General features: G+C 41.2%; 1 protein-coding gene across 2 annotated transcripts; it reads right to left on the bottom strand.

Moving 5' to 3' along the window:
• Positions 1–862: 862 nt before the first annotated feature.
• Positions 863–35,849, bottom strand: ELK3 (ETS transcription factor ELK3). Of its 2 annotated transcripts, XM_014889511.2 has the most exons (5): positions 35,435–35,849; positions 18,417–18,625; positions 9,366–10,157; positions 4,667–4,789; positions 863–2,488 (listed from the first exon to the last, which is right to left on the bottom strand). In XM_014889511.2, exons 2-5 carry the CDS (start codon positions 18,621–18,623, stop codon positions 2,390–2,392), a joined length of 1,221 nt encoding a protein of 406 aa, XP_014744997.1. In that variant the 5' UTR covers positions 18,624–18,625; positions 35,435–35,849; the 3' UTR covers positions 863–2,389. The 2 variants fall into 2 exon arrangements, with proteins under 2 accessions (XP_014744997.1, XP_088021208.1); XM_088165082.1 differs by lacking the exons at positions 18,417–18,625; positions 35,435–35,849 and adding an exon at positions 13,926–14,151.
• Between the last annotated feature and the right edge of the window lie 25,099 nt (positions 35,850–60,948).

Raw genomic sequence — 60,948 nt, 5'->3', positions numbered from 1 at the left:
AGTCCAGAATCATGTAAGGGCTGGAGGGTGGGAGGGAAGCTGTGGATGTGTTGAGCCTTTTGAGAAATAAAAAATCTGCCTTATTAATAGTAAAACCTTGGAAGAAATAAAATCATGGGAATCCGGGTACTTCTAAGAATCTCTTCTCTGTCACACACCCCCTCCTCTAATGGTCAGCTGGTTTTCTGCAGTGTAATATTCCATACTGGTATGTTTTCATCTTTTAAACTCATAGTGAGAAACACCATCTCGATGCCGGGTTCTCCCATTAGCTACAGTGGCACGTACAAGACAAGACTCTGCTTCTGTTCATGCCTTATAGCTGTAAGTAGGTATTCATGGGTTTTTAAAAATGAGATAGGAGTCAGCTCTCCAGTGTAAATAATTGCCTCTCTATAACTTGTGGAGAAATATTCCATGTACCTGAGAGGAATGCATTGGAAGAGAAATGTTCAGTCTGCAAGCCCTTGTGATTTATCTCCACTAACCTTGTCAGTCCCATCAGGTACACACTGTCCTGTCTTTCAACTTACTCTGATTTTACTTTGTATAAAATTTGCATTCACTCATAAATTTTGCATAGGTTCGTCTTCTCTTTTTGACTCCATGGGGTGGCACATCTTGAGCTCTTGAAACGTTGAGTCGAGCAAACGATGTCCCAAGTGCTTCATTTGTTCTCCTTATGTCTGGCATTCAATTGTTGTCTTTATCAGCTGGTACTTACATGGTTACAGCAGGTTTTTATCACTGCAAGTGGAACTGACAAGTAGTTTTTGGTTGTGCAACTCAGGAGCCCGAGGAAAATTCCTGCTGTCTTTTGTCAACCACCTCTGCCCCAAAAACGGCTTTTCAACATCAGAACTGCATTAATAAAATGTTTATTTAGCACCTTTCAGGTTGAAGAATCCAAAAGCACTTTACAAATAACTACACACATCGTCACTGAAATGCATCCAAGCAGAAAATCAGCAAACTCACTGCATACATTTCAAAAAGAATGGACCATGGCCAGCTGCTCAGCCAGAAAGCAAAGTTGAGGTTCAAATGACCTGTCACAAACAGGGATCGGATTTGGGGTTGGCTTTTAAGGTCTCCTCTGAAAAACCGACACAGTAAAGCTGCATTCAAGCCAATTTAGCCACCTCAGGAAACTGAAGATTGGCATCAGCCCTGCCAGGATTAGAGTCTGTGGTGCCAGGGAGTCTGGCCTAATCCTAACCTGACATTTAGATGACTAAACCATCCCCTCAAGGTAGAGGACATACCCAGTAAGTTCAAGTTGCAAGTATATAGTAACACAGTGCTGTTTTTTCATCCAGAATTCAGCTGTTTATACATAAACATCCCACATGTACAGTCTCTGCCTCCTTGCAAGCACCAGGCATCAGTTTACAGACCTGTAACTTTTCCAGCTTTGGGGGAAGGGGAAATACGACCTTCAGAGCTTGAGTAGCTGCAATACTCTTTCCAGGGAAGTAGTAGAAGGCACTTGGCACAGCTGAACAAAGCACCTGGAAATTATTGGGAATGTTCCTCATTCCCTGGGAGGACAGAGATTACCTGCACTCTTTCCAGCTATAATTTTGACAGTTCATAAGAATTGTAGGCCAAATAAATTCTGAACAATGTCTCCTTTTCTACAGAAGTGCTCTCAAAATGCTGGAAACATCTCATGAACATGCACAGCCCAGTTCCTCCCTGTTGCAACTTGACGGAAGAACTTGGGCATAAATGTGTAAATGTGGCTTTGTTACTCTGAACTACATCTCCTGGCTGTAACATGGATTATGTTTTCCACTTCAGCAAAGGAAAATTATAAGGCTATTTTTATACAATTTGAAAGCACTTAATACAAAGTTACATTAATACACTGCATCATATGGCCTATTTGTGGAGAAAATACTGAAATACTACCATAGGGCTGTTCAATACTAGTTTTTTTCTTTCAACTTTTTATCTTAATACTAAAAAATATATAAATCATTTACATGACTTTATGCAAAAGAAGGCACAGCCGGTTATAGTTTACACAAGCGCAATGCGTAATATGCAGGAAAAGGGATTAAAAAGAAGCTTCACATCCCTATTAGATACATTGTTGTGATCCATTAAGAAAAGTACTTCATCAACAACAGAAGTGTTCAACACTTGAGAGCTATGATATAAAAAAATTATAATTCATTTAATGCATAACAGATTTATATATACTTTTATGTATAAACACTGTTGAAAAATGCTAACATAATAAAAGTAGATTATCCATGTAATGAAAAGTGCAAACCAAAGTAATAAAGGGTTTCACAATGTCCTTCTCATGACACAGGAAAAACTAGACCATAGGAATGAAGTGTTAAATCCACCAATACATCCTTGGTGTGGTGAGGCATCATCAGGATTTCTGAGCATTTGGAGAAAGCAGTACTGGTGAAGAGGCTCTGTCCAGACTGGGGAGTGGCACTGGTATGTGACCATTTAGCAGAGTTGGAAACTGTAAGAGGCCAAAAGGTAAAAATTACTCTTTATGTCAAAACTTTCAGCCCAAGAAGCACGTGGATTTAGCACTCAGAAACTACAAACTAGCTACACTGTTCAGCATGCAAAGCAGAATGTGCTGTCATTTATTGTCGCCTGCTGCTTCAGAAGTACTGTGCAGAATTGTACTGTCTAATACACAAGTTGTATATTCCTAGTTTGTGATGGCATCGTGACTGCACCTCACCTGCAGTGGTGGGTATTGACTGGTTCTTAATATATGACTTGAGAAAAAGTGAAGCAAGTAGGTGGAATAAACTTGCTGCAGCATGAGGCAGGGATTATCCCAGTGGTAGATACTGATCTGGCCTCGAGGCCCAGCTCCATGAGCTGTGCTGGGTTTCTGTTGGCTTGAGGGAGATAGAGCTGAACAACTTCAAGCACCTGGTGTATTTTTACCCCTGATCAGATCAGTCCTTGGACAGCCAAGTGTGGTGCAACCACGCCCTCCACATGCATACAATAACGTGCTCCTGACAAGTTTCCTCTTCCCCTCAGGTGGCAGCTGGTGATACCTGTCTTCCACCACTTGTGCAAAGCCAGGCCGAGCAGCGCGGTGCTGCAGGGGGTGTGGCACCATGCTCCTGGTGTGGCCCAAACTGGCTGATAGCTCTGCTTTAACCACGCCAAACCTCAGGAAATGCTTCCATCACTTCTGCCAAGATGCATTAAAGCACAGAACGTGATTACAGGCTCTTCCCTGGGTATGCATGGAGTGTGGGCAGGCAGCCTGAGGAGAGCTCTACCCTGACGCCTACACTGGCTGACCCATCAGTTCTCGGTGGGCTTGGCCAGCATTCACCTGTGGTTTTCGTTTCCTATTTGCTGTTAAAATGTTAAAATGTTTGTGCTTTACAACTTGTCATTGTGGCCTTTGCTTGAATCCAAACATCATGTATAAGGCCCTCTGGGTCTCTCAGAAGGGAAAGCCAAGGCCACTCCTCACTTCCCCCCGGGAATGGCCAGCATGTATCCATACAGGCTCATTCCAGGTCTCAGCGCAGGCACTTCTCAGATGAAATACCTGGCTGTTTCTAACCATATGTACAAAACTAGGGTCCAGTAGGGATTAATGAGTTTATCTGAAACACAAATAAGGAGCCCTGAGCTCCATGTGCAGCTGGAGGAAGAAAGACTTGACTATCCCAGTGCAGGCAGTACCTGAGCAACTACTTGAGCTAAAGCCCAGCGCTGGATTTGGGCAGTCAGCCTTCTTTGAAGGTTCAGAGACTAACACAGGGTCCCTATCCAGCAGTAGCCTTCTCCTCTGTTAGTGCTGGCCCTCCACAGCAGGCAGGGTGTTCATTCCAGGGGTGTCCTAGCACCTTCAGCTGTGTTGGCTATTAGGTTCCTTGCTAATCAGCAGATCAACATAATTTCTTCTGTGATTTAATCAATCAGCTGTTTTGCAGTGGTTACTGCTGGAGCTGCAAATACCATCCCCACTATCTTCTTCCTGAGGCTTAGGCAAATTGTGCAGCTGAGTGCTGTGGCCATTGTGGGTTATTTAATAACTTGTATTTACCACATCTCTATAAAACATTGAGAATTTGACTCTGCCAAGGAGAGTGGGCACAGTGCTGCCTTTCTGCTGTTACACACGGCGAGGTCATGCTCAGAGGTATGTCCTTGGTTGAGGACACAAAGATAATTGGCAGAACTGGAAATGGAGCCTCTGGGTTCAGAGAGCCTTGTTGTTCTGAGTGAGAAGTAGCTCATTAGGACAAAAGGATAAACGTACACCCACCTCACTGGGTGAGACCCCAGCTGTCTTGGTTTTCCCAGAGTCCATGTTCCAGCCCTCTCCTGGCTGGTCACTGACTGGTCTGCACTCTCTTCCTGCAGCTCTGTGAGCTCTATTACCTGCTGTCTCTGGGGTCCAGCATTTCTATCACTTTCCTTCAAACAGTATGTGTGTCCTTTCCACAGCAGACACTGGCCTGTAGGTTCTGACTGTGCTGCCAAGGATTGGAAGAGGGTACAAGTAAGTAGGCCTCTCTTTAAAGTGCCTGTTGGTGCCTGTGTTTTCTTGATCTCTTTGAAAAGCTCCAGATTGATGTGAGGAGATGTTCCCACAATGTCTCTTCCATATGTGTGCATTTAGCAATGAAACCTGTGCCTTGGGAAGACCTACCTGGAACAGAGTGTTTGGTCCCTGCAGCCTGGCAGGACTCAGAGGAGCAACAGGACTGAGGCTGCTCCAGAAGTGAATGCTGGATAGCAGCGGGCTGGGGGTCAGCAATAATCCACTGGGGGTCTGCAAGACAAAAAACACACCATGATGCACAGCTCAGAGTTACAGCTCCATGAAGCACTCACCACCCCTAAAGCCTTACACAGCATCCACTGGCTCTATTTTCCAATGAATTCAGATACACAGCATGGTCAGCAGCAGTGGCCCATCCAGCCCTGCATCCTGTCTCTGGATAACTGCACATTTAATATTCCTTCATATGCAAATTTATTTAATTTCTGTTTGCTTAATGAGATGCACAGTTATTGTTTATTTGAACCACGCTCAAGCAACTGTGTAACATACAGAATAATACCATGTGTGCCCCAGTGCCTGCCACCACCACCCAGTCTCCTTCAGAATCAGTTTTTACCTTTTGAAGGGCAGCTTTGACCTGACTTCCTTGAATTCCTTGACCTGACTGCAGCTTTTGAAGCATTTTTTGTGTGTGGAGCTGAAAGAGTCACTGCTGGCCTTTGATGTTTACTCCCCTGATGGTGCCTCTTTGTAATGGAAGTTCAAGAAGCTGGCAATGCATGGGGCTGAGCAGGGAGAGACAGGTGTATGGGCTCAGTGCCCAGGGGAACAGCAGAGAGCACCGCTAATTGTTTGAAAAAAACCAAAATGACAAGAATTTAGAACCCAAGGCTTTTCCTAACTCAGAGGTGCCTTCTTCCAGTGCTATGGTGCACAAGAATTGCTGGGATTACCCTTAGCATTCTTAAAGCACAATTGGAGGGGAGATAGAGCACATGCAAATCTTAATTCAAATGAAGAATTAAGTGAATTATTCTGTATCCAGAATAACTTCTATCATGCCAAAAAAAGAACATGTGACAGTTTTGAAAAAAGTATTTGGCATAATGAGTTAATGTCACAGTAATCTTGATGCCAATTATCAAAATCAGTCCTATTTAGCAAAGCACTTAATGGAATTTGAGTACACACTTAGCAAGCAAGCATGTGCTTTGCTGTGTCAAACAACTGCCTGAGTGCTCTGCTGAACTGCAGAACTCTGCATCCTTTTGTCCAGAGTTTAAAATATGCAAAGAGAAGACAGAAGATAGAGTACCTGCATCTCCCTGTAGTAACCAGGAGGTCATGTATTCTGGTGCTCCCCACCAGGCCAGAAATTCAAACTCTCACATAGGCAATTGCAGCCAGGGGTCTCCCTTAGCAGCTGCTGACACCAGGGCCCATCACACCTGCTCTCTGCCAGAAGCAGGCTCACACAGGCACTGCCACGGCTCATGTGCATTTCGAGTGTCACAGACTCATCTGCCAGCAGTGCCCGAGGCATGGGCTGCGGTGTCTGGGGCTCTGTGCGGGCACACGGGAACACAGAGCTGCTGTGACATGCTTGCACTGCAGTTTACAACAGGGTCAAAGTTAGTTTGGCACCAGCAGAAGAGATGGGAAAGACAAGGAGCAGCAAACATTAAAGTTATCCTGGTGACCTCGAAAGGCTGTTTAATACAAAGACCTTGGCTGCTCTTGAATGGTTTTGCTAAGGAATCTCAGATGAAGTGGGGTTCGTGGAGAAATGTGCAGGGAAAGGATCCTGCCACCTTTCTTGTGCTGAAGAAGGTGGATCAGAAATACCAAACCCCATGGAAGAAACCATGTTTGTCCCAAGGAGTAATAAACCTGTGGTATCACTGGGAAAGCAAAAGGTGTTAATCCAGTAAATCAGCAGGTCACAGGAGTACCAGTCAGGGTTGGGATATATCTGCATGCCAACAAAAGGCGAAAAGAGTGGGTGGAGGCCTGGCAAGGAGAAGACCTCAGTCTTGATCTCATCAAGTGAAAGATCTTGTCAAAAAAAACCAACCAAACAAAAAAACCCAGTTAACAAGCAGGCACTTGTCAAGAGTCCTTTACAAACACTCTCTTCCCAGGACCATGGTGCTTTCATGGGGAAGTCAGCAGCACCAGCAAGAGCCTCTTTCCTGTGCCACATTTCAAACTGATGCTCCATTGGCAGGCGGCTACTGGTGGAGATTTATGACACTGACAACACTGAATTAGGTCAGGCTAAATACTCAGATCTACTTACAGAAGAGCCTACTAACCTTAAAACCAAAGATGTAAGTAGCTAGACACAGTAACATTCAACTAAGGACACAGTACTGTGGCAACTCCAGTGAGCAGCCTCCATTCTTTATTTTTCCTCTAAGAAGCTGCAGATATCCAGAACTCAAAATGCAGTTCTTGAGGGGTCTTCTGAAAACAATGAGGAAAACTTGGAGGTGTTTATTCCTACGTAGATGCAGCCAAAGCAAGTCTTCAGACACACCTGAAAAACTGAGTTGCCCTCCATTCATCTCTGGAAGCATGCTAACATGCCTAAAACAGTGCTAAGCAAAGCTCATATCCTTTGATGAGCAGAGCACTAATGTCTGCAAGTTCTGCCAGAACCAAGAGCCAGCCAAAGCAAGCCTCTCAATCTGTTTAATATTTAATGCAAAAAGAGCACAGGGCCTCCCAGGATTGTTCTCAGTATTGCCATCAGCCAAGCATCAAAACCACCAGAGGAAACCTAAGTGTAAACACCACCACAGGACAGGCTATCCCTAAATTACACGTGGAAATTGATGTGTCACTTCATTTTCTGCCCACATGCAGGCATACATCTGGTATTAGATATGAAACCATTGGGAAGTCCCTACTTTTAAAATGTCATTGTAATCTAAGCACAGGAGCAGTTCAAGTAGAAATAATTCACTGAACAGAGAGGATTATGTTAAGCAATGATGCTCATGGCTCCTAACTTCTGTGACAGTGTGTGTAAGTACAATCTTGTCACTTCTAGCTGTTAGAGAGCAAGTGCTGTCACACATACATTTCTGTTCTAAAATGGATGGTGTGTATCATGTGCCCTTTCACAGCGTTCCACCTGAGGGTATTACTCATGATTAGCAGGTACAGTGGAAAGCCTTTCAAATTTCAAAGATATCCTCTCAGGCACCAGGACCTTCTCAGAAGGTACATCACTCTTGGAGCAGGCATCCTGTTCTGCACCTGCCCCTGGCAGCAGGTGTTTCACACTGGGATCTGATAAATCAGAGAACGTTTGAGATACAATGCATGTTCTTCCTTGGATAATGGGATGAACAGATTTCCAGTCTAAATCATGGCCTTAGTTATTTTGCATTGTGATATTACGGTTATCTGAATACAGCTGCTAGGTAGTTTTCATTTTATATTCACTAGGACACATGTTTAGGATGCAGGGTGCTTCTTGTCCACACTAGAAAAAGAAGGCTAAAGGAGAGATAAAAGCTATATTGCTGTATAGCCAAAGTTTAACTAACTAGACCTGGGAACTACCCTACACGGATGCCATATGCCTTTTCTGTGATAGGACAACCTGTAAAAAAGATTTGTGATGGCTTTAAGTTGGATAACACTCATCACAGCCTTAGCTATCCCTCCTGCTGCAGCAGTGCCACAGTCCTCAACATAATTCCCTTCTACATCTTTCAGGGCAGTAAGTACACCAGTTTATAGGTGCATGGGAAGGTTAAATATTCAAAGAAATAATTACAAAATGAGGAAACAAATCTATGAAATACTATGCTTTGGAGCAACATCAGATTAAAGTGGGTTTGAAATAACTCACACTGTCATTGTGTCTAGCTCTCATCTGATGTTGTCAGATTTGCTCTCTAAAAAAAAATACTGTGGTTATACCACAGTTAGAGGTTATAAGTTTGTCAATGCATCTCAGTTTTGGTTTGCCACACTTCTGTTCTTCCTGCCAAACATAATTTCACTTAAAGGCTTTATGATGTCAAAAATCACAGGAGTCAGCCCACAAACTGCTCTTTATTGGTGACACAACTTTGTATTGGGATAATTTTATTCTTGGATGTTTTTTGTCTAATTTTGAGGTGGTATTGTAAGATAAAACTCACCAATGAGTATACTGAGTCATATCTATATGATTTTCCTCTTCTGCTCTGAACCTCTAGGCTTTTTTTCATAGACTAGCTTGAAAATGAGAACTCGCTATTGACATTACCAAAAATATGTTCTTAAAAAGAACAAAATAACCTTCTGGTTATTCAGTAGGTCTGTGCTGAAGGGAAGCTCTGGCAAGTACTCTGTGAATTTGTACAACTTTGGAAATTGAAACTGACTTCAGAACATGTCTTAGAAACCACTTAATTCGCTCTGTATTCAGAAATTAACAAAAAGGTCACACTGTTTGAATGATGCAACATCTAGCAGAGAAATCTAACCAAGCATCCCACATGCTCAAGTTGTGACCTACAAAACCCCTGTGGTTTTCTTTTTGGCTTTTTCCTGTTTGTTTTGAAGATCTGGAGGCTGGTTTGAACTGATAAAAAATTCACTAATGGCTGCCCATCTCCTTATTCTTTGAGGCAGTCTGTGAACTGTGATGGCTTTTCCCACATTCAATTAGGAACAAACCCCAGGAGAAACCTACTTTCCACCCCTTGTTCAGAGCACTGCTGTGTTTCCCTCCTTCCCATACATTGGGGTTTTTTTCCCATCAGGTGGTGACAGACCCACAGAACTAACACTAACACTCTTGGCCACATGGAGGGAATGCCTGGAGACAGGCAGGTCTTACCTGTGCAGTGAAGAAAGCTGGAGTCAGGGATCCTGAAGGAAGCGCGGGGCTGTTGAGGGCGATGGAACCGATGTCGGTGCTGGAGAGAATCATAGGTGGGGCAGAGATTTCCAAGCCTTTGGGTTTTTTAGCCTTTGGGGGAAGAGATGGGGATTTGGCCTTGGAGCCTGAGGACAGGTTCAGAGGCTCAAGGGAATCTGAGTCGTGGCAACTGGAGTCAAGGAAGAAGCTCCTGTGTTCTGTAGGGAGGGGTGAGGTGGGAGACAGAGATGGTGACCTGGAGGAGGATGATGATGGAGATGAAATGCTGGCACTGTTGGGTAGCATTAAGGAAGATATTTTAGCTGATACTGAAGAGTTGAGGAAAGCAGAGGCAGCTGCTGTTTCAGAAGTAGAAGGCAACGACACCATGGGCCTCGTAACTTGTTTGTCTGTTTTGTTTGTCACAAATCTGATAACAGTCCGGACTTCGTCAACTGGTGTGTTTCCTTCTGACTTCTCCAGTTTTTCTGTTTTGATTGTCTTGTAAGGGTCTGGCTGGTTCTGCAGAGAGTTGATAGTGAAAGAGGAGTACAGGCCAGAGTGGATATATTCATTACGGCTTGTGCTTTTCAGTGCTGACAAGCTGTGCTTGTGCTGATCCCTGCTCTCCGAAGGCATCTTACAGTCGCTGTCCTGCAGCAAAAGGCTCTCTCTGCTGATTTCCACAGCATGTGGATCCATTTTTAAAATCTCAGGAAAGGAGACAAACTTGTATACAAATTTTTGTCCGATCACTTTCTTGATGATGTTCTGCAAATACAAAGAAGGTGCTAAAAAGATCCGCATTTCAGAGGCACCCAGTACTGCAAACACAAAGGCAGGGGACACTGCTCCCTCATCAAGCTATGCATGTCATTTTGTGGGGCCCCAAATGCTGATCACTCTGGGCTTATTCCAATACCTCTCTCTGCTCAGCCAGGGAGTCCACTCCTGGCTCCTCATGCTTTCCAACAAAACCACCATCACTTGGTGACAAAGACTTACTGGTGACCTGTTTGACTTCTGCTTCCTCTGAAGCAGCTTGGGAATATTCTTTTTCCAGTAAAAGCAATTCTGCTGCCTTGTGGATTCGAGCCATGCTACCACTTGCATTCCACAATAAGGGCAAACTCTTTCATTCATGCCTCCTAAAACTGACACCAACTACCCTGAGGATGAAGTACTCTCAGAATGTCTGCAAGGAACAAAACCACCTCAGCCTCCTGGCCCCAGTTGTTTACCCTCTATTCCTTACCACATAAGGGAAGGATTGAGCTAAACTTACAGTGACTTTTGTCTTTCTGTCAATGATCATGAACTTATGTCTGTGAAAAATGCAACCCCTTGCAGGGGCTGGAAAAGTACTTGTGTCCTGCAATATCCCCTGTACCATCTCCAGGCCTGCATTAGGCTAAGGAAGCTCACTGGTGCAGACACAAGGTTCACATCAGTCTAAACTGACTATGGAAATTAATTACTGAAAAAGTCCCAAACCTCTCAAAGGTTTGTAGAACCATTTATTTTTTTCTCGAAGTGTCCCCTTTCTGTAAAGAACGGATTCCTTTTGAGACTTTTTATGAGCATCTTGTTTCTAGTCCTAGAGCTCCTCCTGCAAACCCAGGTTGGCTGCCTGCTCTAACACAATTCCCAAGGATATGTGAGCTCCTCCACAAAGGCACTTTATGGCACAGGCCTGGCCTAGGGACTGGAACCTTCACCACCCTAAGCCAAGTGCTGCAGAACAAAAGAAGAAGTATGTATTGAGATTTCCATGCTAATTTCTCTCTTCTTGAAACCCCTGGTGGAGAGTTCGTTAAGTTGCCTCTGAAAAACCCTTTCCAAGAGGCTTCCCTTTAGTCCAGCACATCTGCTGCACCTCCAGCTGGTATTGTGCAGACATCTGCTTTGCTGTACATATGGTGATGTAAATATTTACAAATTTCCTAAAAATCGAATTGTTTTTTCATTCTACCACGGCTTCTGACTCCAATAGTGGAAACATTTGTTAAACTGACTGAAAATGAAAAAGAAAATTAAGGAAAAGAATCATCTTTCTCTATATATAGACAACACGTAGTGCTGGGTGCTTGTAGTGCCTGCACTGCACCTTGTTCAGTCACACAAGCAAGGATCATTTTGTGAAAGAAGAATCTGCACTTGGCTATTAGAACCTCTTCTGTCTTTCAGCTGAGCTACTGCACTCTGAAATTCAGCTGTCTGAATGTCATTTAGGCACCTTCTTGAATATAAAACTAACCCTATAAAGAACCCTGGGATGCTGCTTTGCATCACAGGTCAGGAGCTGTGGCACAAATAGAGAATGTTGTTTCCCAAGCTGATAACCTGTAGCAAAGAGAAGAATTAAATTCAGCAAGTTGAGACTAAAGGCACAAGCTGCTCTCTTCCATGCTGAATTGTACACACATCTACCCACCTGGCAGATGCTGCAGTGTCTTTTTTTGCCCTCTGAAGGTTCAGGACAAACAGCCCACAGAATCTTTATCTGCATGAGGTTTAATTCCCATGGCTTTGGGCTTGGCCTAGATTTTTTTTTTTCACTGCTAATTAGGTGCAATATTGGATGATTGCACTTTTTCTGCACTCTCAATATTACATGCTTTTTCCAAAGAGCAAAACCTCCAAACTACTCACATATGAAGCAAAATGCATCCCAACTGGATTTTTGTTTTCTTTCTTTAATATATATTTTTAAATTCAAAATAATGCCTTCCCTCTGCTCCTGGCAACTTTGAATTATTGTTAAATCAAGCACTAGCAACTGAGATCCTCCTTGGAAAATGTGACTCCCAGCAGAAAAGCTTAAATGTTTTTAAGGATTGCACTTTTACACTGATGCAGGTTTGAAATGGGGGAACATTACTATAAAAAGCAACTGAATGGACTGGTGAGTTTATACTTCCTTTGTTATTATTAAATACAGTTATATTTTAAGAATGTTGCAGTGCTGCTCCTCCAACTCTGCCAGCCTGCAGCTAAGGCCCACTTAACGAGGGCTGGAGATGAAAAGATTCAAAGTGCAGATCCCTCAAGCACTTTGCAGGCTTCTCTTAAATGTGTAGCCTGAGGAAATCTCCACCAGTGTGCAAGAGAAAATAAGGACACAAATTAATGAAGTGCCTCGGAAAGGCAGCAACTTTTCCATATTTTTTGGACAAATAATTGAGGGTAAAAAGCAGCATATTTTTGCTGCTCAGTGATCTGTCAGAACCATTCTGAGTTATGATAGTTCAAACCACAGAAGACAGTGACAGGCACCACAACAAGCAGTTTGAAAGGGCAAAGAATTGTGCCTTCCTGCATCTGTGGGAAGACTAGACCACTTGCTTGGTAGCAGTACAGAAGGTGTACGTGAATATTTTGCCCAATTTTATTGTTGTTGTTTGAATTTTCTATGTAAATTCCCTCATGAACAGGCTTGCAATGTGTGCTAGTGGCTGCTGGCCAGGGCTGCAGGGAGTGAAGGTAGGACTGCTAGGTCCATGCAGCTGCTACAGAGAAGAAATGAGCAACTGGGACAGGAGCAGGGGCTCCAGTCCAACAGCTTAAAAACCAAAATCTGATCAATAGACAGCACTCTGTGACACTCAGAGAGCAGGCAGCAGGCAGTGCCCCTCTTCTGCTGGCTTCTTGAACACTTCACACTTCCCCTCCTCTGTCCCTGGTGTACAAAACAGTGACTAGAGCAAACGTGCCCACCCCACCCTGCTGAGAAGGAAAGCTGCTGATGCAGCCGGGCAGAGCAGTGCCTGCTCCAGCACACTGGCCGTGCTAGGGAACTCAGGCTCACACACCCCAGCACTTCAGGAACTCGCTTTATGAGCCCTTCCAAAACCAGCCTCACCTGAGAGCTCTGAATCACCAGCTGCAGGGATGGGTCTCCTCTGCTCCTGTCCTCCACAGAGCAGCTGGCTGAGCTGGATGCCAAAGGCTCGGTGGACTGGTTCTCCACACAGCTTAAACTAGACTATACTGGGGAGGGGTTGTGTCAGCTATACATATGCACTACTGAAATCTATCATTGTGTTTTATTTTTATCAGCTCTGACTCCTACTCTGTGTTAGAGCCATTTAGAGCAAATGTGTAACTATACTACCAGGGTGACTGAAGGATTTTAGTGGCTTGGCCCAAACCTGTTAGCTAGCAAGTTTGTTGGCTGCAGGAGCCACTTGGGAGACTGAGCTGGGAAATGGGATCCACTTCCTAGTCAAACTTCAGACTAATGAGGGATCTCAGGAGCAGGAAGACCATTTTTCTCTCTTTACAGGAAGTGACCTATAATCAAGATGCTTGAGATCTCGAAATTTATGACAGAGCAGAATGAACTTGAGTGTAGGTACTAAACATCCTTGGTCAGAAAAGAAGAAAGAAGAGAGCTGTAGCTGCTCCTAAGTCTCACTTGGATGTGTTGCAAGTTCCCTGGCTCAAAGAGTCCTGAGGGGTGCAACACGTGTAGGAACACAGGTTATGAATTCCTCCCAGAGCTCTATCCAGGCTGCTTCCAGCTATTGGGATCCTTACCCAGACAGAGGGCTGCTCACACTCCATGTCTGAAGTACATATGCTGGCAGGAGGTACCTGTGGCAGGATGGTTTGCTCTGAAAAATGGGAGTGTGTCCACATCAGCATGTGCAGGCAGGCAGATTCTGCTAGCATCACAGGTTATGCAGTTATGTTTATTATATTGTGTGTGTAGAAGGCAGATTTTGTAACATTTTTGATGCAGGCACAGGTGCTACTACACTGTTCACCTGTACTGATCTTTGGAAGATCAAGGCTCCCATTTAGCTGGATTTCAGTCTTCACTCACCTCCATCTGGAAGATAAAGGCTATTTCTCTGGCTGGCACTTATGACCAGGTTCTTCACTCTTTCTGCTGCAGTTCACTGGACATCCCTTTCCTCTCACATCAAACATGAACTATTTTATGTGTCTTTTTGAGGCAGGTGTTCTTGGGTTTTCTTCTCTACCTATTACCTCTTACTGAGTATCAAATCCTTTACTCACATCTTTCCATAGGAATACCACTACATTAGCAGTTATGCCATTTCAGCCAAGCACTTTCTTGACTTTCACAAATTGCTCTTGGATGAAGCTCCTTCCAGTTTACTATAAAGGTACTTTCCCCTTAAAGTATTTCTTTGTAACACCTCTTACCTGCACCACTACATAATGTATAGCTGGTACTGCAGCACAATCACACTGCTATTGTTTCATTGTAGGATTCTAGTTCCTCTGAGGTGTCTTAGGAGAATACCTTCTCAAAAGTAAAATAACAGTTTTCATTATCACTTTATACCCTGAAGTTCAGAAAGCACTCAAGCAAGGGACTCTCACCCAAAACAATTCTTCAATGCTTCCATCCACACTTGGACATTAAAAATACGAACTAGTAACCAGGTTACTGGGTCTGACCTGTTATGGGAGGGAGTGAATGCACTGGCACCTCTGAATCCTCAGAGCACCTGAGAAGCCCTGCCCCTGCACTGCAATAAGCAAAAAGCAGCCCATATTATTTTAACACTATAAATCATACTGCCAAGCCATCTAAACAAGTGGGCAGCCATTAATTGAAATTTAAACTGAAACAGGCTGAATAGCACTCACTAAGTAAAGCCTCGGGCCACACACTGTTCAGAGAGGATGCAAAAATATTGAATAGCTGCTTATCACAACAGTATGTGACTGTATAATTAAAGATGCAGCATAACTCACGCAAACATTAGGGTTACCCAGGGAACTGTGATTCTTTTATTTCCCAACTTCTGAGGACTTGCTTCCGCAACTGCTACATCCTATTAATGTCAGTATCGGCATGTAATTTCCTGGATTCACCCTCCTTCCCTCAATTAAAAAAAAAACTCATGGGAAAACTCACTAGCTTCTCTCTTGTGGTGTCATCTTGAAATATTCATAGGGACTTTCAGTAGTCTTGAAACCCCTGGTGACTTCCAAAAGATATGTGCCATTACAGCTACCATAAAAACAAAATAACTGGGTAACTTGAGGGAAAAAAAGAAACTTATTAACCCTACTTTGAAAGGTATTTTAATTCAAGCTAAAGTGCTCTGTGTGGGAATAGTGCTGAAGCATTTCCTTGCCTGAAAGCATTAAAGAGATTTCTGACCAGCAAAAGTGTGTGACATGATGGACACAGAGTGTAGGATGCCCTTCCTCTGTGCTGTCTTTCATCTGTGCTGCTGCTCTGTTGAGGCAATAGGGGAAATGCATTAAATAAAAATAAAGAGTGGGTGGGGGGGAAGAATTTGGGGAACAAATGAAATAGGAAATGGAGTCTTCAGATTATCTACAAACCTTTAGCAACTATAATCATGGCAGCAAATTACAATCAAGACATGCCATACTCTACATTTCCTGGGGTGCTTTTTATGTGAATTTAACATAAATCTAGCCATCAGCCTCAACAGCATGTCATGCTTGCTTTCAAAGCCAGGCTAAGGAACTTGTCCTAATTGTGTTATTTTTCTCCAGTACTGGAATTAATTTACTTTTAAGTTCATATGAATCAGATGATGAATTTTAACAAGCCAGTGTTCCCCCCAAGCGAAAGGCAGAGCTCATAAAACCCCATTTATCCAGCAATCAGGTTATATTTCTCCATGGTGAATAATTTCAAAGATAGACCATGAAACATTAGTTCAGTGTCAACTGTATGCAATAAAAGCAGAGGGCAGTCCAAGAAAGGAAGGTCCAGCCCGTGTGCTACCGTAATTTGCAAAAAATCAATGACCCTTATCTCAAACTCACATGTTGCCAGATCACTTAGATTATGGGTAGAGAAATCCCTGTCAATAATTCCATAGTGCAAATGAAGTCTTGTCCAGAGTTCTGCCTCATCTTTCCTGCAGCCACTCCCCCATCTGCAGCTCAGTGCTTGTCTCATTTGTTCAGTGTGCATCCCACTTGCCCCAGGACCCCCAGCTACCAGCACATCCATCATTGCACACAAGTAGGGACGGGACAAGGATCTCAGAAGGCTCCTTAAGGCTACCTCAGAGTCTAGACTGCTTTTGGGTTTATCTCACAAATTGGTGAATGGTCTAACGGAAAAGAGCATTCAAGTCTGAGAGAGGCTCTTTCACCTCCCCAGTCCTTCCCCTTTTATTCTGCAGGGGGGAAGGAAGAATGTCAAGGAGCCTTTCCTCCCTTTTTTGACTTCTTCCTTTCTGTGCTATGCAGTATAGACTGAACTGAAGGCAGAGGAAGCATTTAGGACTGAACTCACTGCTAAGCACACCCTGCCACTCCACAAGGATCTGCTATCTTATGCCATTGTCTCTCACACTTCAAAACCTGCAGCAAGTTGCTCTGTCCCTCTGCACTCTCCCAATAATCCACCTTTCTCCCCTGTCCGGGAACCTACAGGACACAAAACACTATACCCAGGGTGAGAAGCTCCCACTGTTTCATTCTAAAAGAGTTACTCTTTCCATTTAAATAGAAATAGACATAGGTTTGGGTTGGGGTTCAAGCCCTGATTGCAGTACATGGGGAATAGAGAACTTATCCTTCTTTCCATCTAGGAGTTGTGACCTCCATTGGACTGCAGAACACCTGAGAAAACGGCCAAAATCCTTGTGCCACACTTAGATAAAAGTGTCAGACAGAAGACCAGCTCTACAAACAGCAAGCAGTCAGTCGCCTCAGCCAGAGCCCTGATGGAGAAATACAGCCACTCTGGCAGATGCTGCTTGAGCAGAGACAAAACAGATAACAAAGGTGTGTGTGTGCTGGGGACAGGGACTGAAAACAGAACAGGGGTTAAAAAAAATGGTTATGGAATAAAAGAAGCAAGAGAGTCTCAGGTAAGGAGCCATTATATTCCATTACTTCAAAGAGATCAGAGACATCTCAAAGCATAAGTGCTACAAATATCTTGTTCCTTGTTTTTAAGCAATGTCTCTTCAGTCACTAACAGCATATTTGGGTTCTGCCTGGCTATGCTGTTCATGCACCAGCAAGCACTCTGTCTCCATTGATCCCAGTCAAGTTTATAACCAGAGGGGCTGGAGTCATATAATGAAGCAAGCTTCCCCATGCTGAGCAGAAGCCTTTTTAGCACTTAGTGAAGGGGATTCATCACACACCAACTGCTTGGAACAGCCACTGTACTGTCCTCACTGAATCCTTTTGTGCCTTCTCAGTCAGGCCACTTCTGAAACATATTAAGTGGGAAAATCTGACTTCTAGTGGACAAAACACTAACACCTCTAAATCTTAAACTAAAATTTCTTTTCAGGAGAAGGAGCCCCTGTGGATCATGAAAAGTTCAATCATCCAAATGTTCATTGCTAATTTGCAGTCAACATGGTTTTTGATCGCTGTGTTAAGATTGATTGTATAGCATTGTGCCCTGCAAGAATTAGTGCACTACAAATAATACATGATGACAGTACTGTAAGGTCAGTCCAGAAACAGTATCTACTTTCCTCTGCCTTGTGCAGGCAGCAAACATGCCCTAATTGTGCTGAACACTGGCATTACTCACTGCATACTCTCATCTCACCCCCTTTTCTGAAAATCAAGATGAAAACAGGCCACTAAGCATGGCTATGAAATTTTCCTTTTTAATATACAAAATGTGTAACAGTCTTTGTTATTAATATGTAATCTTCAAGAATATAGGAAATAGTAAAATCTAGTACATATCTTATATGTACTTATATCTAGTATATATCTTATTGAGAAACATCCATTTAAGGAGAACTGATCCTGAGAAGATTTAATATTGATTAGTAAAAACAATAAAAAATTCATCAAAAAAAGGGTGCAGAAACAATTGGGAAACGGCTTGAATTTATTGGAGTCTAAAATTGAGACATGTGAATATGTAAGATTTGTGTTCTACAATATTTGTATAGTTGTGTTCTACAATCTTTTCCTTCTAGTATCTTGACTAGCTAGAATTTCTGAGTAGCTTCCACAGAGAGGAGAAATATTAACTGGTAGCATTTCTATTTTCTTAGTCTGCATGAGAATAACAAAATTTACCTTGTCATAATAGTATCTGAGCGCCCGGCTCAGCTTGTCATAATTCATATTAGTTTTGTTTTTTCTGAGTCCCCACAGCTTAGCCACTTCTTCTGCCTTGAGTAGCTTGAATTCGCCATCATTAGACGTCCAGCAAATGAGGTGTTCATGTTTCTGGTCTAGCAGCAACTGCAAAAGGAACTGCCACAGTGTGATTGCACTCTCCATACCTACAAGGGACAAAGGAGAGCAACAGTGTGAAAAACATTTGGGAGCAGGTGTTCCACCCAACACTCATTTCAGTAATGAGCTCTGTGCAGGAGTCATCCTACATAATTGAGAAAAGGAAGCTACTACATCATTCACAAACAAACATCCACAAGAGGTCTTCCACTGCTTTTCCAGTATTTTTCCCACTGCTGTTCTCTGAAGGGACACATAAAATAGAGGAAGTATTTAGAAAAGCACTGCCCACAAAGTTCACATTATACAAGGTCACCACCAGTTGGCGTCTTCCATTCATTGTAAGCAATCACTCTTCAAAGGATCATATAAGGAGGGGAGAAAATTACTTAATATGACTATCCACTGAAATGATATTAAAAACCTGTTGTTTACTGTCAGGAGGAGTACACTGGACTTGTTTGGATATGTCACTGTGGAAAAGGGGAGGACGAGGGAAGACCAGAGCAATTGCCTTTGATTACAGACCAGAAGCTACATCCCTTCCCCCTCCCACCAGCAGACAGCCTTTGACTATTTTATTTGTTCCAAACAGGGCTGAAATTACTCTTCCTGATTCTGTCTGCCAATTCAAATAGCTCAAAAGATATTCTTTATTTTTAAGAAAACCTGGAAGGTCAGTACACTTAAACACAGTAAAGTAAGTGATGTTTACCCTGAGCCCCTCTTTAACAGGGATCTTTTCTTTCATTATCATATGTACTACTGAGAATTAGGAATATTTTTAACAGTGCCTGAGTCTCACATCTGAGGTTATTTTAATATTTTTTAATCTGCTAAAGGCTGTTTGAGTATTGTTTTCCTCTGCTAACTGCCTGTGCTACTGAGCCCTCCCTAGAACAAACCTTTTGTACAGGCACTGCAGTAAAAGGATAAACTGAAGGCTGGCTATATTCCAACTTAGCACAGGTATATACACAACTTAAAAATTGGGATCATTATCGCTGCTAACAGCTTATCATTTTAATGAAGATGCAGCTAAAATTGACCTTTTAAACTACAGAATCATTAAATGAGATTTTCACCCACTTTCAAAAACATTCCCAGCCTTAGCACGTTAACACTGGATCAAATAATTTTTTACTGGTCTCTCCTGATTCTTAACTTGGATATGTTATGTCACACAGATTTATTGCTGGTATTGATTAATTTACTGTGGTGCTAATGGGGCTAATTATTACCTAACTTCCCTCTGCGCATGAAACAATGGGTATTTTTGTCTTTACCTAGACAAGCTCACGATTTTGAGCGCCCTCGTTCATTTTGTTTCCCCAATACATTATTGTTTGTGCCCTAGATGACATGGACAGGATGCCAGGCTTGCTGCTTCCCTGGATGTGCGCACCACAAGAGGGCACAAGACTTCCATCTATCCCCGGCAGGGCACAGGACAGCCGGAGGCTGCGGGAACAGCTGCCTCCGGGTCTGCCCCAGCGTGAAGGAAATCACCGTCCATAAGGTATAAAGAAAAATAAATTGCATGAGCTTCACTAGTGTAAAAGTAAGTTAATGCTGCTAGAGAACGGCGTCAATAGTTTTAAGGAAAAAAAGGATTTGGAGCTATGTTTTGGTCCGAATAATTTCTAAGTACACTGGCCAAACAAGGGTTGGCAGAATTAATGACGATTTTACTATCTTTTCAAAATCCTCACTTCTCTAATTGACTGAGAGTCCCATCTGAATGACAAATACAAAACCACTGATGCTCAGCTGAGTGACACTGTAACTACCCAGCACTTTCAAAGGTCATTTGAGGCTCCTCGGACTATTAGGGATCCTGGAAACAGAACAGCCTATATGGAAGGTTTGGCACTTTCAAACGTTTGCATTTGCTTCATTGCCATTTTATACAAATCATTTTCCACATATAATAAGGCAAGAAGAAAATTCATAGCCAGGATTAAATATACTTGACAGTTGCTCACTCTAAAGCCTTTAAAAGTTCCTTTAAACTACACCCTCTTTGCAGATATTAGCATCTTTATCAGATTATTTATCTGTAACTTCATAGGTAATAAGGTGTCCCTATTATTCTGGTATCATAAAGATACAGATACACATCATATATGTGTATCTTTTCTAATAATTGTAAGTTTTGGAATTTACGTTGCTAAAAAGGTGCGTTTATATACAATCATATTCCCCTTAAATAATCCTATTTTCTGTACATCACATATTTAGTAGCCATACCCTGCATAATTTCAGCTTGCATCATACAACTCTTCCTAACAGGAAATCACAAACAGAAATTTTGTTGCTCTGGAAATTTCTAAGTAATGTATAAATATCTTTCTTCAAAATTGGACTAGAATGTGTCATATGCTACAATGACCTGTCAGAAGAACTTCAGCTGAGGAAAGTAAAGAGGGATGAGAATTATAGAAGTACCAATACAAACTTCACCACCATATCATCACCCAAAACAGAGACACAGTTCTCTCATCCAGATCTTAAACTACACGATCAGCAATCATGGCTCTGAAGAGAGGTTAGGTGGAACTGAACTCAAAGTGAAGAACATTTTGCAGCAGCCTGCTCCATCCCCATTCACCTCTCACAGGGTAATCTACAGCCAGCTTTTTACTACACTTTCCATTATGAACCTGTTTGCTGATGCTTATCATCTGTAAAATGTAAACAGTTTTGGATTCCATTTTATCTACTGAGTGTGGCACTCAAGGTGACTCAACCACAGGCATAATGTAAAATGCATGAACAGCACAAGCCTGGGTGAGAGAATCCTACAGGAATACTCACTGCACAAACTATGTCCAGGTGAGCAGGGAGAAGTGACTCCCATTGGGTTATTACATAAAAGGTTACTGCCACCTTTTTGGAAGTGGCTCAGTTATTCCAGCTGAGATCCATGGATAAACTCTGGGGGTCACTTCAGATGCTGGACCCAGGGCAGATGGCTGTGCTGGGATTAGATTTAGGCAGCTCCTCACAACCCTGTCTTGCCTGACCATCAACTCTCCCAAGCATGTGGCCCTGAACAGGCTTTATAAGGGACCTCTGTACCTCAGACTTCAGCACCAATGTGCTCAGTTGGTACATGCATAAATCTTCTACTGGTATGACCCAAGTCTGCCCCTACAGAAATGAGATTAAAACAGCTCAATGCTGCATTGTGCTTCATCCCTCCATCTGCCACTGTGTTCTGTATAAAGCTTCCCATATTGCTCATACAACAACTGTATGTATGACTCCTACATGAGGTAAATCATGCCAATTACATTTTTAGCTGATCATTAATTGTATGGTCCTGCTCTTCTAACCACAAAACTGGAGGTGTTCAGGTCTGAGTTGCACTGAACATTTACAGCTGTAACTACCTACAACACAAGTCTTAGTCTGTGTGGTGAAGTAAAATCTCAGATTTCTTCAATTTGGTAAATTGTAAAATGTGATTTGCAGGGGAATAGCTGTAGCAGGATGTTCTGCCTGGACTCCTCTCTGAGAAGGAGTCTGGAAATCAAAGGGGTCCCTTCTGCACCCTGTGATTCAGAGGGAAGGCTTCTCTCATAAACTGTCTGAAGCTCCCATTCTGCCCATGGCAAATTCCTATTCTGCCCACAACAATAGTAAAAATCTAAGGTTCTGCAGTGACAGGGTTTTTAAACTGATACAAAATATTTAATTTCCAAACAGGCCAGCAGAAGTATTAACCTGCCTTTCTCTATGGGAACTGTTTTGGATTCCACAAGGCACTAACTGTCCCCTTGGGAGGACAGAATGACCACACAGGGCTTAACTTGTGCCTCATTTGAGTGGTCAAGCAAGAGAAGCACAACAGATATGTTTGATTTATTAGAAGACATGCAATTCAACCAAAAATCTGGTACCTGTATTAAAAGTCATAATAAAATTATGACTGTGAGGAGTTGGAGATCTTCGGAAAACATTGTATTTAGTTTATATATTTTCTAATTCTTTTTAATTTTTACTGACTCAAAGGGAATTCAGTGTCTTGCCTTACTCTGACAGAAAGGGTAGTTAGGATGTGGTCACTTCCTACAGTGACCACATTTCATTCAACTCTTTATTAATATTAAATAGTAATAATAAATATTCCTCTAATTCCTCTTAAATATTCCTCTTACTGTGCTCAGTACAAGATTTGAAAGCAGGGCAATAAATAATACCTGGAACCACACACTGAATTACATGGGATAGCAGAAAAAATAGGTTTAAAAACCCCGTATTTAGATAGTGATGCATATCAATAGGACAGAATGAGAAACAAAACCTATGTTAGAAACACATATCCTGTGTCATGGAAAGCCTAATCAAAATTCATACAGACAAAAGAGTCGATTTTTTAATCCATTCATTCTGACATATCTGATTTTGCTATCTTACCATTTTTTAAATATTTATACAATTCATTTGACAGTCAAAGACGCTTTCTAAGCCATGAAACAAAATTTGCTAGTTTGACCTGACCTAGATAGCCTAGTAATTTTGCTTTGTGATCACTTCCACTATTGCTTATGCAAATAATCATGGGCATAGTTAGAAGGAATTATAATTGGAAATGCTGTGTTAGAAAGCAAAATGGCATTTCAGGACTGAGTTTTCTGAAAATCCATTTCTCTGGCAGCTGTGACAGGGAACCACACTGACACCATCTGCATTAGCAATTTACATTCCTTGCAATGTGCTTCCCCCCATACAAACCCTAGCAACTGCATGATCAGTGTGATACAACATGCTCTCCATGCTCCAAATTTTAAGTTTAGGCCTGATGCCAGAAGGTGGCAAATCAGAGTATCTGTGCTGCTAATTCTGCTTCTATTTCAATCAAACTGAGGGACTAACAGAAATACCTAAACTTGGAGCAGCAGCAGAGTCAACACCATAAACTCTCCCTGAACAGGATAATGGAAATGGACAGAGACATCCATAGAGCAAAGTGACTCAACAGATGATATTCCTGTAAAGGGTCTACCCAAATTCCTCACTTAGGCAAGGGCCTACATGCCAAATACTCTCTCTCCCTTTAGCATATGAACACTAGTTTCAACCAGCATGAAAAAAACCACTAGGAAAACATTATGCAAGTTACCCTAGAAATAGTTAAGATGTGATAATAAATGTGCTGATGAGCTGCATAGGCTTTTTCTTTTTTTAACGAGACAATGCATATGAAATTCCATGTGATAAAACATCAGTGAGTAAGGTGGCATTAAGATCCAAAAATACAGTTATTAACCTGCTGGGCAAAATAAAACAAATAAGCAAGGCATCTTAAAGTGGTGGAAAACCAAGAGGCTCAGAGACATATCTAGCTAGCTAAAATCTCAGTATCAGAAAGATTTATGACATGAACTGTGAGATAAGAAGGATAGTCCTTAAGCATTAAGTTTTGCAGGACTCTTGCATAGGTAAAGCCTAATGTAAAAGGCAAAAAGCTGGAAAAGAGCTCTGTAGCAATTCAGGACTTCTGCAGAGCTGCTTAGCTTCCACACAACTATGTTACAGCTGTAACACAGCTCTGCTCTCCCAAGTAGCCCGGGTTTCCTACTTGGATTTTTTCTCCACGTTAGCTCTCCTACAGCCTTTCTAAAATAGAAACTGTTGATCCTGGACAATCAACATGAACAAGTTTTGAAGGCTAAAACTAGAAATCCCTCCAGGCATTAGGATCAAAACCAGTCCCTTTTGCTTTAGAGAGTCTGCAAAGGAACAACATCTGGGAGCCTGAGCTATAAACCAGGTCGTGGGACCTGGGGGAGAGGACAGACAGCTGACTGGGACAGACTGGCTGGGGTGCCCAGAGGCTGAAAAAAACCAGCTGGTGGCCAATTAAATCAGGAAGACATAAAAGGTGTTAGCCAGCATTCTGCCATATAGGTAGTCACAGAAAGATGGTCATCAGACATGTACATGAAAAGGATTAAGAGGCTGAGTCAGGGCAGGGAAATTAATTTCCCTTAGCATATGTAGAAACTGCTGATTCCCTCTGTAGCCAAAGCAGCTGCAAAAGATCCAGCTCCTTTTTGAATGCCCCATCACAGTAGGCACACACCTCCACTTTTATTTCCCTTACAGGCACATGTGAGCTTTGCAAGCACACAACATTTCTCAGTAACAGATGTCTTTTTTTACCATTTCAACTACTCTGGAAAACGTGTGTACATTTTTTGTACGTCCATTTTCTGCTTTTGTATCCTAATTGTGTCCAGCACGTTTCTCCGAGCAGTGTGACGTGGGGCATTGTTAGTTTCTCATTCACGTTAGCATTTGGCTTCCTTTATTTCTGCAGGTTGCAGCCAGGAAACTGGAAAATGGGCCACAGGAAACCTGGCCTCCTACATCTGTCCCAGTTTGTAATAGCAGCTCTGGTTTTATTTTTCTAAGTGTCTCAGGTTCATTTTAACCCTTGAGGTGACTGCTGCAATACCATGTGCAAGAATGTGACTGTTTTGCCATTATTTTTTAACCACCATTTCTCAATACTAGAAATGGAGATTTTTACTTAACTAAATTAATTTTAAAGTCTATTAATAATTAGAAAATAAATAGTTACATGAGTTTGTTTTGTTTTTAAACTCTTGCTGGAAATTACCCAAACAATTTCATATATAAATTCCATGCTATATAAAATATCAAAGAGTATACATAGAGAAAAATATTAAATAAGGCAGTGTCTATATACATCCTAAAGTTCTAAAGTGAATATGAATATTAATATGTCCATATGAAAAGTTGAAGAGCTTATAAATCCTCTAGGATAATTCTTCTACTTTACATTTTAGTTTCTATAAAAAATTGAAGTAGACTTGTTTTTTTATTTAATTACAGAAGCAAAAGTGTCGATCAACAAAAGAAACTTTCCTAAAATAATTTTAAAATGAGTCAGCCATAACATTTTTCACTGAAAATTCATCTGTATGACTATATCATGAGAGGTTAAAGACAATTGCCAAATCTGCCCAAATGTTTGCTCATAACTATTTGAAAGAAAAAGCTGAGTCAGTCCTAACACTTTATTTCTCAACAGAGATGCTTCAGGGGTGATAAATAGGATGTGGTTGGTGAGGAGTTAGTGATTCTGCCAGAAAAGAGAAAAAATAAATATCAATTAGTTTACTCAGAAAGTTTTCAAACATTCATCAAAAGAGATCTTACTGCTAATTTAATTGGGCTTGAAAAATAAGCTCTCAACTAAGTGTGTAAATATACCTGGTTTCATATGATGCAGAACTTTCTCTATTACAGGTAATAAATCAAACTTGTGGTGCAATACATACCCAGGACTCTTTAGGGAACCGACTGTGTGTATGATACAGAATGCTGGTAATTTTTCCACATCCAGCAACCAGGACATTTCCTGTCAGAGCATCCTCTAAGTCCTTCCATTGTGTTGAAACTGCAAAAACTTTCTAAATCAGGACTTCCTCCTATTATATTTTAGAGGCGTCTTTCTGGGAAATGCAGATTCAAGTGAAAAAAAAAAAAAAAAAAAAAAAGGAATTCCTGCAGCACCACCCAGTGGAAACATTAGAGAAAGCCACAGGGGTGCCCCAGCACACAAGTTCCGATTTACTGCAAAACTACAGTAACATTGCCACACAAACACTGGTTTAAGGATGTTCCAAAAAAACACAGACGGTTTTGCTGGACGATCTACTTAACAGAGTCATGAGTCATACAAGGTACGACTACTCTGCTACTCTGGCATAACAGTGGTCTTTTTACTTTAAACTGTAATTTAAAAGATTATTTACACTAAAAATTTACAAGGCCTCCTTCTCAAGCAAGAATACCCACTGATCTGATCCAGCACATTTAAAAAAAATAAACAGACTCCTGTGGTTAAGAGCAACACAAAAGAGACAGCACCAAGATCTCACAAAACATTAAGGGATAACATCAAGTTCCACCACACAGAAGAAAGCACTCACGCATATGTCCAGTAATGCTTCGACTAAGTACATTTGGTAATACAATGTTTGCAGTTTTTAATTTTTTTTATCTAAGTCAAAGAAAAGCGGAGGCAGATGTCCAAAGGAAGAAAGTTCTGCAATCTCCAAACCAATACAACAAAGGACTGGTTGCCTGCCAAGCAGAGGTGTGATGACACTGCCTCTACAACACGAGTGTTTTCACATTTTCTGTAAGGATGCAGTTCAAGAAACAGTTTTAATCCCACTGGAGTAAAAGTCCTTAGCAGGAGGGGAAAAGGCTAGTTGCTTCCCTATGAAGGTTTAAAAAATAACCTGCTCAATTATTTCTAAAGCTAGCCATAAACAAAACTACATAAATCTGTACTGGCTCCAACCCTTCACCTTGGGACAGACATAAAATGAGTGCAGACTCCTCAAACTGCTTTCTGTCTGCTCATGTGGTGCACATCTGTGGCATGCTGGCAACATGCTACGCTGCAATCTGAGGGACTCCTGTTTTCAGAACCAGTCCTATATGTTTATTTTTCCCATATGACTTCCTCTTATATTTTTGTCGGCATCAGTAGGACGCAGATCATGATTACTTGACCGTCCTGTATAAAATTTCTGACGTTCTCAGAGCTAAAGAGAGCAGAGGTTTCAACCTCCAGGAACAGTGGCTATTCTAAAAGTTTACTTAATATATCAAGCAATGATTACTCCCAAATATAAATGCTTTATCTATACTCCTTCTTTAAATAAAGTATTAAAATTTTCAATTTTGCAACAACAGACCAAATGCTTTGTAACTTGTGTAGTGGCTCTAATGTGTTAAATTGTATACTATTACTATCTGCTGCCTCAAATGCTGCTTTAATACATTTCATGTTCAGATGTTTAAACTAATCTTCCCCTTGACACTGATTTTTCCTAGACCAAAACTCAGCAGGTCTTTTTCATAGTGTGAGCAGAGCAGAACCTGGCCAAAAGGACAGGAAACAGTCCTTGGAGTTCTGTTAAGGAAAACCAAGGTGGCTGACAATTTTCATGAAACCTGAAGCACAGCAAGATCATCATAGCTTAGATTGGTAGTCAGACTTGCCTCACCATGCAAACTGGATTTTCAGAATTTGCTGGATTAGCAAAATGAGCCATTGAACTGTTACGTAACATCCAGGGTTACCTGCATGCTGTCATGTTGCAAGGGGAGTCAGTTATAGCATTACACCAACAATGGTGTAACACAATTCAGTAGATGATAACCTACAAATATGGAATCATTTTACCCGGACAGTTTCCTCCCAAAATGTTAGCTCTATTGCAGTAGTTTTTGGAGCACAAGCCAGAGTGTAAGTTCCTTAGCCATAAAAAATGAGCAACTAGTCACAGCACTAGTCAAAGTCTGTATTTTTATTATCTCATAGTAAAAACATAAATTAAGAATTATTCTTACACCTAAAAATCTCCAAGATCTCCTATTCTTCTCAGTGCTAATCAAGTTCTGATATGTGTGTTTATCATATCAGCACTAAGCTAAACCAAAACCCAACTAAAATATTTTAATCTTCTGAAATTATTGCCTACTACACCAACAAGGACGTGCAGGCCACACCTACATATTTCACCCAACTTCATTCCTTAAACATTGGAATATCCCACAGAATGTATCACAGAATATAAGATTTCAGCCAGGAGAAGATCTGGTTGTCACTCCCCTGTACTGTGTCCTGTATGCTTAAACTAATTCCCACAGCTGCTGTAAACTGAATGAGAGACAAATGAGACATTAATTCAATGATCACAGCAAACTTTGCTGTATACAGAGTGCTCAGATTGTACATGTTTAGAAGTGACATCAATGTGCCAACTGCTTTGTCAATGTGTCTGCTGCTCAGGATACGTAACAGCCACTGTTTGGACTTGTATCCTGAATTCTGTACAAAATTACACATTTTACACTCTCTATTCTCTCTCCTCAACTTGGATGAGACTGCACAGTCAGCATTATTGTGCCCTGCTCCCAGGGAATCAAACTGCTCTGTTCTGTAAGGGTTTTTGTCACAGAGCCTCAGCACTGAAGTGGCAGTACTGTAGGAGTGTTGCAGTCATACTTTCTATGCCAGCCCTATTCCACACTCACAGTTTGCTAAACTGACCACACACGCCACTTGCTGTGAGTCTGCTCTGAGTCACCAGACTTCACAGAGGTCCATATCCAGGATCTAAACCCACATTACCATCCCAACTATGTTAGCGTAGTTTGGAAGAAAATCTCTGAAGGTAGTCAACTTTCTCCAGATTTCCCTAACTGAACTGCAAAGGGAATTTGTTCTTATTTTCTAAATGCTTTTTAAAGATTGTTTCTTCACATGAATTACTGTTAATTGCTGGGAAGAGATAATGGTGGTACTTCAGTCTATAAATTTTTTGATGTGCTGTATTGTGACTTGATACAGCAAAGGCCACTCAACACTACCACAATATAAACATTTAAAAACAATAACAGACATTAGCATCCTTCTCAAAAAGCCTAAACTGAAACACATCTGATCAATTTTCTTTAAGAAAAAAACAACAAAAAAGAATAAACATACAGAGACATAGTAAAGAGGTGCTGTCACCACATTAGAGGCAAATGGATGTGGAATAGAAATCTGTTTTCCAGATGAACTATCAGCTGTGTTGCAAAATAAGGATGGGAAACTTATAGGAGGACATTTGATTAAAAACATTTAGATTAAGGATATAATCCAAGTCTACTCTTGTGTCCAACTGCAAAAGCATGTTTTAAACAAATATTTTTGCTTGTTCACTAATGTTTTCAGAAAAAGACCCATGGTGTAAAATAGTATTAATGGGACTTAGGACTTAATAGTTAGGTTAGAGCCTAGAAAGCTTTTACCAATTTTGCATGATTGGTAATAATCATAAAAGTTATGTATTATTCATTACATAATTTAATAACAGTGAAAAGTAAAAGACAATGTGTCAGACATGAGTTTCCCCTCATAGTACTTCAGATGATCTTCAAATTAGGAGCCACAAGACAAGAAAATTGTATCCTTTAAAGCTCAAAAAACGAAGACAGGATTGCTTGCAAAAGACCCAAAACACATTAACATGTAGTAAATGGGTATTTGCAAAGATCATCCAAGTTATATTCTGAATCTTCAAATATTGGGTAGTAAATTGGTGAGCAGAGACACACATATGACTGAAATAATTCTCTGAAATGAGCCTGGGGGAAGCCATGGGCAGTATCATTCATATACTCAGTACATCCTGCCACTGCAAAATTTAGAGCTATGGAAGATAGGAGGACCCTTCATAGAGCAAGCAAGAGTCATTACAGTGTCTTAGTAACATTTCACATGCAGCTAGTCTCAATGCATTAACAGAAGTGCTGACACACTCAAAAGTAAATACATGCCTAAGTGCTTTAAAAGATCAAAACAAAGTAAGTTTGTGGCTTCCTACAGAGACTCTTGTCCTGAAGATCCTGAGCTGTATCTAACTGCACAGATGTAGACAGATCACATGCTATAGTCTTCACAAACTTTTCTTTACTTATAGCAGATTGATACTTATCTTAAAAGTCCATAGGTGTCGTGTCTATAACTGTTATCATACAGCTGAACATTCTCAACACTTGGCCCATGCATGTGGGGGTCAGTGGACATTCCTCCTGACAGTGAGGCAGAAGCCCTGCAGCACCACTACTGTGGGCACAACTGCCCAGAAATAATTCTGGATCCACAGATACAAGAAGGACAAACCCCACTGCTGTAGACAATCACAGCAATGCTACTCGAGAGAGCAGCCCAAAATCAAACATGGTGTTGAGAACTCCGTAACAGTAAAAAAGACCCTGTCATTTTCAGCTGAGTTGTACCTGCCTAGGGCATGGCAAAATTGACCTCCTATATTCTTAACTGCAATACAACTTTCAAATATTACTTAAATATTTAGTTGTTCGGTATAATGTGAGATACTGCCCAGGAATTGCATTTATTGAGCAGATTGACAGCTCCAGGGTACATTTTGGTAGTGCAAGAAAACTACCACAGTATTCATAAAAAAATTAAAATGCAGAACTGAGTATACAGTTATAAACTGGCATTGAATTAGCTGGCAAGTAGTGCCTTTGTGATATTTTTGTATCAATGCTTATTGGCAAGTGTTTTCTTTAGTTCTTGCATTTCGAAAAGCAGCAAGTCTCCTTCAAAGAGCTTTAGAATTTAAATCCACTCTTAACAACAAACCCTTAAGAATCTGAAATCTGATATAATTACTGGCACATAAAATCACAATGCGTTAAAGAAAGTTTGAAGGACAAAGATTAATTTCTTTTTGTGAAGTGCACAGATGAGAGGCACTTTGTGCTTCATCTGCTTTGTTTCAATCCATGCAGCCTTGTACTTTGTGATGCAGTGAGCTGGACATCCTGTGCCTACACCTTGACACTCTCCTCAAAATCATGACTAAATCTTTAATCACTCATTATTCAACAAAATACTTCAACATAAGAACAGACATATCTGGTCTTTCAAGAGCTCTCAGCAGCCTCCAGAATACTCATTGATTCATTTAACAAGCCACAGATGAAGTAAACATCTGTCTAATGATTCAGGACGGTGAGATTCCCTATCGTGGGAAACACCGAGGAGAAAGCCAGGGTGAATCCATCCAAGGATACTCAGCACAACACAACTTCCACAGGCCGTCAGTGACAGCCTGTGGCATGAGCCACTGGGTGTGGTTACCAAGCACAGACAGCAGCAGCTCAAAACCAACAGTGCTCTTTGAAACTGGCCCAGGATAACTGTCCTGTAATCAGTGTCACAGCTCCAAAATGGATTCCAGCAGCAGCATCCAGGCGTGCCGTGCACTGGAGCCACCTCCACCAAAGGAAAGCCATGGACTGATAAATCACCTCATTGCACAAAGGAGTCCAACCTGCCCTATCTTTGTGGGAAGTACTAGCTAATTTATCAGTTCTTTACTAGCTTAGATTATTTAGCATTATGGCTAAAAAAGAACCACTCAGAGAGATAATGATAACTACATGAACTTACAAATTTTATGATGTCACCAAAACACACTAGTTAAATCTTTTTTTTATAAATTATACAAATTTTATATGTTGGTGCTCCCACCCTTCTCCCGTGCTCCCTTATCTTTAGTAGCCAAATGTCTGTTTATTTTGGTACCTATTTCTTTCTTCTGAAGCAACGGATCATGTGATTGCATTCCCAAGGCTAAGATTTGTATTTTCTGGACAGCTCATGGACTCCATGTCCGTGATGTGTGTAGCTTCCATATGAGCCTCTGTGATGGGAACGAGTTTATTTAAATTGGCAAATCAAAATGAAGACAGCCTCAGAGCAAGCAACAAGCTCCATGCACCTTAGTGATCCTGAGAATTGACTTTCATTCTGTGCTAAGTCTTTCAGAACCAGTTTTTGGTCAGTGTTTGTACTCACTCAACCAATAATAGCTGCGCCTAAGAATAACTTTGTCATAAGAATACCTCCATCCCAAGAAGGGCATTACAACAAGAAGGCAAAGTTTACATAATTGGATTTTCTGCACAGCAAAGGGGAAATACTTCAGTCTTGGAGTGATGTACTTGATTTCTTTCCATGGCTTAAGTTAAATGAAATAACATAAACAGGAGCAAAGAACCACTGTGAATCAGTAAGCACTGAGAACGCTAATGAATAAAACAAAATACACTTTTGTTTCTACATATAAAAGTGTCCATGTGCGTGATGTTATAAACAGTTACAAGGAAGGCTGTAGCTGAGTTTCTCCCCTGAGACTGGATTGCTTATTTCAGCTTTTGCATCTAGGTGGAATCAATGATATCAGAAAGGATATAAGCCTGTGGGTTTTTTCTTTTTAGGAACAACTCACAGAGTTGATTTGGAAAACTCAAGATGTAAGCAATGGTTGTAACACTTAGCAGAAAATATATACTCCTTTTATAAATTCTTAGACAGGTGAAGAATAAAATTATGTTTACAATACAAGCATCTTTAATTATTTTATTATTTGAGTGGAAACTATCATTCATTACATGATATTTGGACTTTTTTTCTATTCCAGACAGAACTGTTGTATTTTTAACATACCTACGGATTACTTCTCATTCAGTCTTTCAAATTTATAGAACACACAACACAAAGTACACTACTACTACATCTGTTTTTCTGAAGACATCAAGATGTTTCACACTTATCTCAAACACAACATACAACATTTATAAAGTGTGGATAGACTACCTATATATATGTATGTATATATGAACGTGTGTGCTTCATCTACTCTGATTCAGTAGACAGCACACTGAAATTCCAGCAATATTTAATGCAATAAGTGAGCAATTTAATGTCTATATTTCAGAGAGAGAGATAGTAAGAGCCAGGAAACACTTCTCAGAAAGTTTTGGTGTTGTACACCACATTAACTGCTCCATAACATATTTAACAGGTTTTTGAACACTATGTCCAGTATTGCACTTCTTTCTCTAAAATTGAAGATTTTACAAAAGAAATAAACTTCTAAAACTGAAAAATAATCCCTCGCTTCCTGATGGCTGCATTTGATTGAGACAGAGATTAGGCATTGTCTGGTTTGTACACTATGCTAAAAATTCTTCACTGCCCGGCTAGAAAATCGAGAGACATCTGTGTCTGGAGATTGTGTCACTAATCCACTAATAGAAGTCCTCTGTGAAGTGATGTTAATGAAGAACTTTTCTATGCCACTTGGACATAGGAAGTGCAGGAAACACTGCATATCCTCAGAGATAAACACATGGTATACTACAAGCGCTATTTTTTTGCATAATATTTGCAAATTAGTTTTATGCTATCACATGATAATTCAAGTAAGTAGCTAAGTGTTACTTTCTAATGCATACCATTTTGTTCACATTTATTGACATTTCCTTTAGCTAAAATCCACTTGCAAGCAAGAATCCATTTTCTTTGTTTGCTCCAGACTTTTTTTTTTCCCCGCAAAAAGCTGTTACTTCTAATTTAAAGACTGGTGGGGCATGGCAGAAATCTTTGTAATTCTGAACACAGACTTCTTTCATGACCATTATGAAAGCAAATCATCATAAAGTAATTACACAAACCACCAAATCAAAACTGGTATGTACAAAATCACTTGAAAACTACATACGTAAAGTACCAATACAGGAAGGCTATGTGGGTGAATATATTTTTCAAATATGGCCATCACCTCAGTATCTTGGCTCAAAAGTCTTTTAACTTTGCAATTACATGCAATTGTAAGACATGCATAGAATATGTTTATCATAACACAGACATCTTGCTACCCCATTTATCTGCTTCACCCTATGGAAATATTTATGCATAAATTAATCTGAAATAATTGAAAAGTCTGTATGAGCAAAATACGAGATGAATCACGACTTTCAGCTTGAAATGAAATGCAACGATTGACTTTTGGAATCCTCATGACCTAAAAGATGCTACATTATATAAAATTGTCATAGCATTACACTCCTAAGTAAATAAAGATGTAACTTGTCTCCCTTTCAACTGCAACGTTAGAAAGGCTGACAGGGCTTCACAAAACCCTCCTGTGTTAGGGAACGGAAACTCCTAATGAGATTAGTTGGTGTGTGTGCAGACATTACTTAGCCATGACTAAATGGGCTCTCTTCCTGCAGCCAGTGGAAAATTCAGGGAACTTTTTCCCCCTGCAGCATCAGAGTCCCTCTAACCTTCAGCAAAGCCAGATCCAACAACAACTCTCCACTTTCTCTCCCTTTCTCCTTTTTTTTTTTTTTTTTTTTTTTTTTTTTTTTTTTAAATGTTTTTCTTTTTTTCAGTTGGTGGTGGAAATTATCCACGTCGGCCAAGGGGGTCTGGGGCAGGGGGTGGCTAAGAAAGCGGGTGGGGGGAGGTCCAGGGAGAAGGCAGAAGAACTACAAAGGAAACTGTAAAAAGGAGCAAATACATAAACCTGAGAGGGAGAAAACCACAGAGTTTCTTTGTGAGCTGCAGTGACTCATTTTCAAGATGTTGTCTGCTGCCAGTTTCAAACCGGAAGCGCATGGCAATTAGTCTTGCTGTTTCCAGACAAGCCAGAAACTCTCCCGACACTTTTTTTTTTTTTTTCCCTTTTTTAAAGCCCCTTCTGCAGTTTCTGCAGCAGCCTTCCCTTCCCTCCCCCCGCGCCCTCCCCGGCCCCGCTCGGCCTCGCAGCGCTGCCGGGGACCCCGCGGCGCCCCCGCCGCCCTCACAGGCACCGGCGGCCCCCGCCGCCCCGAACGCCGCGACCCGGATCCGCTGGGAGGGGGCAGCCCCGCGGCACCGCCAGCCGGCACCGCCGGGGAGGGGCACACGAGACGTCCCGGCACCGCCGAGGGGCTGCGGCCGGCGCGGGGTCCCGCGGTTCCCCGCGACCCCCGGCGCCTCCTTCCCGGCCCTGCCCCTCCTCACGCCCCGGCTCTTTACCCCGCATTCCCCCCCCCCACACACGGTCCGTCCCCTCACCTGCATCCGCAGCTCCCGGGGGGGCGGCAGGGCCCCGGGGAAGCCCTCCAGGGCGGCGGGGGCCCCTGCGGCGGCGGGAGCCTCCTCGGGCAACCCGCCCCCCCGACCGCCGCCCCCTGCCTCGGTACCGCCGCGCTGCCCGGGCCCGACCCCGGGGCAGGACCCCTGGGCTCCCCGGCCCCGTGCGGGGCTCCGAGCCCCCTCCCCGCGGTGCCCGGCAGCCTCACCTCCCCCCCATGGGCTGTCCCCGCTGCCACCCCTCCAGCGAGCGGAGCGCGGCCCCGCAGCAGCCGCCGGCCTCGCCTTCCCCTGCCGCAGCACCCCGAAACTTTGCGGGAGCCGGGGCGGGCGCAGCAGCACTTGTACCTACCCAGCGGCTGAGGGACTTTTCCCTTCTTTCCTGGTAGTCTAGAGGGAGCTGAGTAAAATTCCCTGGTTCTCCATGCTGACAGTCTTCTGCAGGCTCTCTGTTGCTCTAGTAATGAGATCCTGATTTTGTTTTCCCTTTTTCCTTTTTTTTTTTTTTTTTTTTTCCCTTGGGCCGGTGTGTGTGTGTGTGTGTGTGTGTGTGTGTGTGTGTGAGCGCCTGCCCGTGAGAGGGAGCGAGCAGGAAGCCGGGGCAGTCAGACAGCGGCCCGGCTCACTTCCTCTCCCGCACTATTCCCCGGGCGGTTTGCAGTCTGTGTAAACAGCCTTTTCCTCCCCGCGCCCCTCGCTCTGGCCGCCGATGTGCAGCATGGCTGTAACACAAGACACACGCATAGTACAGCGGGCAGCCGTCACTCCGCCGGCTCGCAGGGAGCTCCGCGACTCCCCCGATCCGCCCCCCCTTCCTGTGCTACACCCCCAGGGAGGAGCTTCCCGCTGGCCGCCCCAGCTGCTTGGGCCGAAATATACCCACGTTTCCCGAGGGGACACCCGAAGGGATGCTTGTGATCCCCTTGCGAGCGGTGCTTCGCCATCCTGAAGGATGGTGACGGCCTTTGGCCTCTGGAGAGACGGCCGCCTTTGTCCCACCATGCTGGGGCTGGGGTCACCCTGGAGGGGAGCGTTGGGCACCTGTGGTTGGGGTCACTGGGGGCTGAGGGGCTGGTGGGATGCAGTAGCTCACTGGATGCTCGCTGGCCACCTTCCCAAGCCGAACCTTGCAGGGATAGCAAAGTATAAAAGTGGTGCAACACCGTACAACAACTTATAACGAGGGAAATTACATGTTAAAAATCAAGGAGCACTCAAATCATAGAATCATGGAACAACAGTTTGATTTGGTTTGGAAGGGACTTTTGACGGTCGTCCTGTTCAATTCCCTTGCAAGGAGCATGGACATCATCAACTTGATCAGGTTGTTCAGAGCTACTGCTCCAACCTGACCTTGAACATTTCCAGGAATGGAGCACCTCCACGTCTCTGGACAATCTGTGCCAGTACCTTACCACTGTTATTGCAAAAAAATGTCCTCCTTATACCCACTCTGAACCTATCCTCTTTTACTTTAAAATTATTACCCCTTTTCCATTGCAAATTATCAAATACAAGCTGGATCTTGCATCTCCACATCATATCTCAAAAGTCAGACCTATGGTAGTTAGCTGATTGAGGTTTAGGTTTTGACCTTCAAGCTGTAGATCTCAGATCTAATCTGTTGGTTTGGATTTATTGGAAGGGACACTTTTCCAGTATTGGGAGTTTATAAAAATTTTGTCTTTTCTTGTGTCTTGTATATCAGCATTTCTAACTTTATTTGGAAATTTTCACAGTGAGTGACATTATCTACTATCTGCCTAGAATATCAATGATGTTCAATGGATAATACTTCAAAACCAATACTGCTATTTCTTTTAATAGTAATGAGACTTATCATCCCAGCACAGTATCTGCTGTTCAGAATGTTTTTGATGAGGACTGACATAGATGCCATGATTCTTTTTTATCACTCTATTGGTTTGTTGGTTGCAATGTCATTGGGAACAAAAGTATGTCCTGACGGAGTTAAAGAGGTTGTCACAGTTGACCACTAGGCATCTGAAGAGAGGTATAGCAATAGCATCTGAACAGAGGTATAGGATTAAATCTAGTCTCTTGAGGAAGTCCATCAGGTTTTTTCCTTCTTATCTTCTAACATGCCGTAGGGGAGCAAGAATAACTTGGTAACCAGCACACCAAGTAATGGAAGTTTATAATTTTTCTTAAATCATTCATTTTTAGAAGTCATTCTGAATTTCAGAATAGAGATATGAGGTCTGATAAATCCTCAATTTGTGTTTCCCAAATAAAGAAGCGTTAAAATGTTTAATTTCAGATAGTATATTTCCTAGATTAAATATATATATTTATTTCCTAGTATATTTCCTAGTATATTCCTAGTATATTTCCTAGATTAAATGTACAATGGATAAAGTCCTTGCTGTAAGCATTAGTTCAAATCATGAGGATGAAGGAATCAATCTTTATTTGGGAACTACAGCTGAAGACCCAGTTTTGCAAACAAGACAGTCAGAGAAGTTTTATGGTATCAAAATGAAACGTTAGACTGACAGCTAACAGTGGTGTGGAGATCTGAGAGAACAAACTCTCAAAACCAGTACAAGTTCTTTTCTTGTACAAATAATATGTCTCTAAATAATGTCTAAAACTTTTTTTTTTGCTCCAGTTTCCTATGCTGTACCTGTTTACAGCACCAATTTTTAAATTTTTTTTGCAACACAAGTGCTTTGTCTAGTGAGGTACAAACCTAAATAAGGCTGCCATGCTGGAGGTCAGATGACTATTGTATGAGGGTCTTCATAATTACCCTACAAATGCTGGACTAAAAAGTGCAAGAACTCAATTAACAGAATGAAGACACCAGGATGTGTTGGAAACACAAACAATTCAGAAAGCTCTGCAGGAAGTGGAAGAAAATGGGAGATTTTGGCCAGGGCTACTGATTGTAGCACTATGGATGTCATAAGAATAGAAAAAGTCATAAAAACTCTGTACTTTACAGAATGATTGCTGAAACTCTCCTCTGCAATATCTGCCTGGCTCAATTAATCTACACTTACAGTTAACCTTAAGGATTATCTGATGCAAAAATACGAGATGATGAATAAGGAAAACAGTGTGTTTGTGTTGCGTAGGGGCTTTCTTCTTCTGTTTTTCAGAAAACCTCTTGGTTGACATATTTATAAATGCTGGCTCTATTTTTAGCAGAGTCCCTAGTCAGCTCTGTGTCTCATTTCACATCCATTCAGCAGCACATGATATCATTACAACTGTTAACTGTGAAGCCTTAGTTCTGTCCTCAAGCTATGAAGATCTGAGGGTTTAGCTTTGGAAATTGTTGTTCCTTGCTCAGAGTTGGTCCAGACAACAGCTGTTGTACTCTTAAAGGACTAAGTTTAACTGAGACAGCTCCCCTTCAACCAGTAAGGCAGGTCACTGCTGCTGAAAGTCCTGATCTGATGGGTTCAGGCAATCCTTGAACAAACATATGCACCCAGGATGTCTCTGTTTACCTGGAGACAGTGCGATTTGTAAAAGAGCCTGTATTTATAAACCGCTGCTGCTGAAAAAAATTGCCCCAAAGCATTCCTAAGAATAGTGACTATAATTCTGCCTCATTTTATTAGATTACATCAATTACGAAACCAGGCTTTGTCTGTCTTTTCAGATTGTTTCTCCTGTTTTTTTGAACTGTTCATAAATCTCATGTGCTGCTATAATTAACTATCTAAGAGAAGGAAACAAAAAAAGTAAAGGTAGATTTGCTGTCCTCTAGATCTCTGTTTAAAGCTCTTCAGACTGAGACTCATAAATGGGTTGGTCTAGGTTTTAGTGTAATTTTACACTGAGCCTTCAGTCCCTCCGTAATTAAATTATTAAATTAAATTATATAATTGTAATGTCACTTTGCAGTATACAATTTTCCTTAAGTGTACATAGATGCTTATAATTGCATGTAATTATCAAGAACAAAGTTAAAAGCAGTTGGAAATAATTGTTGCTTCATTTAATATTTTAAGTGCTAATATATTTAATGAATGTATACATTGTTTCATCTTCTCTAATAATTTTTTATTTCTTTCTAGATTACAGGCTCTGCAGCGAAGAGGCTTCAGATTTGTCTGTCTTTAGGACAATGAACACAATAGTTCTATGGGAGAAACATTCCTAACCATTCTTCTCTCTTATTTTCTAGCAATTCTAAATTGAATAACCACCTGACAGGTTACAGGAGGATTTCCAGGGAATTTTGGAAACTGGGTGAATAGAAACTAGTTACCTGAGCTGAAATGACAGTCTAGTTCATATAAGAGTCTTCGTTGCCCTTCACAACATATTGTTTAAATGTCTTGCAAATGTTGCATCAATTCCAATGAATGTTGCTCTAGGAAGTTTGGCTTTTCTCTTTCACACTCTCCTGTAGCTGAACGAGCACAGGCTTTAGAGCCAACAACTTCATTATTGCAAAAATGATCCCTGGGGGATCCATACTGCTCACAAAGTGGTCAGGTCCTCAGTTTTATCTCATCTCACAGGCGGCTTCACTGGCAAGAAAAGCACTGTGTGCAATACTGCAGCTCCAGTATGTAGCACTCACTCTAAATCCATGGAAACTCACGGGACCAGGTTGCACAGTGTTTACCACAAGCGTTTCTTCCTGGGCTTTTTGCTGAGCTATCTAGAGTAAAATTGTGAACTTTAGAAGAGGTGATGGCAGACATCAACAGAACGGTTTTTGTTCTTAAGAAACCTCTTGTTCAAAGTTGGTTCAGGTTAGCGGGAAAAAATTTGCATGTTGCCATCTAAAGCTTCAAAACTTCATGTCACATTTTCTGAAACAAAGAAATCCTACAAGTTTTAACCTAAAATATTTCCTGTCAGAGGCAGGAGAAGAGCTAAGGGCTTCTTCACATCATGAAACAAGTATACTGTACAGATGGTAGGACTTTGGCAAGGAAGCAGGAGCCTCTTCTGTCTTCCCAGGGACTTCTTTTTCCCTTAGGGAGCATGTTCTAGACCCTCGTGACTGTCTGTGAATGAGATTTGTTGTTGGGTTGCAGTCAGAAATCTGCCTTCAGTCTTAAGAGAACGATGTTTTAGAGACCCCAAGGTTTTCCTCTTCTCCCCTATCCACCGCCGGAAGGCTGCGGTGCTTGATCAGGAAGGAGTGTTTGAGGGAAATGGCTGCTCTTACACTCCTCTTCCTCTGGCACATTTTGCTTTCCTGAATGTTTTGCTTTCCCTGTGTGCTGTGGAAGAAAGCACACGACCCAACATGTTTCAAGTCAAAGCATCATTGCGTGTACAATTTCATTAGGTTTGCCTCCTTAGTGAAAGATTTATAAGGAATTACATCCTGTGTGCAGTGTAATTGCCTAAGATTTTTTTTTTGTCATTAAAGGAATGTGGTGTCACTGTGTATTGAAGGAGCCTAGAGCATCTAATGAGCAACCCATGAAAACAGGGAAAGAGGATTCCATGAATCTCTGCCTAACCATGAAGTCTAATCTAACTGCAAAGATTAACTATTTCAGACTTCTCTTAAATCTTTCAATCTGTTCTACAACAATTTCTTTTCCAGGCTAATTAATTAAAGGTCTGAGCTAGAACTTTAGTTGCACTTTACTGGTCTCTCTCCCACCTGCTTCCCCCACCCACATTTCCCATCTGTCTATTTTATCCTAACCTAATCTCTAAATATAACTGATCCAAGGTAATTCTACTGACAAATATCACCCTAGCATCTGAACATAAATTAAACTGCTTTTATTGTTCTCAGGTGCTTTTGGTCAAATGGAGCACAACTCACTGCCACTTCTGTTCAGCCCACACTACTTCTAAATTTTTTAAATGATGAATGAAATTGAACATATTTCACCTTCAACATGTGACCTTAGAGTTTTTATGTTTCCCATAAGCGTGTGTATGACACACACTTTGGGACACAGTTCTGCTTTGTAATTTTCAGATAGATGAAAATGTCAACATTTCTTTCTCTTCTAATTACTGTGTATTTTATTCTAATGTTCCAATTAATGTATTTTTGTATTTTATAGTTACAAAGTTAATTATGCATGTTCTTGGTGATGTGCATTTTCTAATAAAATAACTGATGTTTTCTTAAAGCCCTTTCTGTTCTCATACTCCATAGCAATAATTATAAACCTCAAGTAAAAGATATTTTGGCAAAGCAAAGTCTTCGAAATGTTTGGTTTTTAGAAGTCAAAACTAACCCTTTAACCAGTCATTGGTGCAGACCATATAGTACACAGATTATGTGTTTCTTATGGGAAATGACAGCTATTAACATAATTATAGCTCCATTCTGCTTCCTAGAAAATCCTTTTTTCTAAGTCACGTTACACAAAAAGAGTTTAAAAATTAATGTGTCTTAATACCTTTACTTTGCATATTCATGTGCACTACTTTTTCTTGAATGGTAATAGAGAAAGACTTTGGAAAATAATTCAAGGCATGTAAATTAGGACTCTGGTATGCATACTCCAGAGGTGCCTGCTTCTCCTTGCTGACCATGCAGGGATCCTGGGAAGCTGAGGGTTAGAAGACACAGGTATATCTTTGATTTGTATTCTGTCTTCTGTACAGGTGAAATATGGAATCACTTTTCAGCTGCTAATGAGGATATTTTATTTACTATACATTTTAATGGAAGTATGGAAGGTTTTCAGTGTAGACAAACTCACACATAAGTAATTTAAAAGTGACAGCATTTTGATCCTTCTAAAAACTCAAGTAATGCAGGTTTGCAATGCAAACTTGATCTTGTTCCTCAAAAAATTCCCAATTTATACATCTTTCATATACTTGCTTGCTGTGTAATAGAACATGACTACTGTCCTACCTGTACCTGAAATAGACACTCTGAAAAGTTGATACCCATTATCCCAGCTGATACCCTATCATCACATGCTTGTGGTAGTCACAGTTCCAAGAGGATTGAGGATGTGCAGCCAAATCTACAGTTGTATGAATATTGCCTTGGCTCTTGTTGTGCACTTCTGACTGGGTGCTGTCAAAAGATGACAAATTTATATGGAAAGCTCTTTTGATGAAAACCATAGGCTCCTCCATAGCCAGACTTAGCAAAGGGCAATAAACACAACCTGAAGCCCATTCTTACAAAACAAATTCTTAGGAGCTAAACATGTGCTCTATGTTTTGCTTAACACAAAATATATTCAAGCAACAACATGTTGAGGAATGCATTTCATGCAGGTAGCTCAGGGTGCAGCTGCAGTTCGAGCTGCGGGTCGAGCTCTGGGTGGCTGGAGCCCCAGGCAAGGGGCTGTGAGGTGCACAACAAAGGGGCCACGGACCTGTCAGGGGGACCAGGTGTTCAGAGACCTGGCAGGAGCCCTCAGATCTCCCTGTGCTTAGGCTGTAAGGCAATAAAAGCAAAGGGCCTCCGTTTTTCAGGGTCCCTCCTTGAGCTGGCGTTTTGTTAATGAGTTATTGCACCAAGATTCAATTATTTTAAGGATGGGCTGAGACCCTGCTAAAGGAAACCTGGGGTCGAGCTGGTGTGCATGTAGAGGGTGCCTGGGAAGGGCTTCAGTCTCAGTTCAGGTGGAATGAGCGTGACTGCCAGGATGGCTCCTGGGTGGTCAGACAGGGACATTTCCTTTACATACAAGCCTATGGGAACAGCTAACATGGATGTATCCCACCATTGGCACCATCCCACCACTGCTCCAGGTGATAGGACAGGACCTTCTCATACATATTTCAGCTGCCTGCAACACTAGATTTAGCTTTGCTTAAGTAAGATCTTCCATCCTTCTGTAAAAGGTGTTACAGTCATGTTAGTTTCTTTTGACTGTGGTGGATTCCAGTCACAGATCCGTGAGGAAGCTGTCTTCGGGGGACTTTGGTTAAATACCAAGTTTCTTCAAAGTTCTGCATAGATTGTAGCATAAATCTGTTAGTCTGACACATGCTCATTCTGTTAAAAGGAGGATGCTATCCCAAATAGATTATTGAATACATTACTCTTATAAAGCTTTCACAGTTCATCTTAAAAATTGCTTTGAGATATAATTGCAACAGAAATTGTAAAAATACTTACACATAAAAATATGTAGCAAACTATGCTGTAATGTAACTGTCCTTAAACATTTAAAAAGAAAAAGGAAATGTTATAAAGTGTTGGTAAATTTTTTGGATGCTGTTTATGTTTGAACTTTTCTCTGTTTTCCTGTAGAAACTTCCGTATCCTCTTCCTGTGTCCCTACAAAGTTTTCTACAATGCAGAACAAGAAATGCTACAGGGATTGTGCTCCACCTTTCTCCTTCCTGCTGGGATATCCTTTCTGTAGAGAAATGTAAAGTATGTAATATTCAAGTAAAAATGTTACGTTATTCTTTGTCTCAGTAATTTTCTGTAATCTACAACATATCAAGCTGAGTGGCAGAAGTGCACCACTATTTTTACATTTTTATGATATATGAATTTGTCAGCCAAAGGTAGCTAAAATGTATTACAAAGTTTCTTGTTTTCCAGAGTCTTATCAAGGGTTCATGTCTAAGCCAAACAAGACAAGGGTGGGTTGGGTTTTTCTCTTCATTGTTTCGACTGAATTAACAGGAAGGGGGGAGTGCTTTACCTGTCTGACACTGGAGCAATATTCATTAGCTCCCACTTTTCACTTGTCTGTCTGTCCAGACTCTGCATCCTTGTTGGAATTGTAGGGGAGTTTCCTAACTCCCAATAATAAATAAAGAAATTATTAAAGGCCTTTATCCGAGTTCCAGTTTTAATTCATTCTAAAAGTTAATACTTGCAATAAAATGCAGGAATAGGACATTAAAAGTGTAGGCAATGCTAATGGATGACGTTCCTGAGCAGTCAGCACAGGCTTTAACCATTGAACTGTTCCTCTGTATGTTGGAAGCCTGTTTTATAACCCTACATACATATAAATGCAGATGTATATATTTATGTTTCTCATTTGGTTTGTTCAGCAGCTCTTTCCTGGCTGTAGCAATAAGGCATGATGCTGGGTATGATGGAGGAGAATTATCCCGTCATCTGGTAGACAGGGAAGATCAGAAAACAAACATTTTAACTGAAGTTCATGTATGTTAAATAATAAAAAATCCATAGGCCTGCCAAGCTAAAAGCAATATAAAAAGGCACAAACGTTAAAAAATATGCGGAGGTTTCAGATATTTGTTGAAATACATAGCAAAGAGTAAGCAGAAGGTTTACAATTTACTTTTAAAATAGTACAGAACAAAACTCCTACCTCTGCAGGGATAAGATCTGCTGAGTTAAGTTCTCTATAGTTATCAGTCTTTTATTTTCCCTCCACCTTTTCTGATAATGTATATACTTTATTGGCGTGGTTATCTTTCTTTTTGTGCTAAATACAAAAAGCAAACAGAAAAAAGGGAAATGTTTTGATTTGCAGGAAATAATTAGAAGAGCAAAATAACAATGTGACCAGCAAAATTCATGATTTCATGTTTATGTCCTTACTGATTACCAAATTGTTAAGATATAGACATCAATTTAATCATTATTTTATTTATCATACCAATTTATATGATAATGTTCTTGCCCAGTCTTCTATAAAAATTATGTCTTCAATAATAAGCAATTTAGCACAAGGATAATATGTGGCAAGGAATGGTCCCTAAAAAAACCCTTGTATTTAAAACTGATACAATGGCACTAAATTAGTGAGTGGGGTTTTTTTTAATCAAATCACAAGATCACAGTTAGCAGTGGGAAGTATAGTTTTGCATGTGGCAAATATTTATGATTGTGTTAGAGCATCCTGCTTCTGTGGTTAATGGATTTGATTCCAACTCCTGATCTGCTCAGGCTCCCTTATGTCTAAATTAACAGAACACTACTGAAATCATTGGTGTTACTCTGAATTTTCATTGGGCTAATTATGGACTATTTCAGAGACCTGTTGATGTTTCAAAAATAAGTACTGGCTTCCCAGTCCCAAAGAGACTGAAATAGATTAAACCCATTTTTTTAAAAAAGAGTCTTCTCTGAGCACACATCGTGTGAGTGCAAGTTAGAGAACCAATGTGTGTGTGACTGATTTGCACACTTTGATGAGTTTGCATAGCATCTGTCAGTTCTCCCTGCTAGCAGGTAACCCAGACTTCCCATTTCAGCCAAACTGACCAACATTAGACTCACAGAATCACAGGATGGTTTGGGTTGGAAGAGACTTAAAGATCATGTAGTTCCAACCTTCCTGGGCAGGGACACCTTCCACTAGACTACATTGCTCAAAGACCCATCCAACCTGGCCTTGAACACTTCCAGGGATGGGGCATCCACAACTTCTCTGGGCAACCTGTGCCAGTGCCTTACGGCCCTCACAGTAAATTCGTAGTAAAGATTTTTTTCCTAACATCTGATATAAAGGTACACTCAATTTGAAGTCATTCCCCCTTGTCCTGTCACTACAGCTCCTGACAAAGATTCCCTCTCCAGCTTCCTCACAGGCCCCCTTCAGATACTGGGAGGTTGCTATGAGGTCTCCACTCAATCTTCTCCAGACTGCACAGCCCCAACTTTCTCAGCCTCTCTTTGTAGGGGAGGTGTTCCAGTCCCCTTATCATCTTCATTCCTTCCTCTGGACTTTCTCCAACAATTCATGTCCTTCTTATGCTAGGTGCACAGAGCTGCATGAGGTCCAGGTGAGGTCTCACCAGAGTGGAGCAGAGGGGCAGAATCACCTTCCTTGATCTGCTGGCCCTGTTCCTTTTGATGCAGTCCAGGATTCCATTGGCTTTCTGGGTTTCAAGCTCCCAATGCCCATGCTCAGTCATGCTGAGTTTTTTGGCAGCCATCACCCCTAAATCCTTCTCTGCAGGGCTGCTCTCAATCATTTCTCCACCCAACCTGCAGGTTTTGCCTGGGATTGCCCCAACACACCTACAAGTTGGGCAGAGATGAACATTACTTTAAACTCCATGAAAAATTTGTGAAAATTAACTCTTAGGAAGAAAACCCTGTTAATGCTACAATCGGGAGGAAGTGTGACTGAACTCAACAAGTCACAGACACCAGTGAGTCTACATGATGATAAGGTATAAATGCCTTTATCATGTGATTAAAGCCAATTGGAGTTTACACTTATTAGGCAACAATGAACCCCAGTCAAACAAGGTAGAGCCATATGAAGCCAGACTCCACTATCCCTTCCCTTCTGGAACAATTTGTTTTTTGCACAGCTCCACAGAGATATAAATTCCTCTCTTCTTGTCTAACCCACATTTGAGGCTACTAGGCAGGACTAGACTGTCCTCAGGGCCAGTGTTATGGCAGTTAAACACAGACAGTCTTTAACCATCTTCTTCTTTGGTCCTTCTGGTTGTCTCAATAATCTTGGTTTGCTATCAGAGCCTCAGGAAACCAGAAGGTTCAGATAATTTTATTCTGCTCTTTGGAGAGAGAAACCAGTGCAAACTGTTCAATACCTTCCCCTAGAGGTTGCACCAGTCTTTTCCTTGAGAGCACCAATGTAAAATCACACACGTGATTCTAATAAAAAGAAAAGGTTTTATTTAAAAAAAAGGTGAAAACTCAAATAAATGTGTATTTTACCCTAATTTATTAGTTACATTTCTGAGCAGCTTTATTAGATGAGACAGATAAGACCTGGGCTCCATGGAAGTAGAAAGGGGCTGCTCTAGTGAAAGACTCGCTAAAGGTAAAGAACAGCATCTTGAATGCTTAATAGCTGTTTTAGGGCTTGCATTTTCAGGTGTGTTTGTTTGTTTAAAGCTCATTATAAGCAATTCTGAATGCTTATTTCTTCACCCTAGTAAAATGTTTTGAATTAAATCAAATGTTTCATCATTTGATTCATTAAAAAAAAAAAAAAAGTGTGTTTCTACGAGGGGCTTATTGAGGTAAAGACACAAAGAAAAGATGAGTGCTCTGCATAATTCTGAAAACTGTGAAGTCAGAATCATGACCTGTGTCTCCTGTGGAAGGTATCCAAGTTGGGCATTTACCATGATGCTGATAGAGTTTCTTTCCTCTTCCCTATGCTTCCCCAATTAGCATGGTCGGCAAGACCTCCATTCACTCAAGTGCCACATCATTAAACCATGGCTCTAGGTCATATTTAGAGCAGGGCTGCATCTGCCCCTTCAGGTTCCACAGTCTTCACTTCCATTTCTCTTCCACAGCAAAAAAACCTTCCTTTAAGGCCTGATACTTTCCCTACTTGAGCAGAACAGCTGCCAAGGGAGTTTATGTTTGTAAAAAACAAAAATGACTCACAGGCAGAAGATTAATTTAATAATCTAGAAACAGATGCCTTCAAGGATGTGTGGTATAGAAGAGGAAACAGCAACTTCTGTGATGCCTGTCTATCTCCCGGCAAGAATCACCTCTGTCTTTCCTCACTGTAGCTTTGCCAGCTATGTCAAGGCACAAAGCAAATCTGGAATTGTAGCATTTTGGCCCTTCTTAATGAATTTTTCCTCTCACAAGAGTGCTTAATTTCCATGGAAGTGTATGGAAATAGAGGTGGTGTCTTTTTTTCCAAGATGCATCTTGTTTCATCACCTCTCATCAAAGTTCTGCATAACGTTTGAGTGGGTTGAAATTGGAAACTGAGATGTTCTGGGTCTCCTGGCAAGGGTTCCAGGAAGTGATGAAGAGCTATTGATAATGGTCCCTTGCTTCAGGAAGGGAGAACTTACTTAGCTGTTTTAAGATATTTATGGAATTGTGAGAGTATTTTATATCTTTCAGGGGATATTATTTTGCAGTGATTTGTATTGTCAGCCTTCTCAGGTCTGGAGAAAAAGTTAGGTCATCTGGAAATTTTTGTCTGAAAAATATCTGTTTGAGAAGGTAGAGACCCAGATGTTGAAGCTAAGGCTTCTGCCATTATCTGGGGTTTTTTTTTTCAGTGAAATTGCTTAAAAAGGGGGAGGCAAACTCTGCAGGTAAGATATCAGTCACACTGTCACTCTGTAACAGGTATTTGCTATTTGAGTGACTTTAAGCAAGACTTACACTGAGTCATCTGTCTGGAGATGACAAGGAGTCATCTATCTGTGAGGTGAGGATGGGATTCTTCCAGGGTATAGAAGAGAAAAAACAACAAAGATGGAAAGGAGACAAAAGAAATTTCATCTACTATCACCAGCTTCCTCAAATGCAGAAGAAAAATGTCTAGTCCACAGAGCTGTAAAGCAAACAGCACATTCTAGGAGAGAAGAGAAGAGAAGAGAAGAGAAGAGAAGAGAAGAGAAGAGAAGAGAAGAGAAGAGAAGAGAGAAGATTTAAACTGTGTTCAGTTACATCTAACAGTTTACACTATGTATATAAATATCCTAATTTAGGAGTTATACCCTCAAATATTTGTGACTTATACACCCAGTGGATATTCTATATGTTCACTAACATTAATGCTAATGTATAGGGTTGCTCTGTACTGATTGTGCTATTGTATGAGATTACAATGCATTACCGAGTCCAACATTAGAGGCTGCAGAAAATTATGGTCTGCGAGATATGAACTGAAGAAATTTTAGAACTATCTGCTTTGGGCTGTCATCATTGCTTAGGAAGTTTCATAAAGACCTTGCATTGATGTCCTAATTTTAAAAGCTTGAGGTTTTTTTGTCAATGGCACTAATGAAATTTCTGCAAGTAAAATGATAAGTGGTGTCACTCTCCCCCCTCCCCCCCATTTTTTGGCAGCTGACATCTTGCATATTATAAATCAAATTAATTTGAAGAATTAGAATCTGTATCTGTGTGCACAATATCTTATATATCTTAAAATTATGAAGAAGAAAATCAACCAGACCTCTGTTTTCTGTCAGACACGTAATTGGGACTTTTGAGTGAGCCTGTGTTTGAACATCAAAATTCACTGAGAAAGAGGATTCATTTCCTAGAGGGAATAAGGATTGTATCTGTTTGTGCTAAGTGTTCAAAAGATACAGATGAAACCTCTAACCCCACAATTTTTCAGGTGTGGCTTTTACTGTTCCTCCTCAAAATAGTGAGAAAAAACCAGTTTGTGTTATTATATTAAATTGATTAACTTACAGAAATGATTCTTTAGGAGTTCAGTTGTACATCTTTGTAAACCTTTCAGCCTAGAAACAACCCACACACTGCAAGGGTGTGTATATGGTATTACTGCCTGGAAACTTCAAAGTAGCCTTGGTCTCTGATTTATGGAAAATAAACAAACATCCTTTTAAGTAGTATGCTGATCAGCTGCGGAAATGATTTACTAGAGCTTGTTTAGCGTCAGAATTTAGGAAATTCCTGATGACGATAACAGATCATCTTTAGAAGTGTCATCTCTCCAATTTTTTCCTCAGCTATGATGCAGAGACTATATTTTCATAGGTAGGATTATTTGATTTGCTCTCCTCAAGTCCTGTCAGCATTTATTTGGCTTCTCCAAATCCTCATTCACTTTGTTCTTTTCCTTGATTTTGTTTTTTTAGACATATAATGCTGTATTTTCACCTTATGTTTTAAAAAAAATATGGCTTTCTTTGCAAAAAAAAAATAAACAACAGGATTTACAGGTCTGGATTTTATTTTATATTCACACTTGGGTTTTTTCACATCTGTTTCTTTTTTTGCAAGTATTCTAAGGAAACCACTTTGCTTGATTTTTTTTTTTACATTATAAAAGACCTCCAATTCTGTTCCTATGGATTTTAAATATTTTCATGTTCACTCATCTGCAAAATAAAATTAGTCTTCAACTCAATATTTTTTCAAAATAAAAAAGACTATGGTTTTAGGAGGCAGACAGGAAGTTATGCCCTTTTGACCCAAAGAACTAAGAGGAAGGTTAGGAGGAAGATGATAAAGAAAAAGCAAAGGAGAATACAATTTGTATTCACTAGTCATGGATGTTAAAAGTTTCAAATTATCCCAGTAGGAGGTACTTGGGGAGCAATCCCAGGCAGAATGTGGAAACATGTTGTAGTGCACCACTATTGACTTTTTCTCCTTGTTCCCTGGACCTGTAAGTTGAATATAGCTATTCCCAGTCATCTCACAGAAGACTGGATTTCTGTGATCCTTTCAAGTGGTTATGTGCGAAATCAGTGTTTATGAGGACAAAATACTCCTGCACAATATTGTCAATCTAGGAAGTGCACATTACTGTGGAAGTGAAAGCCTCAGCTATGCAAGTATTTGAGATCATGATTTCTTTTCTGTACCTTTGGTTTTTTCTCTTTCTTATTTCATACTAGTTTTTCCTTTTTTCATGTATTCTTCTCCAGCTTGCAGGTTTTTATCTTTTGTTTTTAATCTGTTTCTCCTAAACTATTTATATTTATGTTTCTTTACATCCCTCAGCCCTCCTTGTAATTTTTCAGCGCCTGTGAGAAGGGAAAATGGGGCAAAGTTTATCTTTTTCCATTCTCCAGATGAAAAACCAGAGGTTGCACACAGAGAGATTCAGAGAGAGGGAAAGGAGTGCTGTTGCTATAGGAGTTTTCTTTGCTTCCTTTCTTCTGCCTTAGTGAGTCCAGGGGACTCAAGACAGGGAGGGGCTCTGAAATTCTTGCCAGATATAGAAAGCAGGTAACATGATCGTCCTTTTATCCTACAGAAAACTGAGGACGAATGGGTGTGCCCAATAAGTGTGACAGCAAGGCAAGAAATTAGAAACAGTCCAGTGGACAAGGCGGCTAAAAGAGAAGAATGGTCAGAGATGCCGGGACTGCAAATTTTACATCTCCTTGGCATGTCAAAGGACAGGGAAAGGCGAAGAATTGCGCTGAGCCCCTGTTGCAACAGCCAAAATGTATAGCAGGATGGTGGGATAAATTACTCCCACAACCAAGCAGGTGAGTCTCACTGTCAGTGTGCCCCAGTGCTCCTCCTGGCCTGGGGCAGCTGAATGCAGAGTCCTCCTGACACCTCGGATCAGACAGAAGGGTCTAGCTAGTAAAGCAAAGTGGCAAATGTTTATGGAAATTCCTGGTAAACTTGACAATATTTTCAGTCTGTGTCATGACATTTTATGTCTTGCCATAGATAACGTGTAAAACACCTTGTACAAGAAAATCATTAGCTGCTGCAGAATGCAAAACTTGTCTTTAATTAAAATTTATTCCACACTTATTGGACATTTGAATTTGTGACTCTTACGTTTATTTTTAAAAAGTTCTTAAATCTGTTGGGTTCGAGTATAACTGGAGCTTATGTTTTCAGGCACTTACACCAGGCAAATCTGAGTTTAATAAATGTCTGAAGACTGATGACATTGTGATAGAGAAGAATTTGGTCCAGTCTTTTCAAAATCAGGAGATCTACAAGTGGGTGTGATAGCCCTACTTCATATTTCCGTGGAAAGATGTACATGAGTTTTCTTAAATTTAATTACTTCATTGTCTTTATAATATTTGACAATTTATACATTTGTCCTCTTAATATCTTTCCATTACATCTAAAAATGAGTATGATGTAAAGCTGCTGATAAGCTGAATTCCATGTTTCCACTTAAATCTGCATTCCTTTTTGGGATCTTCTGGGGTTTTTTTCTCTAGAAATGCCCCAATATTTTGCCTGCTGCATTTACGGTATGCCTGCACTTAATTCTCTTTCATTTCCTTTGTCTAGCATAAGATGCTGTTATTCCACAAAGTCCCAGGGAGAACAGGGGGGCAAAAAAATGAAGAGAGAGAAAAATGTTAATTTAGGAAGTAAATCTGCTCAGTGCTTTATCCCAGCATCCTGTCCTCCTACTGCTTTTCATATGACCTTTTTCACTACACAGAATTCATTACTATTGTAAAAAACAGGGTTATGTTTCTTTAAAAACCTCAAGAAATCCATGCCCTATTTTAAAGTAGATGGGATTCACAAATGACAAATCACTCTCTCTTTGAAATTGTTTTCATTCAGGAGCAACTCCAGAAGTTTGCTAATTAGACCCATTAAACCAAAACACCACAGCAATAATGCTGTGCAGAAGGAAAGGAAAAGACCTCATTATCACTCATCTATTTACCATTTCACTGTAGGACAGCACAGGAACCCTAAACAGCTCACAACTACATTGTGTCAGGTACACAATAAATAGCAGTTCCTTCATGCTTCAGGAAATGTGAAATTTGTGAGTATATTTAAAGCCAGGTTTGTGGCCCCCTGATAACTCCTTTCATGGTTACCTGTACAAACATTAGTGCAGGAATCCAGAAATGTTTGCTGCAGGATACAAACATCTGTGGTTTTCTCTGGGACTGAAGCCCATTATAGTTTCACCTCCATGGAAAAGTAATAGCACCTTAGTGTAAATGGAGTGGAATAAAACCCAAGACACTTTGTGCTCTTTAAATTAAAGATGCTTTATACATAGATATGTTTACTGAAATGCCTTCCAATGAAGCATAATTAAGTAGGCATCTTTGTAATATACCTGGGTCAATGCTAATGTTAGAAAGTACTTATTCTGTGGGTCAGCATTGCTGCTGTTTGCAGCCCTGACCTGTGGGTCTGTAATGAATCAATCTACAGAAGAACTAGACTAACCTGTACCTGTCTCAGCTTTCTTAGCTGCAGACCATAAACACTGATAGAACCTAAAATGTTTGCTCAGTCTAGACTGAGCAGAGGAATGAAGGAGAACACTGAATGTGCCCTTTGGGAGCACCTTCAGTTCCTTTTGAGGAGGCAAAGTCTACGTATGGCATCAGAAATTCAGACTGCATACAAAAGCGGTAAGTGCTAATAAATGGCTCCTTAAAAATAATTTAAATTGATACAAAATAATCAGGTTTTGTGTGTGTTAAAGTTTAGGAGTGCATTTAGGATCTCTGGAAAGTGCTGGCTATACTGTCCACCACAAATACGAGCAGCAGGTGAGACATTGCCACAGCAGGGTGGCACCTTTGCTTGCAGAAATGACCCCAGAGCTGCAAAGGGTGGAATCAGAGACACACCAAGTCACCCTGTCCCCAGTGTCCCTTCCTGCACCTCCAGCTCCTGCAAACAGAGGCGTGCAGGAAGAGCCATCCCAGCTGACTGGAGAGAACAGGGCTGTGGTGGGACAGTGTTGCTGCTTCTCTCTGCTGGGAAGCTGGGCATTTTACTGGAGCTACATTAAAAATGGCAGCCAAGGCCAAGTGCTGGGATATTTACAATCCAGGCAGTGGCAAGTGTGCTGCCTTGCTGGGGCGTGCCTGGAGCTGAGGTTGCTCATTGTTTTGCCTGGCATCTTACTTGGTCACTTGGCCTGGAGACACACCTCTAGCCACCTGTCCTTTTTCCTGTGATTTCCACATGGTGGACCCTGAAGGCCTTCCTAAGAGGTCTCAGAGCAGTTGTTTTAGGGCAGCACCAGCAGCTGTGGGAGAGCACCTTGATGGGAGCATTCCACCCAAAGCAGGATGCCTGGAACAAGGATCCTTGCAGCCCTGATGCTCCCACCCGTGCCAGCCATCAGCACTAGCCACGATGGGAGCCCCTCATGCTGCAGCAAAGCTGGAAGCCAAAGGCAGGAATTCCTGACTTGGCTGTCTTGAATCCAAAAATCTGAGATTTAAAATGAAAAAAATAAATATTTTTTTTTAATAAAAGTAGTTAGCTTTTCTCAATCGAGTTAATAATTGATGCATTTTCCAGGCTTGTCTCATCTGTCAGAGAACAGGAAGCAATGCCCCTGAAAAACTTTCAATTTTCATGTGTTACCTTGGCCCATGAGGGTTACATAAACAGCCTTCCACCTGGCATAACCCAGGGCTGCTCATCCTGTGAAAACACGAGCAGCCAACTGCCCTGTGTCCCTCTCCAGTGCCCGGGATGGATAGGCAGGACTCTGGAGAAGGCTTTAAAGGGTTAGCAGGCTGTGAGAGGGAAGGGTGGGGAGCGGAAGGAGCAGGAAGGCGCGGGGGAACCACAGTTCTCTCACAATCATCAGACCAAGTCACAGGGTGGAGGAGGATTTTCCAGATCCTCTGACCTTAAGGTTGGGGAGTGAAAGGAAGAGGAAGCACATTTGCACAGATCCTCTGTCAGAGCTTCCTCAGGGAGGGGCTCGGCCCTTCTAGCCCTTTGCTACAAGCAGGGCCATGCACACACATGCACACAGCTAAATAAACATGGGAATGAAGTTCAAAGCAGACCCACGAGAGAAAACATCATCTGTGGGAACCTGTAATTAACCCTTGTGTTCACCAGCCCCTCATATCTTAAACATGAAGCGTGTAACCAGACATAAAAGATTTTTGCTGGGTAGCAGGAATTCCTTGCAATCCTATAGCACTTCCTAAGATCTTACAATCACCTTATGGGCCATTAAGCCTGATTATACTTTTGGGTAGGAACTTTAGCAGACTCAGAAAAGTAGGGAAACTGAGGCATAAAGCATAAATTAATTGCTGGGATCACTTGCAATCCTGTGGTAGAGTTGGACAGGTGGCAGAGACCCCATACCTCCCCATAGCTCCCCATCACCTACTTTGTGCCTGATTCAATGTCTGTTGAAGATACTAGGAGATTTTATTGGCTTTAATATGTTTGGCTTAACCTATCCTGCCACAAAGACATGATCATTTGTATTTTATTGGGCACCTGTCCTGTGGATAGATATCTGAATCCTCATCATGGATTTCTGAGACAGTAAGACATACGAGGAATAGGCCTGAGAAAATATTTTTTTCTCAAAAAGTGATAGTCAAAAAATAGCAATTCAAATAATAATACAACCACATCTCTCCTATGTTGTTTTTTTTCCCCTTTTTCTCTTCTTGGTCATGTTTTTTTTTTTATTTTTTCTTTCTTTCTTCATTTTGTTTTCAAGCTACAGGAAGTTTTAGTATGGACCATTTTAGATTAGACACAGGATTCTCACAGTGGGTGAGACATTCCCTTCAGCAGATTTCGAAGAACCTTATCACTGTGAAGAGGCACTCAGAGCTGCAAAATTGACCAGTAGTTTTTGTTTCCTAATCCTGAATAATTCCCCACCTGAAGAACATTAAGAATAATAACAACCTAGCATGCCAGCCATTCATCTTCTTACAGTGGCAGATGAGCTGCCCGAAGTGTGAAATTCAGCAAGAGCTCTTTTCAACAAGTCTTTTTTTCTGTCACATAATTGTGTGTGAGTGTCTGCAGCAGTTTGGTCTCCTGGTAAGTGAGCCAGCTGAAGTTAGCTGAAATGTTTCCTAGAGTCACTAAGCTAACTTGCCAAGGGTAGCAGCCATGTTGGCATCTCCACTGACTCTGTGGCTGGATTTTCTTCTTAAGTGGGAAGGCAGTTCAGTGTCCCTCACTGTTATCCTGATCACTTGTCAGCATTTGCTCATTGGTGGTCAGTCTTTATTTTGACACTTCTAAGCCATTTTTTTCCTCTCCACCTTTAGTCCTACATCCCTTTCTTTTATTGCTCCTATGATGATGGTACAAGGAAATAATAAAACTCTTCTAGTGGCCACATATTTTAATCTTTTGACACTGGGTGATGTTTACACAGAATTTTCTTCACCATAACAGGGAAGAAACAGACCCTTAAACAATGATTTATAAACACTTCAATCTGTCATTTTTATATCCAAGAGCCACTGATTCTAACAAATGAGCCAACACATCTGAACATCGGTACATTCTGTATTTTTGGTATTTCTTTTCTTCCAATCATCAGCTTTGATTTAGACTACATATTTTTTCCTCTTTATTTTGAGTATTTTACTTCTGTGAAATAGATAATAATATCTATTGACTATTATATTCTGGAAGTCTAAATTTTATTCCTACTAGCTAACAAAGATGGCAATAGACCACTTGTGATTACATATCATCTCTGCCCATTAGAAAAAAATGCACAATTTGCACAGATAAAGGGACCTAGACAGAAGGAGAACATTGAATGCTGTCTCCTTCAGAGACAGCTAAAATCTCTTGCCTTTCTGGTTTACAACTGAAAGGGCTTTGCCATCAGGAGGTCTGATGGCACTGAAACCCAGGTGCCAGCACACCCTGCTCGCTGCTGAATTTCTATGTGCCATGGTGTAGATGCAGCACTTGAAATGCTGGTGAATGCCCTCTTCAAGGTCATCCCCATCCAGCCCCATCTTGCAGAAAGTCCCTAGGGTGTTCAGTACAGGTCGTCTTCAGGAAGCTCCAGAGTGAGGAAAAATGGCAGGAATTGGCTGTATTAGACTGAACTCAATGCATGAATGGTGACACAGTCTTTCTAGAATATGCAGCACAAAAATTCAGCATCATCTCCCAATTTGTGATGATGCCTGTCTTCACTTGATGCCACCTTTATAAATGTACATACGGCCTAAGTATCTATTATTGAGTGTTGACCTATTTAGACTCCCAGATGCTTCTGAATAACCTCAATATTCAAGACAGCTAAAACTTCATGTTCACTTGGTAGCTGCTGAGAAAATTGCAACCCTGTAATATCCTTCCAGCTGGACTTCTGGACACAGTGTCAGAACATCTTTAGCACCAGCAATTCATCCAGTAGCTGCAATTTGTTGTAGGTGTACCTGTACTTGTACACTGATAAAAAAGCTCCCTTCAGTCCTTCCTGACCAGGTCATTCCTTTCTGTCTGTGACATCACCTGGCTTTAACATTCACATCTTGTTGGAGCACCAATGTTATTTCTAACAGGAGGAAAGAGCCAGGACTAGATTAAAATTTACCCTTTACTACACCAGAGACAGGAACAACTGCAGAGTTTGCAGGAGGAAACAAAATGTAAATCTAATTTATTTAACTCAGCATTCCTTTAGTGGTATTTTGGGCATATAACAGGGAATTTCAACAGTAATACCTCACTGCATACTCCAAAGCTTAGGAGTAGGAGGAGGACAGTCTTTTTTCTGGAGGCTGGTATTCCTCCTGCCTTCTCTTGGGGAGGCTTTCCTGAACCTGGTGTCACAGGCTCTCCCATCAGCAGGCTCAGCAATGATGCTGGTGACAGCTTCCTCTCCCATCTCCAGGCCCACCTGGAAGGGGGCACAGCTGGATGATGTTCCCACAGGAGGATTTAGTGATATGAACAATCTGCTGTGAAAACCGAAAACCTAAATTTCAAATGCAAAGCTAAAAGGAGCTTGGTGCTTTCTCTGCAAGGTCAGGAAGAAAAGCTTTCAACTTGTCAGTCGTGTGTTTTTGCTCTGCCTGTGTGAACAGAGTAGTCATACTGCTCTTGCTCAAAGGCTCCCAAGAGAGGCCAAAATTAAGTTACAACAGATTTTTACATTTCAGGAAGGACAGGTGGTCTTTCAAGGAAAAGAATAAACAGTGCTGCTGTTCAGAGCTGCCACTGGAGCAACATGGCAATGCCTTTTCATAAACCAGCCTCTCTCTACTTACTAACTGGACCAGTGCTCTCACAGGAAATCAGACAGCCTGTGCATTGGGCTCTGTGAAGTTTGCACAACTGCTCCATCTTCTCACGTGAAAAAAGCACTCCACTGGATTCAGTCACGGTTCCTCTGCACAGGGTCCTTCACTTCCTGCCAGTTCATGAGGCTTTTAACGCTGTGCAGGCAGAGATTTGAGACAAAATCCCATATCATATTTTAGAAATTATTCATTTGCCTCGCCAGGGTCAGATGTCTGCTGCTAGCTGAGCATTTTGAGTTACAAAAAGTGGTGGTCATGGCTTAGAGGGCTTGTGTTCTTAAATAATTTGCAAAAAAAATATTATGGTATTAAATTATTTTTTTGCGATACTTTCTATTTTTCATTCAATTCCCATATGACCTATCTCAGAAGGGTAAAGAGAAATCGTGTAATAGTGAGGTCAAAATCTAATAATATAGTCAAATCTTCTAGTAGTCCAAGCTCTGTCATAGTAATGTACAATCAATTATAGCTATCAATCTGGATATCTGAGATAAGCCTTAAAATTTATTTGGGTATCATTTCTGAGAGGAAGAAGGGAGTGTCTCTGGAAACCCATCTGTGTGAACCCTCATTACTCCTAAATTTTCTACTTATAAAAATTGTTGCGACCCAGATTTGACTACTATTTTCATTTTCAAATTTCCAGAATGCTGGCTAGCTGCTTAGTTCTCAGGAGGGGCTTGAAGCATTTAAAGCTGCCCTGGCGAAGGAGCAGTGCCTGGCACCCATGTCAGCGGGTAGAACTGGCTGGAGGAGAGCCAGCAGGAGTGCAGAGGAGGGACACAACCAGAGCCAGGGCACTCACACCGAGGCAGGAGAAGGCAGCAACAACTCCAAACTGAGAGTGTGCTGGCACGCTGCCTTCCTGCCCAGCTGCTGGAAAGATGGATGTGATGCAGTGAACTGTCCTGCCCATTAAACCCATCAGTACAGCAATTGCAGAGTGAAGGTCAGCCTGAGCCACAACTGTGGGACACTTGGATGTCGTGGATTTGTTTACAGGAGTGGAGGCTAGTGTTAAAATGTGAAGTGTAGTTGTCTCTGTAAACATTACAGGTTTTAGCTTGTGATTTCAACTAAAAATATCTTTCATTATCTTATTGTTGGGTTGTTTGTTGATTTGGGGTTTTTTAACAGATGGAAACACCTGTATACTGCCATTGGAAAGGGCAGGGAATTATCCTGTAGCAGGAGCCAATAATTAATGAATTGATCAATTTTTCCTTTGGAGAGGAGGGAACAGACAGTAGGAAGACACGGGAGGAAGTGCTAAATGTTCAATTAATCAAATGAACTAGCAGGTTCAGCTTTGGGGAGTGCTTTATATGATATATTACCATGCAATTAAATGGCAGTATGGTGTGTTTCAGGTTGCATCAAATTTAATTTAATTTCCTGTAAGCTTTCATGATAAAAATGAAGGCAAAAGCTGATTCTGTTGATCTCTTTTGCTCTAACCTACTGGACAGCTCCTCAGTGGACAAATTACAGTTTTCCTTAGGATAGCTGTATATGAATACCATCTAAACTTAAACACTGTGAGGTAATGACTTGCTCCTGTCAATGGCCTCGCTGCATGGCTTTGGGACATATTTAGGATGTCATCTGAGTGCATGTACAGTGTGTATAGCTTACTATTTAATTCTAAATTTTTATTGCTCTTTGTTTTTTTCTTCTTTTCTTTTAGTATTGCCAAAATCCATGATGATGACTAATATTTTTCCAAATGCAGAAGTGAGTCACATTTTAAAGGGGTTGAAAACTAAATATGGGGTGGGGGTGTACGTGGGTGTGGGTGTGTGAGAAATTAGTGCTGTAGGCTTAACCAGGTTCATTTTGCCACTTTGTATCAGTCTTCAGTCACTAACACAGCCTTCATCTAAGGACTGAATCTTATCATCACATTCCCCTAAAGCAAAAACAATTAATATGATTGTGTGAATGAGGGGGCTTGAAATAACATATGAATGCATTGCAAAGTAGGGATGTACCTAAGTAAATTCTAAAATGTTCACGACTTTAATGAAATTCGTGATTATTGGGCAGTTACTACAGCACTGAAGTATTATTATTTCATATTCCTCGCATTATAAGAAACTGGTGTGGGTTCACTTGCCTTAAATGATACAAAGTGAGTAATTCTTCAGTTCTTGTAGTATCTGCAGTTTCTGTAGTGCACCACTCCTGTCAGTCCGGGAAGGAGCATAACCTGGGGAAGGCAAGAAGCACAGCAGGTCAGGGCCGAGCTGGGAAGAGCTAGGACAAAGACTGCTCAAGAGACACTGAGACCACGTTAGCTCCTACTTACTGATGTTAATTTGTAATTTGCATGAGCACTATGATCAAATAAATTTACAAAAACATAATCCAGATTGCTGGGGCAGAGGAACACTGAACACAGGGCTGTTCAAACATCCTGTGTATTATTGGCCCAGAGCCATTGCCAGCTGCAACATTTTTCTGTTAGAGAGATGAAATTGCTGCTCCTGAATGCACACAAATATTTAAACAACCAACACAATATAAAGCAATGGATATAAGGATGTAAAAGTAAATCAGCCTTTTGGCAGTATATCTTGACAAGAGAGCAACAACCTAGAAAATCCCCACCAAACTTTTGGCAAAGCCCTGATACTGGCCTCTAAAAATACATTTGTGTATAGATTTGATAGCAAACCCAACACCTTGGGTCTTAGTTTTCCTTTCACCAAAGTATTACTAACACAGCACATTTGACATGACTGTTCCACTTCACCTGAGACCTGCAAAATAAATATTCTCTTTCATTTACGTTGAGTTATAACTATAAATAATTTGCATTTACAGCACCTTCTCTTGAAAACTGAAAGCACTTCATAAGTAAGAGGATCAGAGCCCTTTAATACTTCTGAGAGGCAGTGTATTATTTTCCCTATTCAAAACTACAGAAGCTATTGCAGAGAAAGTGTCACATTTGGTGTTATGGCTGAAAGGGAAAGGCAGAGCCTTGAGGAGATATCGAGCCCCTTGAGTGCTTTTGCCACAAAACCGCCCAGCAGTAAATGAGAAAACTGCATGCACCATAAAAAGCGTAGTCACTCTGAATGAAGTCAGCAGCAGCACCTCTGAAATACTGAGCCATTTTAGAGTCAAAGGATCTTTATGAAACCTGTTCATTTGAAGTACTTCTCATGAGGCATTTTGAGTCAGATTCAGCCTGCTAAATAGAGGGGGAAAGTGCTAACTCACATTAAGAGAAAGGTCAAAACTGCAGAGAGTAGCAAATGTGGGAAATAACCAGGCTGTCTACAGCTCAACCCAAGGAATGCTGATGTCTGGAGGCCTCCATTCTGCCACCCCACGTGCCTCAGCAGACTCCTGCTGACTTGATGCTCCTCTCAGTGCAAAGACCTTCTCTCACAAAGGCACTTTATGGCCCCAAGTGTTCACAAGGCTCCCTCTTCTGCAGAGCGAGGGTGGAGGGAGTTGGGCTGACACGAAGCTGGGTTTGTGCTGTCTCTGTGTCTTGTGACGGGAACTACAGCAATA

Source organism: Sturnus vulgaris, chromosome 5, assembly GCF_052056855.1.
Source record: "Sturnus vulgaris isolate bStuVul1 chromosome 5, bStuVul1.hap1, whole genome shotgun sequence".
Taxonomy (NCBI): domain Eukaryota; kingdom Metazoa; phylum Chordata; class Aves; order Passeriformes; family Sturnidae; genus Sturnus; species Sturnus vulgaris.
This window is presented reverse-complemented; position numbering and strand designations above follow the sequence as displayed.

Bases quoted from the DNA above. Each gene is read 5' to 3' on its own strand.
- ELK3 (XM_014889511.2), bottom strand. From the start codon at position 18,623: ATGGAGAGTGCAATCACACTGTGGCAGTTCCTTTTGCAGTTGCTGCTA. The intron at 10,158-18,416 runs GTAAATTTTGTT...TTGTATTTGCAG, and splicing joins TCAGATACTATTATGACAAG to AACATCATCAAGAAAGTGAT. The intron at 4,790-9,365 runs GTAAGACCTGCC...TTTGTCTTGCAG, and splicing joins CAGCTTTCTTCACTGCACAG to ACCCCCAGTGGATTATTGCT.